Here is a 72,089-nt window from a genome sequence, read left to right as displayed (position 1 = left end):
TGTTTGTTTTTATCTAACCATTTATAAAATCAATAAAAATATATTTCAAAAAAAAAAAAAGTTCTGCAGAACAGAATAAATTTCTCAGAGGATGTTCTGTGCACAGCCCTCAGAGCGAACCCACCGACTCAAAAGACCCTTATTTTATGATAAAATCAAACTATAGATAAAAGCACACATAGTGACAAGTGGATTTGAACAGCAAGGAAAAGGAAGTTATTTTTCTTTCCGGAGCTAAGCATCAACAATGTCTAAGAAAGGCACCAAACCTGGTCTAATTGGAATTCCATAGATCAGTGTTTCCCAACCTTGGCAACTTGAAGATATTTGGACTTCAACTCCCAGAATTCCCCAGCCAGCATCCGCTGACTGGGGAATTCTGGGAGTTGAAGTCCAAATATCTTCAAGTTGCCAAGGTTGGGAAACACTGCCATAGATAACAAAGTCCATTTATCATTTAAGCATATGAATCAGCTCACCGAGATCTCAAGCAAAAATCCTTTTTTGGGGGCAGAAATCATGGTTTTGATACACAGAAACATAGAAGATTGACAGCAGAAAAAGGCCTCATGGTCCATCTAGTCTGCCCTTATACTCTTTCCCGTATTTTATCTTAGGATGAATATATGTTTATCCCAAGCATGTTTAAATTAAGTTACTGTGGATTTACCAACCATGTCTGCTGGAAGTTTGTTCCAAGCATCTACTACTCTTTCAGTAAAATAATATTTTCTCATGTTGCTTCTGATCTTTCCCCCAACTAACCTCAGATTGTGCCCCCTTGTTCTTGTGTTCACTTTCCTATTAAAACACTTCCCTCCTGAGCCTTATTTAACCCTTTAACATATTTAAATGTTTCGATCATGAAGCCTTGTTTTGAAGCCTTGTTCAAGCACCCCCACTCTACAACCTCTTCCACTGAATGGTGTTCAAACCCCACACCCAATTACCCAAAATCCTTTGCCTTTGTACTGCCTGGAAGTGACGTCACACCCCAAAGAAACTAAGGCTGTAAACTAATACCTTTTACTATGCAACTCCTCTCGCCTTCTTAGCAATCTCCTATAGCGAGGGTCTATCCACTGACTTTCCACTCTAATGTCTTCCTCATCCTCCGACTAGGGCCACTCCCCAATTGTCATAACAGCCCCCTCTAGTGGTTCCTCAGGTTCCCTCAGATCATTTTCTCCCTCACTCTTGCTCTCTGCTTCATCTTTCAACCCCTCTTGACCCAGGGTAGCCAGAGGAGCCTGGCTCATCCTCCTCAGAATCTGACGTGATCTGAGGTGGACAGGGAGCATTCACAACAGAGGAGAACTGAAGAAGCTTCTTGGATGAGAAGTGAAGTGTCTTCAAGGAAAAACAAAGTCCAGTTATCTTTTGAAAAAGCACCTTTGGGACATCTTGTCTAGGAGGGCATCTCTGTGCTCCAACATCTTCTTTCTGTTTTATTTGCAAGGGACAAGTAAGGAAGAGCCGGGGTGGCGCAGCAGGTAGAGTGCTGTACTGCAGGCCACTGAAGCTGACTGTAGATCTGAAGGTCAGCGGTTCAAATCTCATCACCGGCTCAAGGTTGACTCAGCCTTCCATCCTTCCGAGGTGGGTAAAATGAGGACCCGGATTGTGGGGGCAATAGGCTGGCTCTGTTAAAAAGTGCTATTGCTAACATGTTGTAAGCCCGCCCTGAGTCTAAGGAGAAGGGCGGCATAAAAATAAAATAAAATAAAATAAAATAAAATAAAATAAAATAAAATAAAATAAAATAAAATAAAATAAAATAAAATAAAATAAAATAAAATAAAATAAAATAAAATATGTTAAGAGCCGCCCCGAGTCTTTGGAGAGGGGCGGCATACAAATCTAATAAATAATAATAATAATAATAATAATAATAATAATAATAATAATAATAATAATAATAATTCAAATAAGACAATCATAGACCATTTTCTTACCGTAGATTTTACCACTTTCCATCCTTCTGTATCATTGAGATAGAAAAAAACTTTTTCGGAGACCTCTTCAGCAGTTTTATTAAAATCCATCTAACTGGGAAGATATGAAAGCAATGCATGTATCAATGGCGTGGGGTATCCCAACAGGAAGAGAGAAAAAATAAAGAGATTTTGTCTTACTGTGGTCTTTCAAAGGGCTTCTATTTGAAGTTTTTAAGCAAAAGTGTGCAGTAGCAAACAACAGAAACACATACACATGCTGAACCAGGGCAGCCTTCTTCAACTTAATGTCCTCTAGTCCAGTGGTCCCCAACGTTTTTTCCACCAGGGACCAGTTTCAGCAAGACAATTTTTCTATGGCCCAGTGGGGGCGGAAAGGGGCGTGGTTGAGGGCGGGATTAAGCATGGGGGTGCTGGTCCTCCCTGCCCCTCTTTCCCGCCATCGTCCTGTGGCCGGCAGAACCTGCCTCCCAAGCCCTCTTGCCCAGCGGGAGCTAAGCGCTGGAGAGAGGGGGTCAGGCTGGCCCTCCTGCCTCCCCCCAGCCAAAAACGCAAAAGCGCCCTGCGGCAGAAGCCAAAAGAGGCTTGAGCCTCTCAGTCCTTCCCGCCCCTCTGTCCCATCCATCGTCCTGTGGCCGGCAGAACCTGCCTCCCGAGGCCTCTTGCCCGGCGGGAGGCGAAGCGCTGGAGGGAGGGGGTGGCGGCATGAGGGCCGGCAGCTGCTGACTCCACGGACCGGTGCAACATGCCCCGCGGCCCGGTACTGGTCCGCGGCCCGGTGGTTGGGGACCCCTGCTCTAGTCTAAAGCAGGGGTCTCCAATCTTAGCAAATTTACTCGTGGACTTCAACTCACAAATCTTAAAGATGCCAAGGATAGAGATTATCAGAAGATAATCAACTGCAGAAAAAACAATTGCTGCCAACCTGCCTTCCATTGAGGGCCTGTATATTCCACGAGTCAAAAAGACGGCTGTGAAAATATTTACTGACCCCTCACATCCTGGACACAAATTGTTTCAACTCCTACCCTCAAAATGTCGCTACAGAGCAGTGGTTCTCAACCTGGGGGCCAGCACCCCTTTGGGGGTCGAATGACCGTTTCACAGGGGTCGCCTAAGATCATGGGGAAAAACAAATTTCCCCTGGTGTTAGGAACTAAAGCTTCTATTCTGGCACCTTGGAAGGTATTTTTACAATCCGACCAATCAGGCGTTGACAGCGGGGGTGTCCCTCTGACCTTCCTGCCAATCAGCTTCAAGGTCTGTTGGGAGAATTGGTGCTAGACTTATGATTGGGGGTCACCACTACACAAGAAGCTGTATTAAGGGGTCGCGGCATTAGAAAGGTTGAGAACCACTGCTATAGAGCACCGCACACTAGAACAAGTAGACATAACAAGTTTTTTCCCAAAGGCCATCACTCTGCTAAACAAATAATTCCCTCAACACTGTCAAACTATTTACTAAGTCTGCACTACTATTACTAGTTTTTTCTCACCATTCCTATTACCCATTCCCTCCCACTAATGACTGCATGACTGTAATTTGTTGCTTATATCCTTAAGATTTTTTATTAATATTGTTTCCTGATTGTTTTTTTGACCCCTATGACAATTATTGAGTGTTGTACCACATGATTCTTGACAAATGCATATTTTCTTTTATGTACACTGAGAGCATCTGCACCAAGACAAATTCCTTGTTTGTCCAATCACACTTGGCCAATAAAGAATTCTATATTCTATATTCTATTCTATGTTTCCTGACCCTGCTGCCTTCCAGATGTGCCGGGCAGCTGCGATGCTCCCGTTTTCTCGAGATCCCACCGCTTGGCTTGGAAGAAAAGGGATCGAAGGCATTAAAAGCCCCCGGACATAATAACTACCACGCCCATGGAACACGCCCTCACCTCCGGGCATCCCTCGCCGCCTCCGCCTCCCCGGCCGCCAGTTGTAACTGCGAGATCCTAGCAGGAGAGGGCGGTGTGGCTGCCTCGGCATTGTGATGCCTTCGACCCTCCCCCAACGCCTGCTGGGAGTTGTGGTTCTGCTGCGCCTCGCGCGAGCCAATGGGACCGCGCCGCAGGGACGGAGCATGCGTATTGGAATCCAAGCCGACGCCCTTGGCAAGGAGGGGCTGTGGCGTTTTTAAAACGGCGGGCGGGAGAGTGAGGCGATCCCGCCGGGGATGCAGGTGAGATCGACCGGGGAGGGGCGGGAGGAGAGGGCAGGGCAGCGGTTGGATTTCATTTCTTCTTCGCAGGAGCCCGGGGAGAATTAGGCCGACCTCTGGAAAGGGGGCTGGACTAGAAAACCTCCAATTTCCTTCCAACGCATTCATCATTCTATTCTGTTCTGCTGAAGAATTCCTTATATTTTTATTTTTATTTTATTTTATTTATTCTTTGTCCAATATACAATACATATGAGAGAGAATATACATTAGGAATATATATATAAAGATAGGAAGTAAAAAGAAGGGAAGTGGATAGGAAGAGAATATATATAGAGGAGAGAATATATAAGATAAAAGAGGTAAGAAAGGAGAATTGGACAGGGGACGATAGGCACAACAGTGCACTTATATACGCCCCTTACTGGCCTCTGAGGAATCGGGAGAGGTCAATCGTGGAGAGTTTAATGGAGAAGTGTAGGGGATTGGGGGTTGACACTATTGAGTCCGGTAATGAGTTCCACGCTTCGACAACTCGATTGTTAAAGTCGTATTTTTTGCAGTCAAGTTTGGAGCGATTGATATTAAGTTTGAATCTATTGTGTGCTCTTGTGTTGTTGCTGTTGAAGCTGAAGTAGTCGTTGGCCGGAAGGACGTTGCAGCGTATGATCTTGTGGGCAATACTTAGATCGTGTTTTAGACGCCTTAGTTCTAGGCTTTCAAGGCCCAGGATGGTTAGTCTATTTTCGTAGGGTATTCTGTTTCGAGTGGAGGAGTGGAGGGCTCTTCTGGTGAAGTATCTTTGGACGTTTTCGAGAGTGTTGATGTCTGAGATGCGGTGTGGGTTCCAGGCAGATGAGCTGTATTCGAGAATGGGTCTGGCATAGGTTTTGTAGGCTCTTGTGAGTAGTGTGAGATTGCCGGAGCAAAAGCTGCGTAGGATCAGGTTAACAACTCTGGAGGCTTTTTTGGCGATATTGTTGCAGGGTTAGGGTTAGGGTTAGGGTTAGGTCCTCGACTAACAACAGTCCTCATTAAGTGATCTTTCGGGTTAGAGTAGCGCTGAAAAAAAGTGGGTTACGTCCATTTTTCACACGTACGACCACTGTGGCAGCATCCCAAGGGTCATGTGATTTTACATTCGGACTCACATTTATGACGGTTTGCAGTGTCCTGCGATCACAGGACTCCCCTGCAAGTCAGTGGGGAAACCAGATTCGCTTGGCAACTTACTATCTATCTATCTATCTATCTATCTATCTATCTATCTATCTATCTAATCTAACTCTATTTCTCTATATCTATCTATCATTTATTTATTTATTTATTTATTTATTTATTTATTGGACATATCTATCATCTCTATCATATCTATCTATCTATCTATCTATCATCTCTCTCTGTGTTGATTGATTGATTGGACTTATATCTATCTATCTATCTATCTATCTATCTATCATATCTCTCTCCCTCTCTCGATTGATTGATTGATTGATTGGACTTCTATCTATCTATCTATCTATCTATCTATCTATCTATCTATCATCCCTCTCTCGATTGATTGATTGAATGGACTTATATCTATCATCTCTCTCTATTTATTTATTTATTGGACTTATATCTATCATCTCTATCTATCTATATTTATCTATCATCTAACTCTATCTGTCTGTCTGTCTTTTTATCTCTATCTCTATCATCTCTCTTTCTCTATCATCTCTATCTAGCTATCTATCTCTAGCTATCTAGCTATTGGATTTATATGCTGCCCCACTCTCAGAGGACTCTGGATTGCTTATAGCCAAATGCAATAATATAAATACCCCTTAAATATAAAATATAAGTCCCCCTGAAAACCAATAGAATAGAATAGATAAAAGAAAAAGATACATTTGTCAAGAATCACATGGTAGATCACATAATGATTGTCATAGGAGTCAAATAAGCAATAAAGAAATAATATTAATAAAAATCTTAGGATACAAGCAACCCCTTAAAATCAACAAAAACAATTTACAACTCCCAACGAACACTCACAACAGCTAAAAATCAAACATATCTTTCCTGGTTAGATCCCAATGGGATACCATCCGATCAACGACCCCAGGCCTCCCGGAAAAGCTAGGAGTTTACGGGAGGCTAATAGAATGGAGGCTAATTTAACAGCCACAGAGTTTTGATTAACAACAGTGGCAAGAAAAGTTGTGAAACAGGGCAGAACTCATTTCACAAATATCTTGCACTTAGCAACATAGGTTTTGGGCTCAATTGTGGTCGTAAGATGAGGACTGTCCATATATATTCTGAGATGTGACTTCATGTGGCTTCTGGATCTAGTAGCCCAGGCAACCCCACATAGGCTTCATGATAGCAATAGCATTTTGACTTATATACCTCTTCATAGTGCTTTTACAGCCTTATCTAAGCGGTTTGTAGAATCAGTATATTGCCCCCAACTATCGGGGTCCTCATTTTACCCACCTCGGAAGGATAGAAGGCTGAGTCAACCTTGAGCCGGTGGTGAGATTTGAACTGCTGAACTATAGCTAGCACTCTAACCACTGCACCACCCTATATTTTAGGTTATTTTCTGGTAAATAGAAGTAAATGGATGGTTTAGGCACAAAAATTGTCTTAGGGGCATGGCATAAACATATAATTAACTACGAACAGTTGGTAAGCTTATTATCTCAAGGGTGGTTATTCAAGATTTAATTCAACGATTGAATTGGATGGATGTACAGGCATGCATAATATGAGACTGGTGTGAGATTCATCTACAATTGCAAAAAGCAGCCTTTTTATGTATTTAACAAGTATTTGGACTTTTAAAACCCATCCTTTGCATTAAACAGTCATTCTATAATGTTTCTCAGCTGGAACTACACGTGATATCCTACCAGCTTCTTTAATAGAGTACAGTAGTAGTGTAGAAGAATTTTATGAATTTTCAATGGATTTAATGGATTTAAGCCCCCTTTGAAAACCCGTGAAGTAGCGAATCCGCAAAGGATGAACCGCGAAGTAGCGAGGGATTAATGTAATTTAAATAATATACGTCCTCTTTGGTGTGGGGGGGGTGTTAAATGTGAAAATCAGGGCAGATTTGAAAATATTATTGTTTCCCTGGGTGATTCTCAAAATCTGTTTTTTAATTATTATTATTATTATTGTTTATTGACAGTTCTTGAATGCTTCAGGAGAAGTTGCAGAAGACCCCTGAATGAAAAGTAATGTCCTGCTTGGTTAAAAAAAGTAATATCTGTTCTCCAGAAACAACTGTGTCATCTCTTCTAGCAAGTGGTAACTTTAAGAGTGGCCACGATTCCTTTCATCACAGTTCAGTCCAATACAAGGACAAGCTGTATAGTTCTTCCTCTCAAGCTTTAGAGGCGTATATTAAAGATTTCAATCTCAGTCTTTTATCGCCAGAGGTCAGAACTGGAAAAATTGAAATTCTTCCCAGGGCTCCTGAAACCATCAAATCCTCAAATAACAATTTCGAGGCCAGGAGTGGTAAGTGTATATGTTTTTTTCCCCAGTAATGTACATGGGGAGGAATTTACCCGTATTAGAGTCACTCTGAAAATAACATCCAAATATCAACCTAATATATATTTCTTATTTATTCATGTATTTATTGTGTATTTATTAATTAAATTTTTATGGTACCCTCTCTATAATTCACACAAATTCCTTATAGGAGTTTGGTGTTATTTGTATTCCCTCTGTTATGTATATTTGTGGGTTATCTTTTAAATATGGGTTGATGATACATTTCATGGGGAATAAAAGTAAAAGCTAAGCTCATGTAGTTGATGACTTCAACTCACTCCTCTTCCTCTTGTTTGCATTGATTTTCTAGAAGTATCTAATGTTTCCTCCCATGTTAACTGTATGACTGTAACTTGTTGCTTATATCCTAAGATTTTTATTAATATTGCTTCTCCATTGCTTATTTGACCCCTATGACAATCATTAAGTGTCATACCACATGATTCTTGACAAATGTATATTTTATTTTATGTACGCTGAGAGCATATGCACAAAGACAAATTCCTTGTGTGTCCAATCACACTTGGCCAATAAAATTCTATTCTATTATTTGGATTCCCTATCTTGTAGTGCATGTGTGTTTTTTAATATGAGTTGGTGATATGAAAAATGTTCGGAAACTTCAGATCGTGCAGAATGCAGCTGCGAGAGCAATCATGGGCTTTCCCAAATATGTCCATGTTACACCAACACTCTGCAGTATGCATTGGTTGCCGATCAGTTTCCGGTCACAATTCAAAGTGTTGGTTATGACCTATAAAGCCCTTCATGGCACCGGACCAGATGACCTCAGGGACCGCCTTCTGCTGCATGAATCCCAGCGACCAGTTAGGTCCCACAGAGTGGATCTTCTCCGGGTCCCGTCAACTAAGCAATGTCACCTGGCGGGACCCAGGGGAAGAGCCTTCTCTGTGGCGGCCCCGGCCCTCTGGAACCAACTCCACCCAGAGATTAGAACTTCCCCCACCCTCCTTGCCTTTCGTAAACAACTTAAAACCCACCTCTGCCGCCAGTCATGGGGGAATTGAGATCCTCTTTCCCCCTAGGCCTTTACAATTCTATGCATGTGGCTGATGAATCACCATTATATCCTAAAATGATCCATGCAGGTCCTGAAACCAGTTTTAACAGCTATCCGAACACTGCAATATCAGCAAATCTCCCAAGATTTCGGCATTATCATATGAAATTTTAGATTGAGATAATGAAAATCTTCAAAATTTCAGACTTTAAAGAATGTGATGCCCGGACCATCACTTATAACACCCATGGTCTGAAAAAAAAAAGCTCATTTGATGAAAAAGTGTCTTTAACCTCTAGAAATGAGTCTCAACATTAGAAGGAAAAGATGGTATAGAACAGAGATCTCCAACCTTAGCAAATTTAAGACTTGTGGACTTCAACTCTCTGGGAGCTGAAATCCACAAGTCTTAAAGTTGCCAAGGTTGGAGTCCCCTGGTATAGAATATTCTATTGCCTGGCTGACATGAGTCTTCGGAGAGGGGCGGCATACAAATCTAATAAATAAATAGTTTTTTAATATTAGATTTGTGCCATTATAATATTGTTTTGTTGTGAGCCACCCCGAGTCTTCAGAGAGGGGCGGGATACAAATCTAATAAATAATAATAATAATAATAATAATAATTATTATTATTATTATTATTATTAATAATGAATGAATGATTGCAAGCAGTGTTCCCTCTAATTTTTTGGGGGGGTGGGCGGAAAAGTATAGTGTCTGAGCAGCAGTCCCTTCGGGACTGGGCGGCACAGAAATAATAAATAAATAAATACATAAACAAACAAACAAACAAATAAATAAAAAACCCACCCTGTTTTGCCTCAGAGAATTTCAAAATAAAATACTGTACTGTGTGTCTATAAAGTGAGCTCATAATAGGGCAACTCTATCAATATCAAAATGCCACTTAAATAGTTGAGCTAGTTTCAAACTAGATTTTGATTTTCTTTCTCTCTTCCTTACTCCCATTCTTTTTCTTTTTCTTTTCCTTCCTCTCTTTTTTCTATCTCTCTCTTCCCCTCTCTCTCTCCTTTCCTCTCACTCTTTCCCTCTCGTCTTCTGGGCAGGTTTGGAAAACTCTGAGCTGATGATGATTTTTAAGTGAGCGATTGCTCACTGCTCAGCTTAGAGGGAAGTATGATTGCAAGTAACTTGAAATATTTCCTTTTTTTGGAACCTGTAGATGAAGTCAAATTATGTCTCTCCTTTGTTTTAGAAAATGTCAAGCAGCATATACGCGTGGGAAGAAACATTGTTTATGAGCCGGATATAGTCAGCCTGACTACAGATGATCTTTTAGCATTTCCAGCCGATGGTTCCCACTCTTTCATGATTTCTAGGTCATTAGCTCAGAGATGCAATGTGAACAGGAGGCGCTGGACGACATCTTCTGCTCATCACTGGACTTCTTCCCTCCGCAATCAAGAAAAAGAAAATTCTTTGAAAAATCCCTTGCTTCCCTCCTCATACCATGAAGGTAGCAGAAAAAAGGATACACAATATAAATTCCAAAGCCGTCATTCTGTGCTGCCTGGGAATGACCAGCTTGCCAGCCGAGAGACTGTGCTTCATAAGAATTATCCAAGGTGGCTGACAAGCCATAAAACTGAGTTGAACATTTCAGACATGAGCAGTATTCCCGAATCCAAATATCCCATCTGGCTGAAGAATCATAATCTCTTATCGGATTCAAGTAATGAACATTCTACACAGGCCTCTCATCTGTCTTCGCAAGATAAACAGGAGTTGATGGAGTTTCAAAATATTAAAAGGCCTAATGATGTGGCGACCCTAAAGCATGAGTATGATGCTCAATCGGATTGCTCAAAAGATTCTCCAAGTGCCTTTTTTATACTGCAGGGCTTAAGTGAGCACGACGATCCTCTTATAGGTAACCCGTAATAGCATTTATTTTGATGTCAGACTTGATAATTATGATTGTGATTTATTAGACTTGTATGCCGCCCCTCTTCGGAGACTCGGGGCGGCTCACAAAAGTGATAAAAACAGTACATGATGACAAATCTAATAATTTAAATCTAAAAATAACGATAATACATTTAAAAGTCTAAAAACAAGGAACCCCAATATATAAAAACATACAATCCTATCAAACACAAATACTACATAGGCAGGGGGAGATGTCTCAGTTCCCCCACACTTGACGACAGAGGTGGGTTTTGAGGAGTTTACGAAAGGCAGGGAGGGTGGGGGCAATCCTAATCGCTGGAGGGAGCTGATTCCAGAGGGTCGGAGCCGCCACAGAGAAGGCTCTTCCCCTGGGTCCTGCCAGACGGCATTGTTTAGTCGACGGGACCCGGAGAAGACAAACTCTGTGGGACCTAACCGGTCGCTGGGATTTGTGCGGCAGAAGGCGGTCTCGCAGGAATCCTGGTCCGGTGCCATGAAGGGCTTTATAGGTGATGACCACCATTTTGAATTGTGACCGGAAACTGATTGGCAACCAATGCAGACTGCGGAGTGTTGGAGTAATATGGACATATTTGTGAAAGCCCATAATTGCTCTCGCAGCTGCATTCTGCACGATCTGAAGTTTCCGAATACTGTACTCTTCAAAGCTAGCCCCATGTAGAGAGCATTACAGTAGTCGAACCTCGAGGTGAGGAGGGCATGAGTGACTGTGAGCAGTGACTCCCGGTCCAAATAGGGCCGCAACTGGTGCACCAGATGAACCTGGGCAAACGTCCCCCTCGCCATAGCTGAAAGATGTTTCTCTAATGTGAGCTGTTAATCGAGGAAGACGCGCAGGTTGCGGACCCTCTCTGAGGGGGTCAGTAATCTCCCCCCGCAGGGTGATGGACAGACAGATGGAATTGTCCCTGGGAGGCAAAACCCACAGCCACTCCGTCTTATCAGGGTTGAGTTTGAGTCTGTTGACACCCATCCAGGCCCCAACAGCCTCCAGGCACTGGCACATCACTTCCACTGCTTCGGTCTTGGTCAACTTTTGGGAATGTGGCCCAATTAGAGATTCAGTTCAGATGCTGTAAAGAACCAGTGGTTTAATGCAGCGTTTCATAACCGGTGTGCCGCGGCACACTAGTGTGCCGCGAGACATCGTCAGGTGTGCCGCGGCGAGAGGCGGCGGAGGAGAGTGGGCGGATCGGGCGGGCAATGGGGCAGGGCGGAGAAGTCAGGAGCGCGTTTGGCCGGAGGCACCTACTGCCGCACCTCCCTGCCCCTGCCTCCCCACGGTGCCTCCGGCCAAACGCGCCCCTGGCTTCTCCGCCCTGCCCCATTGCCCGCCCGATCCGCCCACTCTCCTCCGCCGCCGCCTCCTGCGTTGGGGCGAGCAATCCGGGAGTCCGGGACTGTGTGGCTTTGCGCCATGAAGAGAAAACGGCCGACTTTTCCCTGCTGCCGTTTTCTCTTCATGGCGCAAAGCCACACAGTCCCAGACTCCCGGATCGCTCGCTTCTCCGGTCAGCAAAGCCATCTGCCCAGGAAAGCGCCGCGCTGGCCGGAGAAGCGAGCGATCCGGGAGTCCGGGACTGTGTGGCTTTGCGCCATGAAGAGAAAACGGCAGCAGGGAAAAGTCGGCCGTTTTCTCTTCATGGCGCAAAGCCACACAGTCCCGGACTCACAGATCGCTTGCTTCTCTGGCCAGCGCGGCGCTTTCCTGGGCAGATGGCTTTGCTGACCGGAGAAGCGAGCGATCCGGGAGTCCGGGACTGTGTGGCTTTGCGCCATGAAGAGAAAACGGCCGACTTTTCCCTGCTGCCGTTTTCTCTTCATGGCGCAAAGCCACACAGTCCCGGACTCCCGGATCGCTCGCTTCTCCGGTCAGCAAAACCATCTGCCCAGGAAAGCGCCGCGCTGGCCGGAGAAGCAAGCGATCCGGGAATCCGGGACTGTGTGGCTTTCGGCCGGGCTAACGGGAGGCGGCGTGAGGCCGGGCGCTGGGGACGTCTGGGAGGGCGAGGAGGCTGATGGCTGCTGCGCACTCCACTCTCTCTCCGGCTCTCTCTCGCTCTTTCTTTTTCTCTCTGTTGCTGGCGTGGTGAACGAGAGAAAGAGAGAGAGAGAAAAAGGAGGGGAGAGAGAATGAGAGAAAGAAAGCAAGAGAGAGAGAGAAAGAAAGGGGGGAAGGAGGGAGAGGGAAAGACATAGAGGGAGGGAAGGAGGGAGAGAGAAAGAGAGCAAAAAAGAGAGGAAGAAAGAAAGAAAGAGGGATGGAGAGAAAGAAGGGAAGGAAGGAAGAGAGAGAAAGAGGGAGGGAGAAATAGAGTGAAATGGAGGAAGAGATTTTTTTTGTCCAAACTTTTCTTTAGCCCCCCCGCCCCCCCCTTCAGTGTTCCCCAGAATTTTGAAAACATGAATAATGTGCCGCGGCTCAAAAAAGGTTGAGAAACACTGATTTAATGAATGAAGTGCAATTGTTTATTTCAGTTCTCAGAATTCTTCATGAGTTAGGCCTGGTTAGGAATTTCTGGAAGTTGAAATCCACCGATCTTAAAATTGCCAAGGCTGTGAATAGTATTTAGATTTATAAACTGCCCCACAGTACTTTACAGCACTCTCAGCAACTGGGACTTCATTTAACTACCCTTGGAAGGATGGCTGGCTGAGTCCACCTTAAGCCCCATCGGAATCAAACTGTAGGTTGCAGGCAGAGTTTGCTTGCAATACTGCATTCTAACCACTGTTCCCGAGGGCTCCTAACCCTGTTTTAGATGTTCATATTTATTTGAAAGGATATGCAGTATGTATCTTATGAATGGTATGTGACTCTTTAATTGTGACGTAATTATTCTAGGTGACACAGAGAAACTAATTCAGAAAGCACGGAGGGCTCTGGGACCTTCAGCTGAAGAATCGACAAGTCTCCTGAAAAATGGTGGCAGTCCATGTACGGTGGATGTACTAGAAGCAGAAAGAGCATGGGATAATGTTCCTGTTGGTTTGTGAGTATATGAGAATCCCAGTAAGATTTTTTATGGACACACAGAATGGGCAATATCCCGAGGAATATCAGCTTCTTCAACCTACCTGAACGTCATAAACTGATGGCGTTTGGGTAAGAAACCTAAGAAGTTCCCTGCTAGACCCTGTTCTCCTAATGGTGGAGCCAGATTCTTCATGAGTTTGTCCACTTTGAAAGTCATTTCCTTCACAAGTACATCTGTAGTTTAACTATGCTCTCCAGCTCTCCTGATTTCTCAACCACTTAGCTTCATAAGCTGACTCCAGATCAGAGGTATCCAACCTTGGCAACTTTAAGTTTTGAGAGTAGGAGTTGAAACAGTTTTTGTCCAGGATGCGAGGGGTCAGTAAATATTTTCCCCGCCCTCTTTTTGACTCGTGCAGTATACAGGTCCTCAATGGAAGGCAGGTTAGCAGCAATTGATTTTTTTCCTGCAGTTCTGATTATCCTCTGAAGTCAGGGTCTATCGTGCTGGGGCTATATATATATATGTTTATATATATATGCCGAACCAAACAGTCTTGTGACTGATTTTATGACCTTTTGGGCACAGTCATTCTGCAAATTGCGTGGCCAAATTAATTGTGTGGTTGTTAAGCAAAACCATTGTAAATATTTGCCATAGCAACATAGAAGACTGACGGCAGAAAAAGACCTCATGGTCCATCTAGTCTTCCCTTATACTATTTCCTGTATTTTATCTTACAATGGATATATGTTTATCCCAGGCATGTTTAAATTCAGTTACTGTGGATTTACCAACCACGTCTGCTGGAAGTTTGTTCCAAGGATCTACTACTCTTTCAGTAAAATAATATTTTCTCATGTTGCCTTTGATCATTCCCCCAACTAACTTCAGATTGTCAACTGCCCAAATTGTGATTATATGGTTGTGGGCATTCTGCAATGGTTGTAAATGTGAGAACCGATTATAACTCACTTTTTTTTTAAGCCCCATTGTAACTGCAAACAGGTACTAAACAAATAGTTGTGAGGTGAGAACTACCTGTAATTAGCCAACTATAGCCAGATGTATTTTTCCTCCTTCCTTCCTTCCTTCCTTCCGTCCGTCCTTCCTATTCCACCTTTATTATTTTTTCAAATAAGGTGCGAACAAACTTTCCTTCTCTTATTTTCTCCACAACATAATGAATGCATGCTCTGTTCACCAGCCCACCTCAGCAACTTACTTGCTTATTTATTTGTTTGTTTGTTTGTTTATTTATTTATTTATTTATTTAGTCCAATACACAATACATATTGCAGAGGATAGACATGAAATATTATATATAAAGAAAAGATATAAAAGTAGAGGAGAAGATATATATGAAAGGAAGAAAAGATATATGAGATATGAGATAAGGAGAGACAATTGGACAGGGGACGAAAGGCAGGCTAGTGCACTTATGTACGCCCCTTACTGACCTCTTAGGAACCTGGAGAGGTCAATCGTGGATAGCCTAAGGGAGAAATGTTGGGGGTTAGGGGTTGACACTACTGAGTCCGGTAATGAGTTCCACGCTTCGACAACTCGATTGCTAAAGTCATATTTTTTACAGTCAAGCTTGGAGCGATTAATATTACGTTTGAATTTGTTGCTTGCTCTTGTGCTGTTGCAGTTGAAGCTGAAGTAGTCATTGACAGGCAGGACGTTGCAGCATATGATTTTGTGGGCAATACTTAGATCGTGTTTTAAGGCGTCGTAGTTCTAAGCTTTCTACACCTAGGATTGATAGTCTGCTTTTGTAGGGCATTCTGTTTCGAGCTTGTTGTACTTAATAAAAAGTGGAGGAGAAAAATCTTTTTACGGTTCTGGAGACCCTTTCTGTGAGACCCTCATTTCCTTGAAGTCCACTCCAGAACAGTTCTCTCTCTCCCTAAAACCCACATAACCAATACGACACTCCTGTTTAGTCACCCAGGTGACAAGTGTCCTTCAGCCATTCGCCTGGCAACAAAGCTGAGTGGGCAAAATCCATGTCAGTAATTCTTTGCTCATTTTGACATTTTCTTGTTTTGTTCCCTTGTGAAATTCTGCTAAGAATTCAATTGCATTTTTAAAATATATTTTTTCATAGAAGTTAGTAAAGCTGGGGACAGACTCTTTAGGACTGGGGAATTGGAAAAATTGCAGCTGAGAATCTGCCTTTTTGTTTTCTAGCCCTTCTGGCCTTGTGCATTTGTTGCTTAGTAATACACTGCTCAAATAAATAAAGGGAACACTCAAAGAACACATGCTAGATCTGAATGAATGAAATATTCTCATTGAATACTTTTGTTCTATACAAAGTTGAATGTGCTGACAACGTGTGAAATTGATTGTCAATCAGTGTTGCTTCCTAAGTGGACAGTTTGATTTCACAGAAGTTTGATGTACAGTGGTACCTCGTGATACGAACACTTCGAGATACGAACCCGGGGTTCAGAAAATTTTTGCCTCTTCTTACAAACCCACGTTTCGGCCAACCAGGAAGGACGTCTTCGTGACGTCAAAGCTCCGCCCATGGAATTCCCTATTGGGATTCCCCACCTCCTTTCCATAAATAAAATAAATATTCTTTGAGAAGTCTACCTGCCTCAGAGTTTTGCTTGCAATGGATCTGTTGCCTGGAACCCTGACACTATTTCGTCGGATGGAAGAAATTGGGAATCTCAGTCTCTTGGGCTCAATGGAATCTGGCACTGATCTTGTTCACAAAGAAGATACAGTTGTAGCATTGCCTTGTCTTGATGGAATTTTCCTTCATCCTGAGAAAGCCTCAAGTTGATCAAGTGTCTTAGTTGAGATTAAAGCTACCAAAAAGGCTGTCTTATAGGCAAGGAGGGTTTTAATGAGGGTCTATCAGATGACTTTGAAAGGAGCAGTAGTTAGCTCTCTCAAAGCTAATAGCAAACCCAAAAAGGAAAAAAGGATAAGCAGCTAAAAATTGAAAGGAAAAAACAGAATTATTGGAATTTCTGGATATATTTATGCATTGGGCTATTCTTGGATTGTAATGATTTGTTTTTCAATTATAGTGTATAAACATAATTCAGAAACTTAAAAAAAAATATTTCTTACTTTGGGTTCCTAACTTTTATATTTCTATCTACAGAAAATCTCCAGTACCTATATCCTATGTGGAGGAGAATTCGCCACCAAATCCCAAGGCCAGCATAGTCAATAATTTTTTAGAAGATTGTTTGCAGAATGGCCAACAGGTAAATAGTCCCTCGGGCATATAAACTAAATTAATAAAATAAAATAAATAAATAGAACATGAAGGGATGAATGTTAACATTAAGCCTGCATTAGTTAAAGCAGGGCTTTCCAGAGATTTTGCGCAATTGTTAATATCAGTTGTGGGTGAATGCTCTCAATTTTAATGCCCATGTTACACCAACACTCCGCAGTCTGCATTGGTTGCCGATCAGTTTCCGGTCACAATTCAAAGTGTTGGTTATGACCTATAAAGCCCTTCATGGCACCGGACCAGATTATCTCAGGGACCGCCTTCTGCTGCACGAATCCCAGCGACTAGTTAGGTCCCACAGAGTAGGTCTTCTCCGGGTCCCGTCAACTAAACAATGTCGTTTGGCGGGACCCAGGGGAAAAGCCTTCTCTGTGGCAGCCCCGGCCCTCTGGAACCAACTCCCCTCAGAGATTAGAATTTCCCCCACCCTCCTTGCCTTTCGTAAGGTGCTTAAAACCTACCTCTGCCACCAGGCATGGGGGAATTGAGATAATCTTTCCCCTAGGCCTCTACAATTTTATGCATGGTATATCTGTATGTATGTTTGGTTTTTATAATAATGGGTTTTTAACTTTTTTTAGTATTGGATTATTATTATATGTTGTTTTATTACTGTTGGAGTTATATTGTGTTGTTTTTTGAGCAGTATAATAGCTCAACTTGGAAGGAAGGAAGGAAGGAAGGAAGGAAAGAAGGAAAGAAGCTTGCTCTCTACTGAGCAGTACTTCTGGGTATTGATTTACTTGGAGTTATATTGTGTAGTTAAATATTCCCTTTATTTTTTTGAGCAGTATATTTCTATCTCTGGACAGAGCAAAGACTAAAGAAGAGATTTCCTACAAAGACTACAGAATATTCTTTTTAGGTATTAAGAAGTAAACATAATGGGAGAATTCACTTTTACATCACAGTCCAAAACTCTCATTTGGGAAAGATAACTGTTTTCAATCTTTTTCAGATAGGCAGAGTCTTCCTTTCTCTCTTTCTTTGATTCCAGGAGAGTACGTTTTCAGGTGGAAACCATCATGGTCCCGTAGAAGCTTTGAAACTCATGCTGTTTAACCTTCAGGCAGTTCAGCACAGCTTTCACAAAAGCAAATCTGACAGACCAAATGACGAGTCCTCAAAAGTAAGCAGTTCTGTTTAAAATGAGATTCTCCATGGTGTTTAATTTTTGTATGATTATCTGTATCTGGCTCTTCGCTATTAGCTCCTGAATGCAGGCCTGAGTTCCTAGATTTATTCTTGAGTGGTGAGGCTTTGATATTTCCTACCAAAGATGGCAGATCAGTGAATGGATGTAGGGATGGATGGGTGTGTCCAAGGACCCATGCAGGAAATACCTCCACATGTGCTTCTAGCTTTATGCTATACAGTTCAGTGGAGAGGGGGGGGAAACCAAAACCTTCTTTTAGCTTCTTTGAATTTCACAGTTTCCTGTGAGTTCTACTGGTAAATTATTGGACTCAGAATGCAATTACAGTTACATTATAGTTATACTTCAGTAATTGTTGGATTATTTTTTTCCATTCTATTATATATGCACCGAGACAAATTCCTTGTGTGTCCAATCACACTTGGCCAATAAAATTCTATTCTATTCTATTCTATTCTATTCTGAAGTAGCCCTACAGCTGTGGCTTTTAGAAAATAAATAATCTCCTTTAAGGTCCATTTTGAGACAATAACTGCATGATATTGCATTCCCACCCACCCCACACATATAAAAGAGTGACAGAAAGTGAGGAAGGAAGCAGGGAAGGAAGGAAAGAAAGAGAAAGAAAGAAGGCAGTAAATAAAACAAGATCAAATAAAGAGCAAGGAAGTATGCCTATACAAGACATGGTAAGCAGAAAAATATATAGGACCCAAGAGGGAGATCAAAATAAGGCTCCATGGGAGGATCTTTTTTGGGTGGTGGAAACATCTGAAACCAGCTGGAAGACAAATTGCACTGGAGAACATGAGGTCCAGAGCCCCAAGTGATTCTGTGTCAGGAAATTCCTTATCCAGTTTCACCTTCCTTTTCCTCCTTATGGAAGAGCCAACATAGAGAGGTATGTCGTTGACAAGTGGCAGGAGAAAAAAGCAGGAGGAATGTATGTGGCATGACCATGTAGGGAGTGAGCAACCAGCAACCTTCTATTCCCCAAATAGGCAACCTTCCTCAAGCTTCTTTCAGCCTTAAGGACCATGATTTGGCCAGATAGCACTAGCAATGGTGATCTCCCATTTCAAACACAGAAAGCTGGATGGACCAGCAATCCTTGGGTATAAATCTCCATCTCAGGGGAGGTGGAGGACCAGAGGCAGATATGGCAGGAGACATGAGGTAGGCTGCTCTCAGGGGACTAGAGTTCACTGCTTGAAAGTGATCCCTTGTTCCAGCCCCAATTCTTCAATCGTGCGACTGCATTTCAGATGCTCAGGAACCAAGACACATTTACAGCTCTTTTCACAGGATGTCCAGCAAACAGGGAAATCGGGATTATCAGGGAAACCGGCGGTTTGGGAAATATCAGGGAATTCATGAAAAAAATTGAATAAATCAGGGGGGAAAAATCCAACTGTATTAAAACATTTAAAAGTCGGAAAAATCATGAAAACAATAACCTGGATCACTCTGCCTGGCAGAGTCAAGCAAAAATGAGCTTGCTTCCTCAGCTACCAATATTTCTCCATGGCTTAGCCATTTGGTATGATGATGTCAGGGAAATATCAGGGAATTTCAAAATGTTTTCCCCCTGGACACCCTGTTTTAGCATTACAGTGATCCCTCTATTATCACGAGGGTTCCGTTCCAAGACCCCTCGCGATAATCGATTTTTCGCGATGTAGGGTTGCGGAAGTAAAAACACCATCTGCGCATGCGCGCCCTTTTTTCTATGGCCGCGCATGCGTAGATGGTGGAGTTTGCGTTCCCCGCCGCCCACGCAAAGGGGAAACCCCGGCTCCTCGCTGATGCCCGCCGCTCGCCCGCCCGCCAGCAAGAGGGGGAAGACCCAGGGAAGGTTCCTTCGGCCGCCCAGCAGCTGATCTGCTCGGCGCAGCAGCAGCGAGCAGACGAAGATCGGGGTTTCCCAGCCGCCCACGCAAAGGGGAAACCCCGGCTCCTCGCTGATGCCCCCGCTCACCCGCCCGCCGCCCGCCAGCAAGAGGGGGAGAGATAGAGAAAGAGAGAGAAGGAAAGAAAGAGATGAGAGAGGGAGGAAGAGAGTGTGAGAGAGGAAGAAGCAAGATAGAGAAAGAAAGATGAGAAAGGAAGGAAGAGAGTGACGTCATCGGGTGGAAAAATCGTGATATAGCGTTTCGCGAAGATCGAGATCGCGAAACTCGAGGGATCACTGTATAACATTTTTGCCCCAAAACTGCATTTACTTCCAGTTTTCAGCAAACCTGGCCCCGCAGCAAATGGTTGATTGACCTAAAGACGGCTGCGAAACAGGTCATAAATTTGGGTAGGCCATGTGGGTGACCCACTTTATGTTCATCACAACTTGCAATTATAATGAGCATGCTCCATTGAGCTCTGTTAAGATGTTCATGAACTAGGAGAGCCCATGGTAACAACGTCAGCCAATGAATAGGCATAAGCAACTAAGTCAGCCAATGGGATATCACCACTTCTGAGTTTGTGCAGAGAATCGAAACTGAAAGCTTCAGCTTAAGGCTGGGCGTGGCTCAGCTCACTCTGAACTCTGCTGTCTAACTGCTTGAAGAAGGACTCTGCTAATGATATTGTAAATTCATCTGTTACTGTGTTTATAAAGACTGTTGTGTATACTCCTGTTCAGTTTGGGGATTTTTCGGATTCTGATTCAGAAATGGTTATGAATTAGTGGTAGGGCCTGATTTAGAGGCGGAAGAAGAAGTAGCAGACCAACCACAGGACGTTTCTACGGGTGGAACAAAGGAAAGAAAAATAAAGACGATGTGGTGTTTTACAAATACAGTGAATCCTCGAGTTTCGCGTCCTCAAGGATCGCGAAAGGGCTATTTCGCTAGTTTTCAACCCGGAAGTAAACTCCACCATCTGCGCATGCGTGCCCTTCCACGCATGCGTAGATGGTGGAGTTTCCCCGCCGGGCAGAGGCTTCCCTGGGTCTTCCCCCTCTTGCCCCGGTAAGACCCCAGCGGCGGTGGGCTGGAGCGCGAGCTTGGGGCAGCCTAGCTCCGCTTCCCAGCTGGGAAGCGGAGCCGGCAACAGCGTGGGCGGGCGGGCGGCGCGCGCGAGCTTGGGGCAGCCTAGCTCCGCTTCCCAGCTGGGAAGCGGAGCCGGCAACAGCGTGGGCGGGCGGGCGGCGCGCGCGAGCTTGGGGCAGCCTAGCCGGCAACAGCGTGGGCGGGCGGGCGGCGCGCGCGAGCTTGGGGCAGCCTAGCTCCGCTTCCCAGCTGAGCGGATCTGGGGTTTCCCCAAGCGCGCGCGCGTTGCTGGGGCCGCTCCCCAGCTGGGGAGCGGAGCCGGTGTTTCTCCAAGCGCGCGCGCGTTGCTGGGGCCGCTCCCCAGCTGGGAAGCGGCCCCAGCAACGCGCGCGCGCTTGGGGAAACCCCAGATCCGCTCCCCAGCTGGGGAGCGGCCCCAGCAACGCGCGCGCGCTTGGGGAAACCCCAGATCCGCTCCCCAGCTGGGGAGCGGCCCCAGCAACGCGCGGGCGGCGGTGGAAGTAAAAACACCATCTGCACATGCGCAGATGGTGTTTTTACTTCCGCACCGCTACTTCGCGAAAAATCGATCATCGCTTGGGGTCCTGGAACGGAACCCTCGCGATGATCGAGGGTTCACTGTATATGCATTTAGCAATCCTTTATTCCCATTATCAGTGGCCTTAGCCGGAGACCAGAATAAAGACGTTTATGAGTCCAGCTGAATCAGTCATCTGTAACAAACTTTAATAAGCTCATGCATTAAGAACTACCCTTTGAGAAGTGTTCGGAAACTTCAGATCGTGCAGAATGCAGCTGCGAGAGCAATCATGGGTTTTCCCAAATATGCCCATGTCACACCAACACTCCGCAGTCTGCATTGGTTGCCGATCGGTTTCCGGTCACAATTCAAAGTGTTGGTTATGACCTATAAAGCCCTTCATGGCATCGGACCAGAATATCTCCGGGACCGTCTTCTGCCTCACGAATCCCAGCCACCAGTTAGGTCCCATAGAGTTGGCCTTCTCCAGGTCCCGTCGACAAAACAATGTTGTTTGGCAGGAACCAGCGGAAGAGCCTTCTCTGTGGCGGCCCCGACCCTCTGGAACCAACTCCCCCCAGATATCAGAGTTGCCCCCACCCTCCTTGCCTTTCGTAAGCTCCTTAAAACCCACCTCTGTCCTCAGGTCTGGGGGAACTGAGATATCCCCTTCCCCCTAGGCTTATAAAATTTATGCATGGGTATGTCTGTATGTATGATTGGTTTCTTAAATTGGGTTTTTTTTACATTACTTTTAATATCAGATTTGTTCATATTGTCTTTTTACTGTTGTTAGCCGCCCCAAGTCTACGGAGAGGGGCGGCATACAAATCTAATAAATAAATAAATAAATAAATAAATAAATAAATAAATAAATAAAAGAGCATCATAATCAAGTGTCTAGCATCCCTCAGTTTGCTGAGCTGAAGCAGTTTCCCAGGCAAAATGACTTGAAAAATTGGTCGTCAATTACAGCAAATATAAACAGCTCAAAGGTTGGGCAACTGATGAGTCAATCTAGATTAGATGTTCACCCAGATATATTGCAGCTTGGAACGTTTCCTTAAGGAAATAATTAAAAGAGGCACCATCCTTTACTGTTACTTATTTGCTTAGACTTCCTTATGTCTTCTCGTACATCAGGATTTAAATGAATCGTTGATAACATTCAGTGCCAAAGGCACCTTTCGGGAATCCGAAAGAAGGTAGATACTTTTTCATGGAATTATATGGAGTTTCAAATATTTAAACTTACGAGTAAGTTGTACAATGAAATTCTTATTTGTCAATACTTTTGAAAGTGAAATATCCTTTTAAACTTGTCCTTGGATTTTCCCTTGAGTAGAAATAATAATAACAACAACAACAACAACAATAAGAATAATAATAATAAGAAGAAGAAGAAACAACAACAACAACGTAAACTCTACCCCAAACATGCTATTGAGCAAAGTTTCCTTCTTTTTTTAAGGTTTCAAGTGAAGATGAAGATTTCAAGTCGATTGATTGTGATATGATCCCTGTGGCCCAGTCTCTTCAGAGGTAAGAGGGGCTGAGATTCCCAGTCTAGCTACACAAATCGTCAAGTCTCATGACAATACAGTGTTCTGGCTAACACCCTATGGAAAGAGGTCTGATGTTATAACATTTTATGTCCAAAAAAGGTTAGGGTTTGTCTTACAGTTACAGGTAATCCTCGATTTACAACCCCAATTGGGACCAGAATTTCCATTGCTAAACAGAAACTTGTCAAGTTTGAGCTGCACCCGATTATACAACTTTTTGTTGTTGTTGTTGTTGCCACAGTTGTTGAGAGAATCCCTGAAGTTATTAAATGAAACACAAGATCTCTTACGGAAATCTAGCTTTCCTCGTTGACTTTGGTTGTCCACTTGTAAATCTTAAATTGGATTTCTTGGCCCTTGACTTAGGCATTTAAAATTTCCCTTCCGTTATCCATTTGGGCATGATGAGAAGAAGGATGTTACTAAACTAAAACACGCCTGGAAGCAAATTCTTTGATTGCTTCATGAAAAATATCTCAGTCAGTTTTTTTGTTGCAACCTATGGATATGCCACTCTTCTGTCATTTCGTCATCATCACTGGCTCCTTCACTCAAAACACAACATTTGGAAGTCTGGTTCACATAATTATTTATTAGATTTGTATGCCGCCCCGAGTCTACAGAGAGGGGCGGCATACAAATCTAATAAATAATAATAATAATAATAATAATAATAATAATAATAATAATAATAATAACAATGTTTTGTTTTAGGATCAAGCATAACGTATATGATATGCCCCTAATTGTGTGAACCAGGATAATACAGTAATACCTTGTCTTACGAACCTAATTGGTTCTGGAAGTAGGTTCGTAAGGCGAAACATTTGTAAGACGAAACATTGTTTCCCATTGGAAACAATATAAAAGCAATTAATCCGTGCAAAAAGAAAAAAAAATCGCAAATGGCGCTCCGCTGGGCACGCCGCCCAGCTGTCACCTTTTAAAACAGCCGGGGGGCTTCTCAGCGTTCTCCCAAACCCGAGCTTTTCGGGTTCGGGAGGCCGCCGAGAAGCGCCGCCGCCCGGCTGTCACCTTCTGAAACAGCCGGGGGGCTTCTCAGTGTTCTCCCGAACGCCAAACCCGGAAGTTCGGATTCTGGAGGCCGCCGAGAAGCCCCCGGCTGTTTCAGAAGGTTACAGCCGGGTGGCGCCGCTCGGCGGAGCGCCATTTGTGTGATCGGCGCCGGCGTTTTCGGCCGATCTGGAGGCTAGAAAGAAGGTGGGGAATCCCAATAGGGAATTCCATAGGCGGAGCTTTGATGTCACGAAGACTGTTTCAGAAGGTGACAGCCAGGCGGCGGCGCTTCTCGGCGGCCTCCCGAACCCGAAAAGCTCGGGTTCAGGAGAACGCCGAGAAGCCCCCCGGCTGTTTTAAAAGGTGACAGCCGGGCGGCGGCGCCCAGCAGAGCGCCATTTTGCGATCTGCGGTGGGTTCGTAAGCCGAAAAAAGTTCATAAGAAGAGGCAAAAAATTTCCGAACCTCGGGTTCGTATCACGAGGGGTTCGTATCATGAGGTACCACTGTATACATTGCTCAATAAATCAGAAATTCCTAGCTTGGCAAATTGTGTGAATTATATCGTTGTGTGATTAGTCTGTCAGCTTTATATTTTTGTATACTTACAATATAAGCAGAATAGTCCTTTTTTTCCCATAGAGCTTTGCATCATTTATCTCGACTTAAAGGATTGGTTAACGATACAAGTGGTAGAGAAGAATCAACAGAATCGCTCAAGACATGAAGCGTTGAACGTAAATGTGTCTACAAAATAAATACAATGCGAAACAACAGTTAAATGCAGAGGGACATATTAAGACACTTGGGAACCTCTGAACTCTGCTTCCTCCCACCCCCCCTCACCCCAAAAAATCTTGTATTTATGTCAATATTAATGTATCGAACTAGATTCTCCAAAGGCATGTTATCTTTTACAAAACTTGGCCAGGCTCTAGAGCGAGCAGCATAGACAGTGGCTAAAGAAAAAAAGTTTTAAACTCCAAAAACTAATTTTGTAATTTTTTACTATTTCCTGACAACAGAGGCCAGAATACAAATGATTATTATCAAATCAGATGTGGTATGGCCAAAAATATGAATTGTATATAGGGATAAGGATAATCCAGATGATGAAATGAGGTGTTAAGGCAACATTATTGCAGAAATGACTTCTTGTGTGTCACTATAATAGGCCTGCATAAATATAACTAATTTTTAAATACACGTTTGGTCTGTTGGAATTTTAAATCCTAATGTCTCCAAAGATGGACTCTGTCTCCATATTTTTATTCCTCTCCCCCTAAACCACAGATTGGAATTCAGCATAACAAATATTTTGGATGTGCATAGAATGACATCACAATTCTCTGCAAAACCATCAAAGTTAATCTACGTTGTATGGTGGTCACTGCTGAATTCCATGCTACATTGGATCTCTCTTGGGATCCATTATTAATTGATTCAGACAGTTGTTTTTCAGAAAACAAAAACACAGAAGGTAGATACATTTGTTTTTCGCTATAAAAATTTGTCAGATTCTAGGCCAGTGATGCCCAGAACGGAATGTATGCATGCATGCGAGCACTGAAGACTTGAAGACTAGCTGGCTGGGGCACATGCCATTGGTTTCCAGCACGCGCATTCATGCCAGCCAGCTGGTATTCTTGCATGCCTACACAGTCTAAAAGTCTGATTCATAATTTGAAACCAATTTGATATCTGAATGAGATCGTCATTTAATCAATTTCATTTGGAAAACTTCAGTTGGGGGAAACCCTTTTTATACATGTGCAGAAGACCGTCAGATATCTGGATCAACTTGGAAAGCATTGATTCAATTTAGATGTCTAATTTTAGAAAGTCAATTGAGTTCAGGGATTTGATTGAACTGCCTTCAAACTGCCATCCTTTGTGTAGTCTGCATGAAATTGTTGATTGGATAAGCGTTTCTGTCTGCTGTAATTTATTCAATAAACTATGCTGAAGCTATGATTTAAGTGTGATTTATGAATCTAAACAAACTAGGTAAATGCAGGTAATCCTCAACTTAACACCAGTTCATTTACTGACCATTCAAAGTTAGAACAAAGTTAGTGTATGGTGGAAATGACTTAGGATCACTTTTCACATTTAGGAATTTTGCAGCATCCACATGATCAGGGAATCAAAATCCAGATGCTTGGCATCCAGTTCATATTGATGACGGTTATTACATGGGGCTCTCTACATGGGGCTACCTTTGAAAAGTGTTTGGAAACTTCAGGTCGTGCAGAATGCAGCTGCGAGAGCAATCGTGGGCTTCCCAAGGTATGCCCATGTCACACCAACACTCCGCAGTCTGCATTGGTTGCCGATCAGTTTCCGGTCACAATTCAAAGTGTTGGTTATGACCTATAAAGCCCTTCATGGCACCGGACCAGATTATCTCCGGGACCACCTTCTGCTGCACGAATCCCAGCGACCAGTTAGGTCCCATAGAGTGGGTCTTCTCCGGGTCCCGTCAACTAAACAATGTCGCTTGGCGGGACCCAGGAGAAGAGCCTTCTCTGTGGCGGCCCCGACCCTCTGGAACCAGCTCCCCCTGGAGATTAGAACTGCCCCTACCCTCCTTGCCTTTCGTAAAGTTCTTAAGACCCATATCTGCTGCCGGGCATGGGGGAACTGAGATACCCTTTCCCCCTAGGCCTTTACAATTTTATGCATGGTATATCTGTATGTATGTTTGGTTTTATAATAAGGGTTTTTAACTTTTAATATTGGATTGTTATATGCTGTTTTTATTACTGTTGTTAGCCGCCCGGAGTCTACGGAAAGGGGCGGCATACAAATCCAATAAATAAAGAAATAAATAATAAATAAATATTATGTCACAAGGTCATGTGACACCCCCCCCCCCCTTGTGCGACCTTCTGGCAAGCAAAGTCAATGGGGAAGACAGGTTCAGTTAACAACCAATTTACTAACTTATCAACTGCAGTGATTCACTTAACAACCGAGGCAAGTAAGGTCATAAAATGGAGCAAAACTCACCAAATACGTCACTTAACAGAGGACACCTTGACTTCAGGGAGTACCTGTAATCAAAAGCATCTTAAATGTGATCAGAGTGATTAACCTTGTAATTGAGTATCTAATACAGGAGTCCCCCAACTTGACAACTTTTAAGACTTGTGGAGTTCAATTCCCAGCTATGCAGGCTGTTGAATTCTGGGAATTGAAGTCCACAAGTTTTAAAGTTGTCAAGTTTGAAGACCACTGAACTAATAGAAGAAGATCCACAGTGATTGGAGTTGCCGATTACAAGATAATTGTTCCCTGCTCTCTTTCCTAGAAATTAGGAATTGGGGACAACTTTTAAATAATTCCCTATGGGCCTACGTTTTAATATACTAATTTTAGTGGAAGCCTTGGTTTGTTACTGCAATAGAATTTTAGTCATGGCTATTTCTGTTCTTGGCCAATATATGAGCCATAATTTCTAGAATGTTTTTTAAAAATTACAGCACATGTGTCTGAGAATAATCCAGGTTAGTTAGTTAGTTAGTTAGTTAGTTAGTTAGTTAGTTAGTTAGTATTTATTTGTTTATTTATTTACTTACTTACTTACTTACTTACTTACTTACTTACTTACTTACTTACTTACTTACTTACTTATTAGATTTGTATGCCATCCCCCTCCGTAGACTCGGGGCTGCTCACAACAATAGAAAACAGTCTATAACAACTCTTATAATTTAACGATTAAAAAAAAAGAAAACATTAAAATCCCCGTTATTAAAGCAGACATACAGATAGACATACCATACTTAAATTGTTCCATACTCTAATAATAATCTAATCTAATCTGCTGTAAAATCAAGAGGACATCTGGAAGACAGAAGCTAAAATCATGTTGAGAGGTTAAAGATCTGGATTGGGAAACAACGAAATTTAACCCAGACATGCAAAGGTTTTACTTGGGAAAAATACAATGCCACAATACCGAATGGAGAATATGCGGCTTGTTAAGAGTAGTCTTTTGCAAACTGAATATGAGTCAACAGTGTAGGAAGTTTTCTGAAAAGGAAAGAGCTGCATCAACAGAAGGATAATTTCCAAATTGTGAAAAATAATAGTTCCTCTATATTCTGCATTGGTTAGGCTCTGCCTTGAGAACAAGTGAAGAAATGTGCAACAAAGAGAGCAAAATTATTTTAAAGTTCAGTAAATCTAAAAAGGAAACATACCTTAGAAGAAAACTAAAAGTCTTTCATGGAAAGAGTGAAGGAGCTTGCTTTGAGAAAGGATAACAAGGGACTAGAACAACCCTTTTCAAATTTGCTTGTTTGCTTACTTACTGACTTACTTATTTACTGACTGACTTAGTTACTTACTTACCTATTTATTTACTTACTTACTTACTTACTTACTTACTTACTTACTTACTTACTTACTTATTTATTGGATTTGTATGCCGCCCCTCTCCGTAGACTCGGAGTGGCTAACAACAGTGGTAAAAACAACATGCGACAATCCAATACTAAAACAGCTAAAAACCCTTATTTTAAAACCAATCATGCATACAAACATACCATACATAAATTGTAGAAGCCTAGGGGGAAAGAATATCTCAGTTCCCCCATGCCTGACGGCAGAGGTGGGTTTTAAGAAGCTTACGAAAGGCAAGGCTTACTTACTTACATTATAGGCCAAATGTCAGAGAGACGGTACATGGAATGAAATCAAAAGCTGTGTCATCTCCAAATGGCAGATATGAGTACATGGTCCTTTTTTACAACCATTCATTCAGCAACAATTTAAACTTACAATAGGGCTGAAACAGTGATACTTACAAATGGTTCATAATGGAGTGGAGTAGAATAGAATCAGTTCTAGCTGTTGCAGCGTCCCTAGAGGAGTCACATGGTTGTGATCCAGGTATTTGGAGATCAGCTTGCAATGATATCACAGCATCGTGATCAAATCTCCGCTGCCACCTTCCAACAAGGAAAGTCAATGAGGAAACCAGGAAGAGGTCACAAATATGAATCATGGGCACTGGACTGAACTACAAGATGCTGGCTGATAGTCCTGATTTTTCAGAGTATAAGACGCACTGGAGTATAAGACGCACCTTAGTTTTTGGGGAGGAAAATAGGGAAAAGAATCTGCTTACCAGGTATTCATCTGACTAGTCTCCTTAGTCTGGTCAGCTTCAGCATATTATTTTATCCCATGGTTAGGGCTTAAAAAAAACTTTATTCGAAAAGAGTAACAATGAAAGAGCTTGCAAGCCATTAAGAGCTGGGAACATCATTAGCACCTGGAAAGAAACATTCGGAGCAAGTAGAGCAATGGAAAAAACCCTGCAAAGACTTAGGGCTTGGAAAACATTCTTCACAGAGAGTAACAAGCTGGTAGACTTAAGAAAACCGGGGAAGACCTAGTGGCTGATTCTGGGTGAACCCCCAAAATTGTTGTTCCAGAAAACTCATGTTGTGCCCCTGACGGAGTCTGAATCTAAGGAGGAAAATGAACAGCTGACGGAGAGTGGTCAAGTGGCTCTGTTGGCTATGTAAGAAACTGAGGAAGGGCAAAGTCAGGCTGGGCAGAGCAGGGGAGAGGTAGAACAAGGGAGAGGGGTGTTAGATGAAGACCAAAGCCTACCCCATTCCCATCCTAGGGCCCATAGGGTAGAACAGAGAAGAGAGAAACGTGTCGTGGCTTACGAGAAAGGAAAGGCCCCCAATTCCCTTCACAAGGTACACCTGGGGATGGAGTTTAAAGGATAGACAAATGGGAGGGGTGGTTGACAAATGCTGAGTTCATCTTGGATTAACTGTTTTATCTGAATTCCTAGCATCCTCCCAACTGATTTGATTTACTGCCATACTAATTCACTTCTGGAACCCCTCATTCATTCATTCATTCATTCATTCATTCATTCATTCATTCATTCATTCATTCATTCGACTTCTATGCCGTCCAATCCCGGAGGACTCAGCCTTATCTTGCTTGCTTTGCCAGATTAATTACTTTATCTTGCCTTGTTGGATTTATAGTTGGAGGTTTTCTGCTTATAACGATTGGACTGGAGTATTTTCAGCCATAGGCTGTTACAGATTTGTGGGGGAACTTTGCTCCAGACTGGAGAGTAAAAGGAACGTTGGGGGCAAAGTTGGAGCTAATAAAGGGACTCATACATATTCTCTGGTTGTGTTGCCTTTGTGCCACCCCCTGAGACATCACAACTGGTTCTTCCTAACTCCCAATAAACCACACATCAAGATGGAGATTTGCAAAAGCTTTATTCTGCACAGAATAAAAGACACAGGAGAATCATTCCCATTTGGCCTGTGGAAAGACCTTCTCAGCAGTACAGTTTTAATAGGTACTTTGCCAAGAGCCCACCTAAAGCCAATCCGTCTTAAGACATCCTAGAACTAGTTTTCTGGAACCACAGAATCCATGGCTAAATTTAGAACTAGATTAGTCATTGTTAAATCCTTCCTGCTATAAATTGTTCTGTTGAGAAAAAGGACATGTCCTCATTTGCATTCATATTTGCCCTGACATTTCCATTACCAAATACAAAAATAGAAACCTGTTGCCTTCTTCATCTACGGAAGGATTGGTGGTAGGACCATGATAATTTTTTTCTCCCAGCTTTAAATGCATGTAAAATTGTACTTTGCTAGCACAAAATGGATAATTTGGGATTTGAGCTGAGTGAAGAAGCACCTCCAAGCAACTTCTCCAGGACAGAAAAGATTAAGCAGGAATGCCATGTAAGTTGCAATGGTTTCAATGTTTGTAAAATATTTAGAAAACTATATTAGTTTTTCTTACTAGGGAAAAAATCTGCATTATAACATGAGTAAGGAAGTATAAAATCTAGAGAATGCACAACTAGACATTATCTTTGCTCCCCCGTTTTTAGTTAATCCAGAGGAACAGTTTGCTAGACCAAACTCTAAAAAGTAGTATTTCTCATCCTACCAAATACAGTGGCTAAGTCTTCTTTTCTTTTTTTATTTTTTTTTATTTTTTCACATCCATATATATATACCATATCAAAACATTACATACTTATACATTTATTCAAAATGTCATAAACAAATATCCTAAATTTGCACTTTTTATACTTTCATCTCCCATCTGTTTTCCTTCTATATTTCATATTATTCCCCTCTCTCCCACTTTCCTACTTCCCTCCCCTGCTCTCCCCTTCCTTTCTACTTCCCCTTCCTCCCTCTTGTCCTTCCCTGAGTACTTTTCATCCTAATCCATTATTATTATTATTATTATTATTATTATTATTATTATTATTATTATTAATTAGATTTGTATGCCGCCCCTCTCCGTAGACTCGGGGCGGCTCACAATACAATAAAACAGTTCATGACAAATCTAATAATTTACAATTTAAAATATTTAAAAACCCCATTATTAAAAAGACATACATACAAACATACCATACATAAATTATATAGGCCCGGGGGAAATATCTCAGTTCCCCCATGCCTGACGACAAAGGTGGGTTTTGAGAAGTTTACGAAAGGCAAGGAGGGTAGGGGCAGTTCTAATCTCTGGGGGGAGCTGGTTCCAGAGAGTCAGGGCTGCCACAGAGAAGGCTCTTCTCCTGGGGCCCGCCAACCGACATTGTTTAGTCGATGGGACCCAGAGAAGGCCAACTCTGTGGGACCTAACCAGTCACTGGGATTCGTGCGGCAGAAGGCGGTCTCGGAGATATTCTGGTCCGGTGCCATGAAGGGCTTTATAGGTCATAACCAACACTTTGAATTGTGACCAGAAACTGATCGGCAACCAATGCAGACTGCGGAGTGTTGGTGTAACATGGGCATACCTGGGGAAGCCCATGACTGCTCTCACAGCTGCATTCTGCACGATCTGAAGTTTCGGAACACTTTTGAAAGGTAGCCCCATGTAGAGAGCGTGGTTAACTGACGGGCAATCTAAAACTCTGACTTCATTCCAACATCGGTACTATTCTTAAACTTAACTCTTAAACTTACAGCTTCCCTTTATCCAGTTCCAGGTATACCTAGAAGAATAATATATGCTTCTATTGGCTAATGCTGCCTCCTTTTCTCCTATTTTTGTCGCCTGAGTCTACCACCTTTAATTTATTTTTTTCCATCCAGGCAGGACCACAGAGTATGGTCCAGAAAGTCAAGACAGCAGATGACGATGATGATGATAATGTCAAAACTATGTCCATTTTCATATATGCAATTTTTGCCAAAGGATTTTTTATATACAAATTTAAAATCTACAAAAAAAGAAAGAATGTAGAAAAGAGAAAATATACATAACAAGAAAAATAGGAAAGATAGAAGAAAAAGTGAACAAGAATCTAGATCCCGAAAAGAGAAAGAAAAAAGTATTTAAAGAAGGGACTTCTAATCTTTAGAGCAGTAATAAACATAATTAATATGGTTTCTTCTCTCCCGAATTACATACTTTCCTTCTTCCCATATTGTTGTTAGTTGCGAAGTCATGGCTGACCCATCACAATCCCATGGACAACATTCCTCCAGGTCTTCCTCTCCTTTATCATGTACTACAATCCATTTGATTTCACCCCGACTGCTTTGGTGACTCCATCCAACCACCTCATTCTCTGACCTCCCCTTCTTCTTTTACCCTCAATCGTTCCCAGCATTAGGCTCTTTTCCAGTGAGTCTTTCCTTCTCCTTAGGTGGCCAAAGTATTTGAGTTTCATCTTCAGGATCTAGCCTTCTAAAGAGCAGTCAGGGTTGATCTCCTCGAGGACTGACCGGTTGGATCTCCTTGCAGTCCAAGGGACTCACAGGAGTCTTCTCCAGTACCATCAGTCAAAGGTGCTCAGTCTTCCTTATGGTCCATCTTTCAAAGCCATACATTGCATCTGGGGAAACCATAGCCCTGACTATACACACTTTTGTTGGCAGGGTGATATCTCTGCTTTTTAGTATACTTTAGTATACTGATTTCCCATAGGTTTTCTCCCTGGGAGCATCTTTTAATTTCTCGGCTGCAATCCCCATCTGCAGTGATCTTGGAGCCCAGGAAAATAAAATCTGTCACTATCTCCATTTCTTCCCCATCTATTTGCCAGGAATTGAGAAGGCCAGATGCCACGATCTTAGTTTTCTTAATGTTGATATCTTCCCATATTCAGCTTTTTAATCAGTAAATCCAGAGACCACTGGTTCTTTTTTGTCCGTTTTCAGGAGAACTATGTATAAAAACTTCCCAGTCTTTTACAAAAGTAATTATTGCTTCTTCCCTAATCCAACAAGTCAATCCAGGCAACTTTGCAACTTCTGCCATCTTCACAATCCGTTCCACATATAAGCATGTGAAAATAGTTAAGATCCTGTCGGGTGTGTCTTCAGCTCTGGCTTTCCAGATGCTGCCTCCAGGGACACTGAACTATTCTACACCTTTCCTTTTCTCCTGTGCTGAATTCTTTAAAAAGAATAAAATACTTACTTCCTGCAAGAAAAGCTGAGAACACTGTTACAGGAAGTAAAATCTCCTGAGCGTCTTCGAATCCGTGTTGATTCCTGGCAATGGCTGGACAAGTCCCTGCAGTTTCCTTGGCAAGAATTTTCATAAGTGGTTTTTTAATTGCCTCCTTCCAAGGACTGAGATAGAACGATTCGCCCAAGGTCACCCAGCTGGTTCTGTGTCTAAGGCAGGGCGAGAACTTAACAATCTTGCAATTTTTAGGCTGGTGCCTTAACTACTACATCACTTCACTTCACTTTCAAACGTCTGAATTCTCTGTTAAATAAGTGTTCTTCCCCAGCTGAGGACCATAAAGAATGCAGCACATACTAAGTTAGTAAACTTAGTTTACTAATTAAGCTTTTTTAGTAGTCGTCAAACACAAATAGAGTTCAAAGCAGTCTTTTCTGAACACCAGCTGTTAATTCAACTTCATTAACAGCCGACACAAGTTCATGAAATAAAAACTCAATTCTGAGTAAACGGTCTTGTAGATAATAGCAATCTTATAGTGGTTGGCAAAATGCCCAGAAGCAATTTGCAGGAAAAATGCCAAGAGTGAACAAGAGCTGATCAAATGCTTCTGGACTCAAGACACGAAGGAATATGAATGAAGTTGTTTCCTGCAAATTGGATCCTTTGTCATTATCCCTTAAATAGACTAGGGGAGTGGTCAATTAGCCCCAAGTTTTACTCCCAAGGAGACCTCCTCCTGAGGAACCACTCCTGCCTTTTGGCAGCTCTGCGTGCCCGTGCATTGAAAATATAATCACTAATTGGAGCTTCTGGAGGTTCTGAAAGCTCTGGCTGAATCTCTGCCTCTGGCACTGACTCCTCTCCAGCCTCCCCACTGTCCAGCTTGGGTGCCAGCTACACAGGTCGCTGGTACATCACCACATCAGCCTCTTTGCTGTCAGAATCAGCTACCAGCCGCATGGGCTGCTGGCGGGATACAACACTAAGTGACAGTGGATGATTTACAGATTAACAGAGTTGGAAGGGACCTTACAGGTCATCTAGTCCAACACCCTGCCCAAAGCATCTGCCTCTACCTAGGATTGAACTCACAACCGTCTGATTGTGAGGCAAGAGCTCCACCTCTAGGCCACAGCAGCTTCTTAAAGTTGGATATTTATTTATTTATTTATTTATTTATTTATTTATTTATTTATTTATTTATTTATTTATTTATTTATTTATTTATTTATTTATTTATTTATTTATTAAATTTGTATGCCACAACTCTCCGCAGACTCGGGGCGGCTCACAACAGCAACAGAAAAACAGTGTAAAATAGAAATTCAATAATTAGAAAGCTAAAAACCCATAATTTAAAAAACATTCACACAACTTACCATACATAAACAGTATAGGCCTGGGGAAGATATATTTTATTCAAAAGCTGAATGATATCTTACTCTGAGAATATATGGATGGTGTACAGCTAGGCAGACGTAGCAGGAATGTAACACTATTGTTGTGACTCCAGTTTTATTGAGTTGTCTTGTAATTCATGGCACCGGACCAGAATATCTTCGGGACCGCCTCCTGCCGCACGAATCCCAGTGACCGGTTAGGTCCCACAGAGTCGGCCTTCTTCGGGTCCCATCGACTAAACAATGCCATCTGGCGGGACCCAGGGGAAGAGCCTTCTCTGTGGGGGCCCCGACCCTCTGGAACCAGCTCCCCCCTGAGATTAGGATTGCCCTCACCCTCCCTTCCTTTCGTAAACTCCTTAAGACCCACCTCTGCCGTCAGGCATGGGGGAACTGAAACATCTCCCCCTTGCCCATGTTGTTTTGCCATTTGTTTGATTGATTGACTGTGTGCCTGTTTTTTATATATATTGGGACTCTTTTATGAATTTATTAATTTTAAATTGTAATTAGATTGGTGGGCATTGGATTTGTTATTATGTACTGTTTTTTATTATTGTTGTGAGCCGCCCCAAGTTTGCGGAGAGGGGCAGCATATAAATCCAATAAATCTAATCTAATCTAATTCTTCCTTTTTCTTCCTTTATTCCCTAAAGATGAATAAGAGCCACTGGTCTCTTCTCCATGTCTTTCTGGTTTGTCTGTTGGCCTGTGCAATAACCACAGTGGTGGGGGTGTTGATTCTCTCTCTACTTTGTGCTCCCACCCCCAACTTTAAAAGACAACAGCCTGAAGTGAATCTAGAAACTCGTAGATCAGCTTCCCAGAAAATTTCAATAACATCTGCCTTCAAGAGCCAGGTTGACCTCAAGTTCCAGTTTCTCCACCATCACACTAAATCCAAGGTATAACTAAATCATTTCTTCCATATTTGCTTTCAACAGGAGAAATATTTGGGAAACTTGGTTTTTAAGGGTTTTTATCCCTGGCTAAACTGCTATTCTTTGGTGAAATTCAAAAAAATAGGTAGGTTCTCATGCCGTATACAGGTCCTCAATTGAAGGCAGGTTGGCAGTCATTGTTTTTTCTGCAATTCTGATTATCCTCTGAAGTCTGTGTCTGTCTGGTTGAGTTGTGTCTCTTGATCTATTTATTTTATTTATTGCTTGCTTGCTTGCTTGCTTGATTTTGTACAATACACAATGAGGGTTTTAGTGGGTATACACATAGTAAAATACATAATGAAGGTTATAGAGGATATACTCCTGGTAAAATATATCTAAGAAAGAATAGAAGATATAGGAATAAAACATATCAGTGAAAGAATAGAAGAAGAGATATGGGAAGAGAAGAAAGGTATAGGAGATATAGGAGAGCAATAGGACAGGGGACGGAAGGCACTCTAGTGCACTTGTACTTGCCCCTTAATGATCTCTTAGGAATATGGATAGGTCAACCGTGGATAATCTAAGGGTAAAGAGTTGGGGGTTTGGGGATGATACTATGGAGTCCGGTAATGAGTTCAATGCTTTGACAACTCGGTTACTGAAGTCATATTTTTTACAGTCAAGTTTGGAGCAGTTAATATTAAGTTTAAATCTGTTTTGTGCTCTTGTGTTGTGGTGGTTGAAGCTGAAGTAGTTGCCAAGAGGCAGGACATTGCAGCATATGATCTTGTGGGCAATACTTAGATCATGTTTAGGGCGTCTTAGTTCTAAGCTTTCTAGGCCCAGGATTGAAAGATATGGAGATATGTGGACTTCAGCTCCTAGCATTCCATAACCAGTTGGGGAATTTGGGGAGCTTCAATTTGCAAGGAGGAGGACGCCCAAGTTGCGAACCCTCTCCGAGAGGCCCAATGATTCCCACCCCAGGGTAATGGACGGACAGGTGGGATTGTCCTTGGGAGGCAGAACCCACAGCCACTCCGTCTTGTGAGGGTTGAGTATGACCCTGTTGACACCCATCTAGACCCTAACAGCCTCCAGGCACCGGCACATCACTTTCACTGCTTCACCGACTGCTTCACCGACTGCCCTTGGATGATCTCACCCAGCAGTGGAGGGCTTTATAGGTCAAGCCTCGAGGTGATGAGGGCATGAGTGACTGTGAGCAATGAGTCCCGGTTCAAATAGGGCCGCAACTGGTGCACCAGGCGAACATGGGCAAACGCCCCCCTTGCCACAGCTGAAAGATGGTTCTCTAATGTGAGCTGTGGATCGAGGGGGACGCCCAAGTTGCGGACCCTCTCTGAGGGGGTCAATAATCCCCCCCCCGGGGGTGATGGATGGACAGATGGAATTGTCCTTGGGAGGCAAAACCCACAGCCACTCCGTCTTATCCGGGTTGAGTTTGAGTCTGTTGACACCCATCCAGGCCCCAACAGCCTCCAGGCACCGGCACATCACTTCCACTGCTTCATTGATTGGACATGGGGTGGAGATGTAAAGCTGGGTATCATCAGCGTGCTGATGATACCTCACCCCATGCCCTTGGATGCTCTCACCCAGAGGTTTCATGAAGATATTGAATAGCAGGGGGGGGGAGAGGACCGACCCCTGAGGCACCCCACAAGCGAGAGGCCTAGAGGTCGACCTCTGACCCCCCACTAACACCGACTGTGACTGGCCGGAGAGGTAGGAGGAGAACCACTACAGAACAGTGCCTCCCACTCCCAAACCCTCCAGCGGGTGCAGAAGGATACCATGGTCGATGGTATTGAAAGCTGCTGAGAGGTCAAGAATCACTAGGACAGATACTAAACCCCTGTCCCAGGCCCACCAGAGATCATCCATCAGTGCAACCAAAGCAGTTTCCGTGCTGTAGCCGAGCCTGAACCCTGACTGCTGAGGGCCTAGATAATCACTTGCGCAAAGGGTCAGTTCCTAGATGTAATGCATGCATGCGTTAATGAGCACTTCTGAACTGGTAGGGAAGGTAAGAGAAACCCACCCCTGATCAAAACCATTCATATTGTCCTGCATCTACAACTTTCCCAGGTGCACCAGTTCCCAGGAGGTGCTATTCAGTGGTCCACATTTCGCAGAAATGATGACGAATACGAGAGCGAAGAAGAAATGGCGTTTGGAACAAGTATCAATGCTCAGCGTTCCAATATGATGTTTGGGACTCTTCTGATCAAAAGCAACGGGTTGCGTGCTCCACACTGGCATTTCAATGCCAACGAACAGGGCTACCTCTTAAAGGTAACATTGAAAGTAATGTTTTAATTTTACCTAATTATTTTTAAACAACTGGAAAGGGAAGAAAGAATATAAAAGTAACTAATGGTGGACGAGTGGAAGAAAAGAGCTTACAGGAAGTCCTCAATTTATGATCATAGTTGAGCACAAAATTTGCGTCGCTAACCAAGACATTTACGCTGCCCAGAGTCCAGAAGAAGTTGGGCGGTCCATAAATTAAACAAATCAATGAATTAAATAAATAAATTTGTTAAGTAAGCTTTGCCCCATTTTATGACTTTTCTGGATCCAGCTTTCAATTTAATCACTGTAGTTGTTAAGTTAGTTACATGGTTGTAAAGTGAACCTGGCTTCCCCATAGATTTTGCTTGTCAGAAGGTGGTCAGTGACCTCTGGACACCGTAACTATCATAAATATGAGCCAGTTGCCAAAGTGTCAGAATTTACTAAATTTGCACTGCTCACATTGCAAGTTTTTTCTCATCATTCCTATTCTCCATTTCCTCCCACTTAGGACTGTATGACTGTACCTTGTTGCTTGTATTCTTAAGATTTTTATTAATATTGATTGTTTCCTCATTGCTTATTTGACCCCTATGATAATCAATAAGTGTTGTATCTCATGATTCTTGACAAATGTATCTTTTTCTTTTATGTACACTGAGAGCTTTTGCACCAAGACAAATTCCTTGTGTGTCCAATCATGCTTGGCCAATAAAGAATTCTACTCTATTCCATTCCATTCCATTCCATTCCATTCTATTCACAACTTCTGGAGGCAAGCTGTTCCACTGATCAACCGTTCTGGCTGTCAGGAAATTTCTCCTTAGTTTTAAGTTACTTATCTCCTTGTTTAGTTTCCACCCATTGCTTCTTGTTCTACCCTCAGGTGGTTTGGAGAATAGGTTGAGTCCTTCTTCTTTGCAGCAACCCCTGAGATATTGGAACACTGCTATCATGTCTCTCCTGGTTCTTCTTTTCATTAAACTAGCCATGCCCAGTTCCTGCAACTGTCCTTCATATATATATAAATAACATGTTTATGCCGATTACAAATTTGGTTTTTTCACCCATTGTTCGAGCCAAGTCAATTTCAGACTCTCATTTCCCTATTTACTGGGGTATTAATAGTTGTCATATTTTGTTTTGTTGCTGATGTGTTTCACAGGGAACTGCGTGGATTGGGGTAGTTGATGCTGATGGAGATACAACAGCTACATACAACGTCACGGCAGGACAGATTATTTTCTTCCCTCGAAATACCTTGCATTGGGTCAAGAATGTTGGCGTAGAAGAGTGTTTGTTCTTGTTGTTTTTCACAACTCATGAGGAGCTTCAGACTCTGGACCTCGATGATACATTTTTCTTGACACCCAAAGACATTGTGGCAAGATCTCTGAAGGTCTGTACAACTGGAATTCCAAATCCTATTTCTTGCAACTTACAACTACAGTGGTACCTCTACCTACAAACGCCTCTACTTATGAACTTTTCTAGATAAGAACCGGATGTTCAAGATTTTTTTTTGCCTCTTCTCAAGAACCGTTTTCCACTTGCAAACCCGAGGCTCCAAAACCGTAACCGGAAAAGGCAGGAAGAAGCCTCCTTGGGGCCTCTCTAGGAATCTAAGGAGAGAAAACAGGGCCTTCACCCTCCCTGTGGTTTCCCCAATCACATACATTATTTGCTTTTACATTGATTCCTATGGGAAAAATTGCTTTTTCTTACAAACTTTTCTACTTAAGAACCTGGTCATGGAACAAATTAAGTTCGTAAGTAGAGGTACCACTGTACTTTGACTGCCATTCTGAATATCTGCTTTCTGGATACCTATCCATTGCAAATTCAAAAATCTTTCTGGGTAAGATACTATTATTATTATTAATTGGATTTCTATGCCGACCCTCTCCAAAGATTTGGGCGGCTTACAACATATAATAAAAAACCCCCCAATAAAATACAATAGCAAATCTAATTAATTAATTAGCTAAATATCTAACCTAAAATCCCTAATATTTTAAAAATCAATCGTACACATTCAGACCTCAGCCATACATAACATTAATCGGCCATGGGGCCTAAGATGAATTGCCCCAAGCCTGGTGACATAAATGAGTCTTAAGACTCTTACGGAAGGCGAGGAGGGTGGGGACAGTGTGAATCTCTGGGGGAGCTGATTCCAGAGAGCCGGGCCCCCCCCAGAGAAGGCTCTTCCCCTAGGCCCTGCCAAGCGACATTGTCTGGTTGACAGGACCTGGAGAAGGCCAACTCTGTGGGACCTAACTGGTTGCTGAGATTCATACAGCAGAAGGCGGTCCCACAAGTAATCTATCCTGATGCCATGTACGGCTCATTGTACGGCTCATCACTTTGAATTCTGTCCGAAAACCAATCGGCAACCAGTGCAGTCCACGGAGTGTTGGAGAAAAGTGGGCAAGATATAAAATAAACCAGCAGACTTTGGCTGAAGTTACCCTTGAACATTTTTTTCCTCCACGCTTTCCCTTCAAAAGGAGAAATCATTAAAATCTTGTAACTTAATATTTGTAAGAAAAGAAATGGCAGAACCTGGAGGTGAGTCAAAAGAGGAATCAGCCTAGAGCAATGATGGCAAACCTTTTCCCCCTCAGGTGCCGAAAGCGCATGCGCACACACTATTATGTCTACGTGATTGCCCACACCAATAATTCAGTGCCCGGGGAGGGCGAAAATTGTCTCCCCTCCCCCTCCCAGAGGCCCTCTGGAGACCAGACGTTTCCCAACTTCTGGTGGGCCTGGTAGGCCCATTTTTCACCCTCCCCAGGTTACAGAGACTTTCCTGGAGCCTGGGGAGGGCAAAAATGCCCTCTCCCATCCCAAGGAGGCCCTATGGAAGCTGAAAATGCCCTCCCCAAACCTCATGTGAGACCAAATCAGCTGAGCGGTACGCACATTTGTGCTGGAGCTGAGCTAGGGCAATGGCTCGCATGCTGGCAGATATGGCTCCGCAAGCCACTTGTGCCACCTGTGCCATAGGTTCACCATCACTGACCTAGAGTCTCTAAGTAGCCACAAAGGGACTAGGTCCAACTCCTGCTGAATTCTCTTGAGCCTTATCTAGTGCCAAAATAATGCTAACCATTACTTAAGTATACAGGCCCTGAGTAGTAATACATTATTTTAACTGGAATATCATGTGTGGTCCTGGTCTTAGGCATCTAAGAATCTTCTTCATTTGGCTCATTACCACTCACCTGTTTGTAAGCAAAAATTAACTTTATTGGATGAAGTCATTGCCACTCCTACATGGATTCACTATTATATTATATTAATATGAGAACTGCAGAAAAAACAATTGCTGCCAACCTGCCTTCCATTGAGGACCTGTATACTGCACGAGTCAAAAAGAGTGCGGGGAAAATATTTACTGATCCCTCGCATCCTGGACACAAACTGTTTCAACTCCTACCCTCAAAACGTCGCTACAGAGCACTACAGACCAAGACAACTAGACACAAGAACAGTTTTTTTCTGAATGCCATCACTCTATTAAACAAATAATTCCCTCAACACTGTCAGACTTTCTACTAAATCTGCACTTCTATTCTACTAGTTTTTCTCATCATTCCTATCACCCATTCCTCCCATGTTGACTGTGTGACTTTAACTTGTTGCTTATATCCTAAGATTTTTATTAATATTGCTTCTTCATTGCTTATTTGACCCCTATGACAACCATTAAGTGTCGTACCACATGATTCTTGACAAGACGGAGTGGCTGTGGGTTTTGCCTCCCAAAGACAATTCTATCTGTCCGTCCATCACCCTGGGGGGGGAATTATTGATCCCCTCAGAGAGGGTCCGCAACTTGGGCGTCCTCCTCGATCCACAGCTCACATTAGAGAAACACCTTTCAGCTGTGGCGAGGGGGGCGTTTGCCCAGGTTCGCCTGGTGCGCCATCTGCGGCCCTATTTGGACCGGGAGTCACTGCTCACAGTCACTCATGCCCTCATCACCTCGAGGCTCGACTACTGTAACGCTCTCTACATGGGGCTACCTTTGAAAAGTGTTCGGAAACTTCAGATCGTGCAGAATGCAGCTGCGAGAGCAATTATGGGCTTCTCTAAGTATGCCCATATTACTCCAACACTCCGCAGTCTGCATTGGTTGCCGATCAGTTTCTGGTCACAATTCAAAGTGTTGGTTATGACCTATAAAGCCCTTCATGGCATCGGACCAGAATATCTTCGGGACCGTCTCCTGCCGCACGAATCCCAGCGACCGGTTAGGTCCCACAGAGTCGGCCTTCTTCGGGTCCCGTCGACTAAACAATGTCATCTGGCGGGACCCAGGGGAAGAGCCTTCTCTGTGGGGGCCCCAACCCTCTGGAACCAGCTCCCCCCTGAGATTAGGATTGCCCCCACCCTCTCTGCCTTTCGTAAACTCCTTAAGACCCACCTCTGCCGTCAGGCATGGGGGAACTAAAACACCTCCCCCTTGCCCATGCTGTTTTGTTGATTGATTGACTGTGTGCCTGTTTTTTATATATATTGGGATTGTTTTATGAAATTACTAATTTTAAATTGTAATTAGATTGGTGGGCATTGGATTTGTTATTGTGTACTGTTTTTTATTATTGTTGTGAGCTGCCCCGAGTTTTCGGAGAGGGGCGGCATATAAATCCAATAAATCTAATCTATAAATCTAAATGTATATTTTATTTTATGTACGCTGAGAGCATATGCACCAAGACAAATTCCTTGTGTGTCCAATCACACTTGGCCAATAAAGAATTCTATTCTATTCTATTTACTTGTGTTCTCTAGCCTCAAGGCGGTATGGATTTCATCCGGTCATTCCAGAAACAAGCAGAAGACCAAGTCATCAGTCTTCCACCCAACCTAGCAGAGCTTGTTCAGAATGCCAACTACAACCAGTCTGCAGATATGCTTGTATGGCGATACTTCTTTGACTTAAAAGGTACAACCAACTAGGGCAGTGATGGCAAACCTTTTTTGACTTGGGTGCCAAAAGGCTACGCATGCGTGCGATAGTATGCACAATTGTGCCCACACCCATAATGCAATGACCTCCCCCTGCGCATGCGCACAACCCCCTCATTGCTCCCATGTATGTGCACAACACTCACTTCCCCATGCATGCGCATAGGTCTCACTGAAGCCTCCAGACGTCTGGTAGGCCTGTTGGGCTGTTTTTTGCTCAGGGAAGCCTCCTGAAGCCTGGGGAGAGGAAAAACGGCAAACTGGGCCAACCAGAATTATAGAAATTGTTCTGTCGGGCTCTCTAGTAGAATCCTCCCAAAAATTCACAGGTACAAATTTCAGACACACACACGTTTGAAAATTCAACACAATGTTCTTTATAATGAAAATTCACTTAAACCAAGCCCTCTTTTGGTATAGCAAAGAGCCCTCGTCTCCAAACAAACTGGTAATTTGTACAAGTCCCTTATCAGTTCTGTGATACTTATCTTGCAGCTGTGAGGCAATTCACAGTCCTTCTTCTTTCACAAAATGAAACACACTTTGCTCTGGTTTAGTTTCAAAGCGGGGAAAAATCAGCACACAAAAAGTCGAAGTCAGTAAAGCAGTCACAAAACACCACGATTAGATAATCCTCCACAATGGCCAAACCCTATTTATAGCAGCCTCACTAATTACCACAGCCCCACCCAACCACAGGTGGCCTCATTTTCTTTGATAATAATCTCTCAGTTGTTGTTGCCTATGCATCGCTCTCCGCATGCGTGGCTGTATCATTAACTCTTGTTCTGAATCCAAGGAGGAGCTAGATAATTGATCTCCTTCTGAGCTGTCTGCCCCACTCTCCTCCTCCCTGTCACTCATGTCTTCTTGGTCAGAGGAGCCTTCATCATCAGATTCCACCGGGGGCAAAACAGGCCTGCAGCATGTGGATGTCTCCCCCACATCCACAGTCCTTGGGGCAGGAGCTGGGCCAGAGCTAACCATAACAGAAATGAACTTCTGAAGAGTGTTCAGAAACTTCAGATCGTGCAAAATACGGCCGTGCGAGCAATCATGGGCCTTCCTAGAAATGCCCATGTCTCATCAACACTCGATGGCCTGCACTGGTTGCCAATTAGTTTCCGGTCACAATTCAAAGTGTTGGCAATGACGTATAAAGCCCTACATGGCATTGGACCAGAATATCTACGGGACCACCTTCTGCCGCATGAATCCCAGCGGCTGATTAGGTCCCACAGATTATTTTTAATGATAGTGGGCTTTTAAGTTAGTTTTTTTCTTAACATTAGATTTGTATTTGTATTGTATTGTTACTATTGTTGTGAGCCGCCCCTAGTCCTTGGAGAGGAGCGGCATACAAATCTATTATTATTATTATTATTATTATTATTATTATTATTATTATTATTATTATTATTATCATCATCATCATCATCATCATTCATTGATTCATTCATTCATTCATTCATTCATTCATTCATTCATTCATTCATTCATTGGATTTGTATGCCGCCCCTCTCCGGAGACTCGGGGCGGCTAACAGCAATAATAAGACAGCATATAACAATAATCCAATACTAAAAACAATTAAAACCCATTATAATAAAAAACACTTATTGTAAAACCAAACATACATACAGACATACCATGCATAAAATTGTAAAGGCCTAGGGGGAAAGGGTATCTCAATTCCCCCATGCCTGGTGGCAGAGGTGGGTTTTAAGTAGCTTATGAAAGGCAAGGAGGGTGGGGGCAATTCTAATCTCTGGGGGGAGGGCCAGGGCCGCCACAGAGAAGGTTCTTCCCCTGGGTGCCGCCAAGCAGCATTGTTTAGTTGACGGGACCCGGAGAAGACCCACTCTGTTGCACCTAACTGGTTGCTGGGATTCGTGCAGCAGAAGGCCGTCCCTGAGATAATCTGGTCCGGTGCCATGAAGGGCTTTATAGGTCATAACCAACACTTTGAATTGTGACCGGAAACTGATCGGCAACCAATGCAGACTGCGGAGTGTTGGTGTAACATGGGCATATTTGGAAAAGCCCATGATTGCTCTCGCAGCCGCATTCTGCACGATCTGAAGTTTCCGAACACTTTTCAAAGGTAGCCCCATGTAGAGAGCGTTACAGTAGTCGAGCCTCAAGGTGATGAGGGCATGAGTGACTGAGCATTATCATTATCATTATCATTATCCCGGTTGGGCTGTTGAGCCATTTTTCGCCATCCCCAATGTTCAGGAAAGCCTTCTGAAGCCTGGAGATGGCGAAAAATGGACCAATGGGCCAGCCCAAAGTTCAGAAACCAACTTCCAGTTGGGCCCTTTTTTGCCATCCCCATGGTTCAGGAGGCTTTCCTGAAGCCTGGAGAGAGTGAAAATAACCAAAAAGAAGGCTGAAAATCAGCTGGAGAGCACGTGCATGTGTGCTGGAGCTGACATAAGGTAACACCTCACATGCCCTCATATATGGCTCCATGTGCCACCTGTAGCACGCGTGCCATCCACTGAGCTAGGGGAACTTACAGAAAAGAACTACTTTTGCTTTATAGGACTTTTGGGCTTTTAATGCAACAAAAAAGACTCGGTGGTGCAGTGGTTAGTGTGCAGTACTGCAAGCTACTTCTCCTGATCACCAGCTGCCAGCAATTTGGCAGATCGAATCTCAGTAGGCTTAAGGTTGATTCATCCTTCCATCCTTCCAGGGTCAGTAAAATGTGGACCCAGGCTATTGGGGGCAATATGCTTACTCTCTTTAAATCACTTAGAGAGGGCTGTAAAGCACTGTGAAATGGTATATACCGTATTTTTCAGAGTATAAGATGCACCAAAATATAAGACGCACCTTAGTTTTTGGGGAGGAAAATAGGGAAAAGAATCTGTCTACTAGGTATTTATCTGGCTAGCGTCCTTAGTCCGGTCAGCTTCAGCACATTATTTTATCCCCTGGTTAAAGGCTTAAAAAAAACTTTTTTCTGAGAGAGTAACAATGAAAGAGCTTGCAAGCCAGTAACAGCTGGAAACTTCATTAGCACCTTGAAAGAAACATTTGGAGCAAGTAGAGCAATGGAAAAAACCCTGCGAAGACTTAGGGCTTGGAAAACATTCTTCATTGCAGAGAGTAACAGTAAAAGAGCTTGCAAGCGGGTAAGAGCTGGGAATATTGTTAGCACCTGGTTAGGGCTGAAAAGAAACATGTGGAGCAAGTTAGACCAATGGGGGGGGGGAAGCCTGCAAAGACTTAGGGCTTGGAAACTATTCTTCGCAGACAGTAACAATGAAAGAGCTTGGGTACATTAATAGCACCTGTTTAGGGCTGGAAAGAAATATCTGGAACAAGTAAAGCAATGAAAAAACCCCTACAAAGACAAGGACCAAAAACCCTACAAAGACAAGGACTGGCTTGCAAGCTCTTTCATTGTTACTCTCTGCCAAGAATGTATTCTTGGCAGAGAGTAACAATGAAAGAGCTTGCAAGCCGGTAAAAGCTGGGAACATTGTTAGCACCTGGTTAGGAATGGAAAGAAACTAACTCAGAGCAAATTAGAGTAATGAAAAAAACCCTGCAAAAACATAGGGCTTGGAAAACATTCTTCACAGAGAGAAACAATGATAGAGCCTCTAAGGTAGTAGCTGGGAAGATCATTAGCAGCTAGTTAGGGCTGGGAGGAAAAAAGAAAAAGCTACATTCAGAGTATAAGACACATCCTAATTATCAGCTTCTTTTAGGGAGGAAAAAGGTGCGTCTTATACACGGAAAAATACGGTAAGTCTAAATGCTATAAAAGATGGTGACATCATCATATTTTCATGCATTGTATTTCCAGTGAGATACAGAAATGTTTACCTTGGGAATAATATAAGAGTGTGATGAAATGTAGTCCAGGAGGTTCTTTCCCAGGGAGAAAAGAGACAACAAACTTGGAATCTTTGGTATGCAGGTAAAGGGTGAAGAATCACCCTCCCTCCCCGAGCGGTTCTTAGGGTGTATTTAACAGTCATGCAAACAAGTGTTTAGTCTGGCAAGAGTTTGGTCTATAGGCAAACAGCAATATAGAAACTATTCCGAAGTAACTGCTCTTGTCATTCTCCATTTCTTAATCCTGAAAATGAGTCTCTAACTATATGGATCAACAGCCTTGGAGAATGTATTCTCCCATATAAGCTACATAACAGTTGCAATCATCACCAGGTTGTGTAATATCCTGCAGATAGTATTTTGGCATTGGCTAAGAAGACCTTTTTTTGCTTGCTATAGTAAAGCATGAATTTATTTATTCAATTCAATTTATTGGTACAGTATTGCTACAGAATAAAAGAGTTTTGAAAGGACCTTGGAGGTCTTCCAGACTAGCCCCTTGCTCAAATAGGAAATCCTATAACCATTTCAGTCAGTCTTTTCTTAAAAGTTTCAAGCATTTACAACTGCTGCAGGCAAGTCGTTCCACTGGTTCATTGTTCTAACCGTCAGGAAATTTCTCCTTAGTTCTAGGTTGTTTCTGTCCTTGATTAATTTCCATCCATTGCTTCTTGTCTTGCCTTCAGGTTCATTGGAGAATACAGGTTGTAGGTTGACACACAAACTTCCCACCAGCAGATCAGGTCCATGTTAAAACTATCAGTTATAACATTTGACGTTTTTGCATTATACGCCGCCCTGAGTCCTCAGAGAAGGGCGGCATATAAGTCCAATAAATAAATTATTTCTCTCCTAAATGTTTGCAAAAAAAGAGAGTAATCTATTATGAATGTCTGTATGCTTTGTACTGGTAGTGTAGACATGATATATCCCAATTCCATAATTCTACTCTCTTCCAAAAAATAAAAAAAATAAAACATAATAAAGTGGTCTTTCTTATTTTTAAGTGGAACAATTAAATCAAACACTTTTAAAATATAAATTTATAATCATATCCTTGTTAACTATATAGTTTCTTCTAAACCCTTTGAATCAGGTATGGAAAAGAATACTGTATAAAAAATTCATACTAAAATGCTAATATATTGAGAACATCAGGGTTAAATAAGTTAAAAATATATTGTCCGATCAGCATCAATTAAACATTTTTTTCTCAACATGATATTATTTTGAGAAAATAATTCCTAACATTGCTTCTTATTGATCAGCGGACTCCAATAAAGTTAAGTCTCCATTGGTGGCACCCCTTTGGAATATTGAGCTGATCATCTGCAAGAGCTGATCATCTGCAAGAGCTGATCATCTTGCAGAGAATCTATCTTCATTCCTTTTAATCATCAAAGCCTCTTAATTAACCCTTTTAATCATCGAGTCCTCAGAGAGGGGCGGCATACAAATCTATTATTGTTGTTGTTGTTGTTGTTATTATTATTATTATTATTATTATTACTATTATATTATTATTATAATTATATTTTATGATTTTATGATTTTATGATTTTATGATTTTATGATTTTATGATTTTATGATTTTATGATTTTATGATTTTATGATTTTATGATTTTATGATTTTATGATTTTATGATTTTATGATTTTATGATTTTATGATTTTATGATTTTATGATTTTATGATTTTATGATTTTATGATTTTATGATTTTATGATTTTATGATTTTATGATTTTATGATTTTATGATTTTATGATGATGATGATGATGATGATGATGATTATTATTATTATTATTATTATTATTATTATTATTATTATTATTATGTCAATACAACACAGCAAACGAGATCACTATGCTGGATTTCGTATTTCATCACCAGTCGGGCACTTCCCAAGCACCTAGGACTGCGTGATGTAGTGGCAAATTATGTTTGCCGATCCCAGTAAAGCGGCCTTTTGCAATTGACAAATGGAGATTTTGTCAATTCCGATGGCTTTCAAATGTCCACTGGGATCCTTTGGCCAAGCGTGCCAAGTACCACTGGGACCACTTTCACTGTCTTATGCCAGAGTCGTTGCAGCTCGATTTTTAGATCTTCATATTTCACTAATTTCTCTAGCTGCTTCTCCTCAATTCTGCTGTCTCCTGGGATTGCGATGTCGGTGATCCATCCTTTTTTTTCTCCACAATCAGGATGTCTGGTGTGTTATGCTACAGAATTCGGTCACTCTGAAGTCGGAAGTCCCACAGTAGTTTTGCTTGCTCATTTTCGACCAGTTTTTCGGGCTTATGATCCCACCAGTTCTTTGCCACTGGTAAATGGTAGTTCAAGCACAAGTTCCAGTGGATCATCTATGCCGCAGCATCATGTCTATGCTTGTAGTCAGTCTGTGCGATCTTTTTGCAGCAGCTGAGTATGTGATCAATTGTTTCATCTGTTTCTTTACAGAGTCTGCACTTTGGATCGTCTGTTGATTTTTCAATTCTGGCTTTGATAGCATTTGTTCTAATGGCCTGTTCTTGTGCCGCCAGTATTAGTCCTTCTGTCTCCTTTTTGAGTGTTATCATTATCATTATCATTATTATTGATGGCATATAATCAATCAATCAATTGAAGTGTCAAGGTTCCAGGTAGTCTCCAAATTTAAATTTGTGTCCAAGTCAAAGTATTCCTCAAAGTTCCAGTTTATTTCCAGAGCCATCTTGGCACCTACACTGGGGAACCCAACTCTGAGCTTCCCACTCAGTTGAAAGTTCACATCCTTTGTCCCCCAACCACAAACCTGTCACGTTGCTCACTCAAGTTGTGCCAGAGTGGCAATTCCTCCTTCCACTTCTGCCCAGGTGGTGGACATATGATGGCCTTGAACTTCTCAAAATAATTCTTCGTGGCTGCATCTGCTCCCTCATGAAATCATCCCTCCCAAGTTGCCCTAAATATCAGGCCTTCTACAGATAGTGCGGCAAGCTGTTGATTTATCACCAGCTTGATACTAAGACTTCCTGCAGGCTAAAAGGGTTTTGGGACTGTGGCATGCATCTATTGAAAATTCAGCATGTTATACAATGTGCAAAACATTAGTTCTCCATTAATAAAAAATAATACTACATAAAATAACAGAGCTAATATGAAACCCCTGATCATCACTCAGGAGCTTACCAGTTTTTCCTTTTTTTTTTAAAAGAATTTTTTTATTCAAGTACAGTGATCCCTCGAGTATCACAAGGGTTACATTCCAAGACCCCTCACGATACTTGATTTTTCGCGATATAGTGGTGAAGAAGTAAAAACACCATCTGCGCATGCACGCCCTTTTTCCATGGCCGCGCATGCGCAGATGGTGGAGTTTGCGTGGGCGGCGGGGAATACCCAGGGAAGGTTTCTTCGGCCGCCCAGCAGCTGATCTGCTCGGCAGCGCCGCAGCAGCGAGGAGCCGAAGATCGGGGTTTCCCCGCCGCCCACGCAAAGGGGAAACCCCGATCTTCGGCTCCTCGGTGCTGCGGCGCTGCCGAGCAGATCAGCTGCTGGGCGGCCGAAGAAACCTTCCCTGGGTCTTCCCCGCCGCCCACGCAAAGGGGAAACCCCGATCTTCGGCTCCTCGCTGCTGCGGCGCTGCCAAGCAGATCAGCTGCTGGGCGGCCGAAGAAACCTTCCCTGGGTCTTCCCCGCCGCCCACGCAAAGGGGAAACCCCGATCTTCGGCTCCTCGCTGCTGCCCGCCCGCCCGCCGCTCACCCACCCGCCCGCCGCTCGAGAGCAAGAGGGGGAGAGATAGAGAAAGAGAGAGAAGGAAAGAAAGAGATGAGAGAGGGAGGAAGAGAGTGTGAGAGAGGAAGAAGCAAGATAGAGAAAGAGAGAGAGAAAGAAAGATGAGAAAGGAAGAGAGTGACGTCATCGGGTGGGAAAAATCGTGATATAGCATTTCGCAAAGATCGAGATCGCGAAAATCGAGGGATCACTGTATATACAAATTAAAACAAGACAATAGGTGTTTCATCCTGTGTATACATTTTCTATTGCATTATGTCTGATACAAAGACAGTACAACACATATCCCTAGCCCTCCCCCTTCCCAAACTGTAACTTAGACAGTTTGTTCCTTTCATATTTCCACAGTCTATAGCAATAGTGCATCTTATCAATTCAACATCATCTTTAAAACAGTAATTATTATGTTTAATCAATTATAGACTTAATTTGCTTATTTCTAACAGTTTATTATTTACATCATTTACAGCGATTCTTTTTCTTGTTGTCAACCCAAATGTAAAAATCGTCCCATGTGTCATCGTAGCAAGATTGGTTATTGTTTTTAAGTTCTTGTGTTAGTTTATCCGATTCTGCACAGTCCAAAATTTTCTTGATCATTTCTCTCTCTGATGGTGTGTCTTCTTCCTTCCAATTTTGTGCTATACAAATCCTAATTGCAGTAATTACATGTTGATCAAATAATAATGTTTTTTTTAAAATAATTTTTGATCTATTATGCCTAGAAGAAAGATCTCCGGTTTTAATTGAAGTTTGACTTTGTTTATTTCGTAAATCCATATTCTAATTTTACTCCAAATTTTCCTAATTTCGGGACATGTCCACCACATGTGAAAAAATGTTCCGTTTTTGTTCCTTTTATTATTTATTACTTAGATTTGTATGCCGCCCCTCTCCGAAGACTCGGGGCGGCTGCATCTCCAGCAGTCTGGTTTTAGTTTGGGGTAAATTTGGGCTAGTCTTGATGGTGATATATGCCACCTATAAAACATATTTAAAATGTTAAAAGGGGTTTGGGACTGTAGCATGCATCTATTGAAATTTTAGCATGTTACACAATGTGCAAAACATTAGTTCTCCATTAATAAAAAATAATACTACCTAAAATAACGGAGCTAATATGAAACCTCTGATCATCACTCAGGAGCTTACCAGTTTGTCCACTATGTTTATTTTCAATTTAGGATCTTCCAGATACCGGTTTCCAGGGGGAGTAATCCAGTGGGCTCGGTACGTAAAAGACGGAAAAGGCTTAAAACCCAATGAAAAAATTTACAGTGACTTTCTCCATTCGGTAAGCATCCTGGTAAAAATTGCAACTCTTACACTGGAAACTAGTAAGGGCCTCGAGGTGATGAGGGCCTGAGTGACAGTGAGCAGTGAGTCCCGGTCCAGATAGGGCCGCAACTGGTGCACCAGGCGAACCTGGGCAAACGTCCCCCTCGCCACAGCTGAAAGATGGTTCTCTAATGCAGTGATTTTCAACCTTTTTTGAGCCGCGGCACATTTTTTACATTTACAAAACCCTGGGGCACATTGAGCGGGGGTGGTGGTAAAAAAAGTTTGGACTTTTTCTCTCTCTCTTCCTCCCTTTCACTCTATTTCTCTCTCCCTCTTTCTCTCCCTTCCTTCCTCTTTCTTTCTCTCTCTCCATCCCTCTTTCTTTCTCTTCCCTCCTCTATTTTTTCCTCTCTTTCTCTCTCCCTCCCTACCTCCTTCAATGTCTTTCTCTCTCTCTCTCCTTCCCTCCCTCTCTTTCTCTCTCTCTTGCTTGCTTTTTCTCTCTTGCTCTCTCTCTCTCTCTTGCTTTCTTTCTATTGTTCTCTTTCTCTCTCTCTTGCTTTCTTTCTCTCTCTCTTGTTCTCTTTCTCTCTCGCTCGCTCTTTCTCTCTCTTGCTTTCTTTCTCTCTCTGAGCTTCGCGGCACACCTGACCATGTCTCACGGCACACTAGTGTGCCACGGCACACTGGTTGAAAAACACTGCTCTAATGTGAGCTGTGGATCGAGGAGGATGCCCAAGTTGCGGACCATGTATCCATTTACAATATTTCAAATAATTCTACCCTTCCACCATTTTTGGAGTAAACAAATAATTCACTCCAGACTCCAAGGTATGCGCGATATTAAAACATCTGTGGTAAATACAATTATCTCTGCCATGAATTAAAATTTAAAAGCAAATAAGGGTAAGAAGGATGCCGTCATGATTTCCCCATTGCTACTGTTGTGTATATGCAAAATTTGTTTCTTCTTTTTAGAAGGAAGATGCTCTCACCTTAGCAACACTCCGGATCTCCAGCAATGCTTTACGTCAGCCCCATTTCCATTTCAATGCCAATGAAATGGGCTATGTCATCAGTGGCTGCGGAAAGGTAATAACTTAAGTTTTTGTGTGTTTGTGTGTATTTTTTTTCTCCACTTTTAAACAGTGTAATATCATATACCTTCAATCTTCAATACAATACAATGAATTTAAATTTATATTTTGTATTATCATCCAACAATATGTTGCCTCCTTTACTTTTATCACCTGGAAAACTTTCATATAAACTTTTTATTTTTTCTTTTTATTGATTTTTTAATTTCAAGATAAAACAAAGACACAAACAAAACACACAACAAAAAATAGGAGCCAGAACTGCTCCATTCTTCTCAGAAGTCCCGGGGAAAAAAAAGATCTGTAAGACTCTCTTTTCTTTTCTTTTTCGGGATATATAAACTTTTTCAATGTCATTATACAAACTTACAATACTATTTACTATTACATCTCATCTATTTGCTTTCACTTATCTGTTAATCTTTTTTACATTTAGGCCAAAGTGGTTATTTTCAATTGTCATACATCCTTATTTACCTCTGAAGAATTTCTTTATCTTTATCATATACTAATTGCCCTTCAAATAGAAAAGTTATTTAATCTTAAATATTAATTAAGTTTAACTTAAATTTAACCACTGTGATGCAAGCCAACATTTCTCAAAGTCAAGAATTCTGGGAATTATATAGTAAGTTGAAGAATGCCACATTGGAGTAAAACAATGAAAGCTGTAGTATCTTCCCTAAGATGTGTACTGAGTCATACAGGTTATGGATAAGCTTTATAAATAGCCTTCAATTTACAATCAGTCATTTAGTGACCAGTCAAAGTTACAACTGCATTGAAAAAAGTTACTTATGATCAGTGATGGGCTGCCAAAATTTTTACTGCCACACTCTGGGTGTGGCTTGTTTTGTGGGTGTGGCTTGAAGATCATGTGACTGGGTAGGAGTGGCTTGCAGGCCATATGGCCAGGCGGGAGTGGCTTGATAATCATGTGACTGGGGGTGGTTTAAAGTCATCTGACTGAGTGGGAGTGGCTTACCGACCAAGATACATTTTCAAATAGGTGCTTGGATTCTTTTTCAGTTGATTAAGGCACATTATTGGAATAGTCACACAAAGGACAAATGATGGGCAGCATTATTTGTTGAGGAGCACAGTAATATTTTAAGGTTTTGTACTGAAGGTTCAGTATGATAACAGATTAGGCAAGTAGCTCAATTTTCTTTAATTGCTATAAAACTTCAGTTCTAGGTAATGATTAAAATGATTAAAGTGTTTATGGGTAAAAACATACTATTTAATTATTTCCTATTTTAAAAGTAATTAAGGATCATGCAAAGGTACTAGAGAAGGAAAGACAATAAAACAACTATTAAATATTCAATAAATAGTGCGTAATAAAGCTGCCCTTTAAGAAGAAAAATCCAAATCTACTTCTTTTCAAAACAACAAAAAACTTCAATTCACATCAGCTATTTCAGGTCTTAAATCTAATTATGACAATAGCAATACAGGGAGAAAAAACCAAAAATGGTTATTAAGAGTTCAAATTGCACTATCTTCTCTTCGTGCTTATACATTATATCATTTCTTTCATTTTAAAAATACATCATTTCAAATTTGACAAATCACAATTGTAATGTAACATATTTTTCTATTTTTCTAAACAAATAGAGGACCCAGATTGTTGGGGCAATAGACTGACTCTTTAAACCCCTTAGAGAGAGATGGTATCTAAAGTAAAGTAAAATGGTATATAAGTCTAAGTGCTATTGCTATTGCTATTGCTATTGTAAATACAGTAATACCTCGTCTTATGAACTTAATTGGTTCCCCGAGGAGGTTCGTAAGGCGAAAAGTTCGTAAGACCAAACAATGGGAAACAATGTAAAGTCAATTAATGTGTGCAAGAAAAAAAGAACCCGCAAAAATGCCACCGCCCGGCTGTCGCCTTTTGAAACGGCCGGGGGGCTTCTCGGGGTTCCCATGAACGCCGAACCCGGAAGTTCGGCAAAAGTTCAGGTTCGGCGTTTGGGTTCAGGAGGATGCTGAGAAGCCCCACCGCCCGGCTGTCAGCTTTGCAAAAGAGCCACGGAGCTGTTGGGCCGGTCGGGAGGCTCAAACGGAGGTGGGGAATCCCAATAGGGAATTCCATGGACGGAGCTTTGACATCACGAAGATGTCCTTCCTGGCCGGCTGAAACGTGTCACTTTTTTCAGTGCCATTGTAACTTTGAATGGTCACTAAATAAATGATTGTAAGTCAAGGACTCCCTGTAGAATAGAATGAAAGCAAGTTTCTGTGCATGGGGCTACCTTTGAAGAGTGTTCAGAAACTTGAAGTCATGCAGAATGCAGCCGCGTGAGCGGTCATGGGTCTCCCTAGATATTCCCATGTATTTCCAACATTCTGCGGACTGCAGTGGTTTCTGGACACAATTCAAAGTGTTGGTAATGACCTAAAAAGCCCTACATGGCATCGGACCAGATTACTTATGGGACCGTCTTCTGCCACATGAATCCCTGCGGCTGGCTAGGTCCCACAGAGTTGGCCTTCTCCAGGTCCCATCAACCAGAAAATGTCATTTGATGTCATTGAATACCCTACGAGACTAGACTTTCAATCCTGGGCCTAGACAGCTTAGAACTAAGACGGCTTAATCATGATCTAAGTATTGCCCACAAGATCATATGCTGCAACGTCCTGCCTGTCAGCGACTATTTCAGCTTCAACCACAACAACACAAGAGCACACAACAGATTTAAACTTAATATTAACCGCTCCAAACTTGACTGTAAAAAATATGACTTCAATAACCGAGTTGTCGTAGCGTGGAACTCATTACTGGACTCCATAGTGTCATCCCCAAACTCCCAACACTTTACCCTTAGATTATCCACGGTTGACCTATCCAGATTCCTAAGAGGTCAGTAAGGGGCGAGTACAAGTGCACTAGAGTGCCTTCCGTCCCCTGTCCTATTGCTCTCCAACATCTTCTATACCTTTCTTCTATCCCTATATCTCTTCTTCTATTCTTTCATTGATATGTTTTATTCCTATATCTTCTCTTCTATTCTTTCTTTGACATATTTTACTATGAGTATCTCCTCTATAACCTTCATCATGTATTTTACTATGTGTATACCCACTAAAACCCTAATTGTGTATTGGACAAAATCAATCAATCAATAAAATAATAAATAGATGGGGCCTAGGGGAAGAGCCTTCTCTGTGGGGGACCTGACCCTCTGGAATCAGCTCCCCCCAGAGTTTCGTACTGCCCCCACCCTCCTCGCCTTCCGCAAGAGCCTTAAGACTCCCCTATGTTGCCAGGCTTGGGGCAATTAGACTTTGCCCCTCTGACCAATAAATGTAATGTATGGTGTGATTGTACTGTATGATTGTGTATTACATAGGGTTTTTAGTTGTATTTTTTAATATATTAGATTTGTTCTATATGCTTCTTTTATATTTATTCTGTGAGCCACTCTGAATCGGACCAGAATATTTCCGGGACTGCCTTCTGCCGCACGAATCCCAGTGACTGGTTAGGTCCCACAGGGTGGGCCTTCTCCGGGTCCCATCGACTAAACAATGTCGTCTGGCGGGACCCAGGGGAAGAGCCTTCTCTGTGGTGTCTCCGACCCTCTGGAACCAGCTCCCCCCAGAGATTAGGATTGCCCCCACCCTCCTTGCCTTTCGGAAACTCCTTAAAACCCACCTCTGCCATCAGGCATGGGGGAATTGAAACATCTCCCCCTTGCCCATATAGTTTCTGTGTATGATTCGACTGTGTGCTTGTTTTTTATATATTGGGGTTTCTTTTGGATTTTTTAACCTAAAACTGTAATTTAGATTGCTAAATATTAGATTTGTTACTATGTATTGTTTACCATTGTTGTGAGCCGCCCCAAGTCTACGGAGAGGGGTGGCATATAAATCCAATAAATCTAATCTAATCTAATCTTCGGAGAAGGGCGGCATACAAATCTAATAAATTGAATTGAATTGAATTCTGGAAATACAAGTCTTAATTTGTTCTAGTGCATCTTATTTGCAGGTAGGTGTTATTGTTTCATCTACTCTTTCTACTGACTTTACCGTTGAAGTTGGAGATGTTGTGTTCTTCCCAGTTGGAATCCAACACTACTTCAAGAGCACATGTGACGAGGACCTGCTTCTCATTTTGGCATTTAGCACCCGTAACCAGGTGAGAGTTTGAGTTCCTAGAAATTCTGCTATACATGCCAGCAGAAACCTACAATTTCATTACCTAATTATGAACCAAATGCAAGTATTGTTGTGAGCTGCCCCGAGTCTAATGAGAGGGGTGGCATACAAATCTAATAAATAATAATAATAATAATAATAATAATAATAATAATAATAATAATAATAATAATTATTATTATTATTATTACTATTATTATTATTATTATTATTACTATTATTATTGTTGTTATTATTATTATTATTATTATTATTATTATTATTATTATTACTACATGTTTGGGAGATCGGAATAAAACAAGTAACTGGGCACATTATGGTATGTTGTATATATTACTAAAATTGCTCTGTGCTCTTATCCGTGATGCTGAACCTACTATGGCTTCCTATGGCAAGTTTTGAGTTTTGCTGTTTTTCCATAATATCTTCAATAAGTACTGATCAGAATGCCTGAAAAAACAACTTCTCCCATAGAGAGCTGCCTATTAATTGTGATCAAGATTTATTTATTTATTTATTTATTTATTTATTCATTCATTCATTCATTCATTCATTCATTCATTCATTCATTCATTCATTCATTCATTTTGTCCAATACACAATAATACACAATGAAGGTTATAGTGGAAATACTGAAGAAGAATAGAGGAGAAAATATAGGAATAAAATATATCAATGAGACAATAGAAGAAAATATATAGGGATGGAAGAGAAGAGATATGAGATACGGAATAGACAATAGGACAAGGGACGAGAGGCACACTAGTGCGCTTATGCACGCCCCTTACTGACCTCTTAGGAATCTGGAGTGGCCAACTGTGGATAGTCTAAGGGTAAAATGTTAGGGGTTAGGGGATGACACCACGGAGTCCGGTAATGAGTTCCATGCTTCGACAACTCGATGACTAAAGTCATATTTTTTACAGTCACGTTTGGAGTGGTTAATATTAAGCTTGAATCTGTTGCGTGCTCTTGTGTTGTTGTGGTTGAAGCTGAAGTAGTCGTTGACAGTCAGGGCGTTGCAGCATATGATTATGCAAGCAATGCTTAAGTCATGTTTAAGGCATCGTAGTTCTAAGTTTTCTAGACCCAGGGTTGTAGGTATAGTTTCGTAGGGTATATTGTTTCGTAGGGTATATTGTTTCGAATCTTTGTTTAAATCCTGTAACAATATGTAACATTTATCTAACTTTGATTCAATTTTCCCAAGGCTCGGCTCACCACCTTCCACCATTTTAAGATTTATTGTACTTGTTCTGGTACAAGCTCAACTTTTCCCAGTCAGATAACTCAGCACAAAGGTATATCACAGATAATTTTATTACAGGAATTCTCACAATAACTCACAGTTATGATGCGATTCTTCTGTAGTATAATCTTTCCCATTGTGCAGGTAAAAAGAGGTTGAATTGACCCAGGCTCTAGGTGTAGCTGGCTGAGTAAGCAGGTGAAGACAAAGACCCTCTGGAATGTTCTCTCCAATTACACCTCATCCCGAATCAGAGCCAATAGGAATACACAAATGTGGTCACATGTAAAATTACATTACCCAGAGTGCAATTTCACTAAATTTCCCCTAATGCAATATCTTAGAGAGACATGCCTAAATACAGTCCAACTATCTCTGTCTCTGGGGACAGCACAGTACTCACTTTGTAATAGTGAAAGAAAATGTAGTTTTTGTGTATGATTCGATTGTGTGCTTGTTTTGGGGGTTTCTTTTTTGGACTTTTAAATCTAAAACTGTTATTTAGATTTCTAAATATTAGATTTGTTACTATGTACTGTTTTTTATCGTTGTTGTGAGCCGCCCCGAGTCTGCGGAGAGGGGCGGCATATAAATCCAATAAATCTAAACTAATCTAATCTAATCTCCATCTTCTCTCGAAACCATAAATCTTTAGATTCTCTTTGAACGTCTGTGAATGCTCTACTCCTCTGTTTTTCTTCAAGAAGGATTTATAGTATTTTGAGAGAGAAATTCCCTTTTACATAATAAATCACATCAGAGCTCAGGGTAGGGCGTCTAGGATATCTGATGCATGCGCACATGCACGCCCCAGTAAGATTTTGCTTCTGCGCATACACAGGAAGCAAATAATAAGGGTTTTTAGTTGTTTTATTAAATTGGATTGTTACATGTTGTTTTTTATCATTTTTGTTAGCCGCCCCGAGTCTGCGGAGAGGGGCGGCATTCAAACCAAATCAAACCAAATCAATAAATCCTGTGAGGGGAGGCGTGCGCACAAGAGATTTCTGGGGTTTTTTTGCTTCCTTGCATGCACAGACGCAAAAAAAGATGCAGAAATCTTGTGTGTGCAAGCGTCACCTTGCAATATTTTGTTTCCTGCTCATGTGCAGAAGCAAAATCTCACCCGGATGCATGCGTGCGCACGCCACAAACCCAAAGCTACCCATGCAGCTCCATTTTTACTACCAGTGTGGCATCCTCCTCATCCGTACTGGTAGGAACCCAATACTGTTTGATGGTATATAAACATTGAGACATATTCTGATACCTCTAATCCATATGTTGTTTGCTTGTTTGCTTGTTTGTTTGTTTGTTTGTTTGTTTTGGCAGTTGCAAACTCTAGATATGGATGACTATTTCCACGCAACTGCAGACCATATATTAGCCCAGCTGTTCTTCAAAAAGCAAGCTGAATTTAAGAAGATCCCAAGGTTGAAGGAGGATCAGGCAATTAACCTGCCATAGCATCTTATTCTTAACATCAGAAGAGCCCTGCTGAATCAGGCCAAAGCCCATCGAGTCCAGCATTCTGTGTCACACAGTGGCCCACCAATTGTCCATGGGGATCTTGAGCAGAAAGAGAAGGCAAGACCCTCCCTTTCCCTTGACCCCCAACAAATGGTACTCAATGGTACTTATTCCATGTTTTAGATTTTACATCTAATATATAACCTACCTAAAGTTGCCTTTGAGGTGGCACATCATTGAATATTTTTTTAAAAAAATCAACAGCAATAAAAGGATATCTGTATTAATTCTTTTTTTAAAAAAAAAAAAGAATGCCAATATAACCTTGCCATTTTCTAATTTCTTGGTTGAGTTTCAAATAAATAATTTATCAATCAACATGGGCCTTTTTTATTTGTTCTTAGGATAACAATGGGATGTTGAATTTAGTAGCTGGAACAATGAAGTGTACAATTGGCCAGAACACACAATTGTGGTTGATTAATTAGAGCAGTGCTTCTCAAATAGCAATACCTTTGGGGGGGGGGTGAGTGGCCCCCGGGAACATGCTTTTTTTGTTGCTGCAGGGAGTGGTGTTTTTTTTTTACACCAAACAATAGCACAGAGCAGGAGATATGAAGTGCAGATAACAAACCCTTAAAAGACGCCATGGAAAAATATTTAAAGGGGATGAAAAAAAGGAGGAGACAGACGGAAATAATGAGACAAAAGTAAGTCTCCCGAAAGCTAAGACGTGGAAATATGATGAAGCGTATGTAGCACTTGGCTTCACCGTGACTACGGTGGGAGACGAGGAAAGACCGGTATGTTTATTATGTCTAAAAATGTTGGCAGCGGAAAGCATGAAGCCAAATAAATTAAGGTGTCTCTTAAACACATTACACCCCAATCACACTGATAAGTTTTTTTCAGCGAAAATGTGCCAGATATTACAAACAATCATCCCAGCAAAGAGTTGAGGTGCTTACAAAATGTTTACTTTTTCCTAGGGGGGGCGTAACAGAAAATAATTTGAGAAATACTGAGTTATAGAGCGCTGAATCATGCATGAGGCAATCTACACTATGATTGGTTGCCATAAAGTGGGGGAGTTACCATTTTGTCCCGCCTTTTTCTTCTGTTAGTTCTACATACTGCTTTAGGTTTACCTCATGATGTTCCTATCACCTTGTGAACTATCTTGTGTTTTTCCTTTTCTGGATTCTGAAAATTTAAATGTTAAATATATTTATATAAAAGGCTATACGTTTCTGTCAGTGTCTCTTACTTCATCAGGGCAGCCTCTGCACAATTCCTTTACAATTTTCCCCTGCATAATAGAGATTTGTTTTGGCTATAACTGAAGGCATTGCAACAAGGTTGTCTACAGTTGCCAATCTCATAGAGTTCCAGAAGATTTTAGGACCTCAATGGTCTTGAAAAAAAGCTAAGCAGGGTCAACCTTGCTTAGTATTTATGTGGACACTTCCAAGAGATTCTAGGGCAGTAGGCTAGAGTCGCTAGACTCTGTAAAATAGTCTGGGATATGGCATTAGACAATCAATTATTGCTGAGAAAACTACATAAATATACAGTGGTACCTCTACAAAGAACGCTTCTACTTAAGAACTTTTCTAGATAAAAACCAGGTGTCCAAGATTTTTTTGCCTCTTGTTAAGAACCATTTTCTTCTTAAGAACCCGAGCCAGGAAAAAATTCCCAGGAAATTTGAGAGTGGCACGAAGGCCAGGCCAGTTTCTTGCCATTCCCCCTTTAATCCTGGCCATCTCGGGATTTTCTGGGCTGCCAGAAGAGCCTTTAGGTGGCGCTTAAGGAGGCTTTGGCAGTTCAGAGTGAATGAAGCATTTTCATTTCTCTGGGCAGTTGGAGAGTGAAAGAAAGAGAAATGAGAAAGATGGACAGAAAGACAAAAAGAGAGAAAAGAAAATAGAAGAAAAAGAAAATAGAAAAAGAAAGGAAAATGGTTACATAGTACGTCATTTTCATTTTGTTTGCATTTCTGGTGAATCAAAAAGCAAGCTCTATATATCTCCTTATTGCTTTATCTAATCCATATATCAATTGTTTACATTTTATTGTGCTATTTATAGTTATCAATTATATCCATATATTATTTACTTGTTTATTAGTTAGTTCAAAAGTGAGCCTGGACATTTCAGCACAATCCATGAGTTTGTTTATAATCATATTATCTGTTGGGAGGTTATTATCTTTCCACATTTGTGCATAGGCTAATCTCGCTGCAGTTATTATATGGATGATCAGGTAGTATTTTGATTTTACGTATTGCCCTCTAACAAGCCCTAGAAGATAGGTCTCTGGTTTTAATTCTAAATCAAATTGCAGTATATCTTTTATCCATCCTTTGATTTTCAGCCAATAATTACGTGCCTGGGGGCATAGCCACCACAGATGGTAGTAAGTTCCAAAATGTTTTTTTACATTTCCAGCATATGGGATCTATATTGGGATAGATCTTAGCCAACCTGGCGGGAGCATAATGCCACCGGTAAAACATCTTATAGAGGTTTTCCTTATACAGTACAGATAATGTTAATTTATAGTTTTCTTTCCACAGTTTTATCCATTCTTCTAAGTGAATTGGATAGCCAAAATTCTTTATCCATGCCAACATGCTGTCTTTTACTGTTTCTTCTAAGTTATCAAATTTTATTAAATAATTATACAGTTTTGTTATAAATTTTGTGGGTGGGCCTAATAAAATTTTGTCTATTATATTTAATTTAGGGCTTATTTTATATTTTTCAGAATCAATTTTATATCTGTTTTGAAGTTGCATATATGGAAACCAGTCTATATGTTTCCTTCCCTTCAGCTTCTAAAGTTTGTCTAGTTTTAAGCTTACCATCCTTATCTAATAGTTCATCATATGTTCTCACTTTAGTATTTCCTAGGACATTCGGGTATATCAAGGCTTCCATGATAGATAACCACCTTGGTATTTCTATAAATTTTCAGCCTTTTTAAGAGAGGAAAAGGGTGCATCTTATACTCTGAAAAATACGGTATATGTTGCCCCTCTCCAAGGACTTGGGGCGGCTATATGTCTGGATATATGATTACATATCCCAACACACACACACACACACACACACACACGGATCTATGTATGATTTTTTGATTTATGTAAAGAAGTACACATTACTACAGAGTTAATCCTAGGCACTGAATTCAGACATTGCTGTTTCTTCTGAAAGTCAACAGGAAGTTGACTTCTTGTTGAGTTGCTCAATTTATATATGATAAAATGTTTATCAGTTGAAACTTTACCTACACTGCCATTGATTAATTTCTGGAAAGTACAGAAAGTACAGAACAAAGTACTTTCCAGCAGATGTCTCTCTTTACTGCTTTTTAAATATATATATTGTTTCACTTAAAGCTTTGCTATATTTTGTTCTCAAATGATATGCTTAGGTTATTTGGATACATTCACTCACAACTCAAGAGAGCAAAACCGAATATTGTTCTTTCTCTCAAGTAGCTCAACAGAGACAACTGTTAATATTTTAAATATATTCATTCAGGATACTTTATAATAAAGCTGTGTTGTCCCATAAAATAAAAACTGAAACCAGTTGTTGGGATAATGATAATAGACAGGCAGATAAAAATGCCAAATCTAGTTTAAACAGCTGACTGCCCGCGTGACCGACCATAATTGTTTAGATTTGTAAGGCCTCCAAATCATGGAGACTAATACCATGGCACACACACATACACATACACACACACACAAAACCATGTAAAATTTTGAGTTCTCAATAATTCAAAGGATGGTAAAATCAACCAAGTCTCCAAAAGAACCCCCCACCCTTCCAAAGAATACTGCATTATAAGCTTGTTGACTCCAGGTTCAACACAATTTCAGTATGTAGGCTCATTACAGTATTTGTATTAGATATAATAGTGTCAGATTTTGTTTTGTATTCAAGCAACCGCAACCACAACAGTTTGATTCTTACACATACTTATTCAAAACATAGTTTTGCGTAACAGAGTAACTGAATTATAGTGCTGGAAGGAAACACAAGGATAATTTAATCAGATAGGAATCTGAAATGTTAGTTAGTTAGTTAGTTAGTTAGTTAGTTAGTTAGTTAGTTAGTTAGTTAGTTAGTTAGTTAGTTAGTTTTGAAAGTCTCAAGTGTTGGAGCGCTCACTGTCACAAAGTTTCTTCTTATTTCCAGATTGAATCTCTCCTTGGTCAGTTTCCTTCCATTGTTCCTTGTCTGGCCTTCTGGTGCCTTAGATAACAGTCTGACCCCTTCCTCCATGTGTCAGCCCCACAAGTATTGGAAGACTGCTATCATGTCTTCTCTGGTCCTTCTCTTCGCCAGACCAGCTAAAGACAAGAACTTAACCACATGGAAACTGTTTCTGGGCAAAACGGAAAAAGATGAACATTTGATTTTAGCTGTTGATAATTAGACTAATATTGTGGCAATAGAAATGGTTTGGAATATCTTTGGGACCGCCTTCTGCCACACGAATCCCAGTGACCAATTAGGTCCCTCAGAGTTGGCCTTCTCCAGGTCCCGTTGACAAAATAATGTCGTCTGGCGGGACCCAGGGGAAGAGCCTTCTCTGTGGCAGCCCCAACCCTCTGGAATCAGCTCCCCCCAGATATTAGGACTGCCCCCACCCTCCTTACCTTTCGCATACTCCTAAAAACCCACCTTTGCCACCAGGCATGGAGAAATTGATTCCCCTCGACCGCTCCATTTTATGTATGGTTTGTTTGGGTTGCATGAGTGTTTTTAATTAAGGGTTTTAAACTGTTTTAGCTTTTTTAATCATTGGATTTGTATTTTGTATTCCTGTTGTGAGCCCCTTTGAGTCTTCGGAGTGGGGCGGCATACAAATCTAATTAATAATAATAATAATAATAATAATAATAATAATAATAATAATAATTTGTGTCTATTAGAAATGTCAATCAAAAAGTTGCTATTGTAACATTTTTGTACTGAAAAAGTCAGAAGTCACTGCTTCCCTGTTCCCTTTTTTGTTTATATATTTTTGCATTCTTTCCCATTTTCCCTCTCCCATTTTTTTCTGATTTTTGCTTCTATTTGTTTTTTATATTATAATAAACCTTAATAAATACCTTAAAGACATCATGTAGTCAGTGATGGGCTCCTATGGGTACAGTCAGGTATGCAGAATCGGTAGAAATTTTTTGAATGCATAATAACAATAACAACAACAACAATAACAATAACAATAACAATACCTCTGATGTAATCCTGACAAGGAAACTTTCACCTTGTTTTAAATGATGTCAGTGCCATTATGTTTTTTAGGTATCGCTGGGAGAACTTAAAAAATCAAACCACAGAACATAGGAAAAAATGTGCAAATATTTCTGCCTTATATTCTCCAAGTTCCTTTCAGGTTAACATTAAAAAATAACTTTCTGCAGGCTGATTAGAACGTAGAAATCTTCCAATCAATAACAAGAGTCATACAATATTAATAAAGCCTCCAAGCAAAGTTTAAGCCCATATTACATTCAAAAAACAACCCCTGAGAAATTGACAAATTGGTTTCCAAGATATCTTTTTCTAGGGTATATAATAACTTACCATTGCCCAGAAATAATTACATTAAAGTGAAATGGATTATCAACCAAAATCTCAGAGACAGCTTATATTTGGCATATTGTAAGGTTTTAAAATTTATTTTGCAGGGCTAAAACAGGACAAAATTTGAAATAGGGTTTTAATAGCTGGAATTAAATTGTGCTTCTTTGTTTTCATCAAAATGCAAAGCTACAGGAGACCAAATAAATAAACAAGTGCTTATGTAAAGGCACGAAAAAGTATTGCATTTGTGAAATCCTCAGCTCAATTTCATTTGCGTAGAGGGAAGAAGCATGTGAAATAACCATGTTTGGCTATGCTTGTTGTTGCAAGCTCTTCTTTGTGCTCTCATCCAAGGTCACTCTGCAGCCATGGAGTGCTGGCTGATCTAATTGACTGCATGATGACCTCCCTAATTGTTCAACAGTTAGGTACCTTATCACCTTGAGGTTTGACTACTACAATGCTCCCCGTATGGGACTACCTTTGAAGAGTGTTCAGAAATTTTAAATCGTCCAAAATGTAGCCGCATGAGGAGTTATGGGCCTTCCAAGGCATGCCCATATCTCACCATCACTCTGCAGACTTCATTGGCTGCCGATCGGTTTCCGGACACAATTCAAAGTGTTGGTTATGACCTATAAAGCCCTACATGGCATAGGAACAGATTATCTCTGAGACCCCCTTCTGCCGCATGAATCCCAGTGCCTGGTGAGGTCCCACAGAGTTGGTCTCCTCAGGGTCCCATCAGCCAGACAATGCTGGCTGGCAGGACCTAGGGGAAGAGCCTTCTCTGTGGGGGGCCCGGCCCTCTGGAATCAGTTCCCCCTGGAAATTCACATTGCCCCCACCCTCCTTGCCTTCCGAAAAAGTTTAAAAACTCATCTTTGTCACCAGATCTGGGGTCATTAGATCTCTCCTCCTGACCAATGAATGTTTTTTAGCATGACTTATCGAGTGAATGATAATGAATGTTTTAAAGATTTTTAGGATTTTTAAAGATTTTCAATTATATTAATTGGATCAGATGTTATACTATGTTTTTATATAGATGTTGTGAGCCGCCCCGAGTCCTCGGAGAGGGGCGGCATACAAATCCAATCAATCAATCAATAAACAAACAAATAAACAAATCTTACTAATAATCTCTCTTTAAGACAAATTCCTTGTGTGTCCAATCACACTTGGCCAATAAAAATTCTATTCTATTCTATTCTATTCTATTCTAAAAAGCTAAACCAAAGGAAATTGGCCCAGCAGTTTTGCACTGAGAAAGAAAGCAACTAAGAATAATGATTCACATCTGAGATCCCTTCTTTCTAAGATGTTTTGCTTCTCATCCAAGAAGCTTCTTCAATTCTGAAGAAGCTTCTTGGATGAGAAGCAAGATGTCTTTAAGGAAAAACAGTTGACTTTTGAAAAAGCACCCAAGGGACAACCATGACCTGGTTGACTGAGAGTCTCCATAGGTATCCAAATGTATGGATTTTAACATGATTATTGCAGATTTTTGGAAGGTGAAATCTATATCTGAGGAGTACTAAGTACAGAGCAAATGATTTGTGCGGTAGAAGGAACCGCCTTCTACCGCACGAATCCCAGCGGCCGATTAGGTCCCACAGAGTTGGCCTTCTCCGGGTCCTGTCGACAAAACAATATCGTTTGGTGGACCCCAGGGGAAGAGCCTTCTCTGTGGCAGCCGCTGCCCTCTGGAATCAACTCCCCCCGGAGATTAGAACAGCCCCCACCCTCCTTGTCTTTTGCAAATTACTCAAGAACAACTTATATCACCAGGCATGGGGGAACTGGCTGGGCCCGGAGGGAGGAGTTCCTCTCTCTGAAATTTGCCCAGCTGGGTTTCAGATATGGCATCAACCTCGACCCCAGGGAAGGGGGGGAGGAGTGGCTATTATAGCCAGAGAGAGCTTTTGCCTGCGTAGACTCATTGCTCCGGAAATTGCGGGTTGCGAGTCTCTCTTGCTGAAGTTGGACTTAGGGGTTCAGGTGGGCTTATTTCTCACGTACCTGCCTCCCAGCTGCGTGTCAAAAGCCCTGCCTGTGCTACTCGAGGAGGTAGCCGGGTTGGCGGTGGAGTTCCCCGGACTCATTGTCCTGGGGGACTTCAACCTGCCGTCACTCGGCGAAACCTCTGGGCTGGCACAGGAGTTCATGGCCACCATGACAGCCATGGACCTGACTCAAGTAGTACAGGGTCCGACTCACGAGGGAGGGCACGCACCTGACATAGTATTCCTTTCCGAGCAATTGAGAAATGGTCTGAGACTAAGGGGCTTAGAAGCATTGCCTTTGTCATGGTCAGACCATTTTCTACTACGGCTTGACTTCCTGGCTCCAATCCTTCCCCGCAGGGAGACGGAACCAATGAAGATGTTCTGCCCCAGATGCCTGATGGACCCAGAGGGCTTTCAGACGGCGCTTGGGGTTATTCCAGAGGCACTCATCCACAGTTCGGCGGAGTCTCTTGCGGAGGCCTGGAACACGGCTGCTGCGGAGGCTCTTGACCGGATTGCACCTTTGCGACCTCTCCGTGGCGCTAGACCCCGTAGAGCCCCATGGTTCAACGAGCAGCTCCAGGAGTTGAAATGCCAAAAGAGACGTCTAGAGAAGTGATGGAGGAAGAGTAGGTCTGAATCTGATCGAACACTTGTAAGAGCTTTTATTAAGACTTACAAAGTGGTGCTCAAGGCGGCAAGATGCGCGTACCATGCCGCCTTGATTGCATCAGTGGAATCCCGCCCGGCCGCTCTGTTTAGGGTGAGCCGCTCCCTTCTTAACCAGGGGGGATTTGGGGAGCCCTTGCAGAGTAGTGCCGAGGAGTTTAACACATTTTTCGCTGATAAAGTCGCTCAGATCCGGGCCGAACTCGACTCCAATTGTAAAACAGAGTCGACTGACAATGAGTCAGTCGAGGTGACTGGGGCACGTACTTGTCCACCTGTCTGGGAAGAGTTTGATCTGGTGACACCTGATGAAGTGGACAAGGCCATTGGAGCTGTGAGTTCCGCCACCTGTCTTCTGGATCCGTGTCCCTCCTGGTTGGTCTCGGACAGCAGGGAGGTGACACGGAGCTGGGCCCAGGAGATTACCAACGCTTCCTTGGGGAGGGGAGTTTTTCCAACACTCTATAAAGAAGCGCTCGTGCGCCCCCTCCTCAAGAAGCCTTCCCTGGACCCAGCCGTACTTAATAACTATCGTCCAGTCTCCAACCTTCCCTTTATGGGGAAGGTTGTCGAGAAGGTGGTGGCACTCCAGCTCCAGCGGTCCTTGGAAGAAGCCGATTATCTAGGTCCCTGACAGTCGGGTTTCAGGCCCGGTTACAGCACGGAAACTGCTTTGGTCGCGTTGATGGATGATCTCTGGCGGGCCCGGGACAGGGGTTTATCCTCTGTCCTGGTGCTCCTCGATCTCTCAGCGGCTTTTGATACCATCGACCATGGTATCCTTCTGCACCGGTTGGAGGGGTTGGGGGTGGGAGGCACTGTTCTCCAGTGGTTCTCCTCCTACCTCTCTGGCCAGTCGCAGTTGGTGTTAGTGGGGGGTCAGAGGTCGGCCCCGAGGTCTCTCCCTTGTGGGGTGCCTCAGGGGTCGGTCCTCTCCCCCTTGCTATTCAACATCTACATGAAACTGCTGGGTGATATCATCCAAGGACATGGGGTGAGGTACCATCAATATGCCGATGATACCCAGCTTTACATCTCCACCCCATGCCCAGTCAACGAAGCGGTGGAAGTGATGTGCCGGTGCCTGGAGGCTGTTGGGGCCTGGATGGGTGTCAACAGACTCAAACTCAACCCGGATAAGACGGAGTGGCTGTGGGTTTTGCCTCCCAAGGACAATCCCATCTGTCCATCCATTACCCTGGGGGGGGGATTGCTGACCCCCTCAGAGAGGGTCCGCAACTTGGGCATCCTCCTCGATCCACAGCTCACATTAGAAAACCATCTCTCAGCTGTGGCGAGGGGGGCATTTGCCCAGGTTCGCCTGGTGCACCAATTGCGGCCCTATCTGGACCGGGACTCATTGCTCACAGTCACTCATGCCCTCATCACCTCGAGGTTCGACTACTGTAATGCTCTCTACATGGGGCTACCTTTGAAAAGTGTTCGGAAACTTCAGATCGTGCAGAATGCAGCTGCGAGAGCAGTCATGGGCTTACCTAGGTATGCCCATGTTTCACCATCACTCCGCAGTCTGCATTGGCTGCCGATCAATTTCCGGTCACAATTCAAAGTGTTGGTTATGACCTTTAAAGCCCTTCATGGCATCGGACCAGAATATCTCCAAGACCGCCTCCTGCCGCATGAATCCCAGCGACCGATTAGGTCCCACAGAGTGGGCCTTCTCCGGGTCCCGTCAACTAAACAATGTCGGTTGGCGGGCCCCAGGGGAAGAGCCTTCTCTGTGGCGGCACCGGCTCTCTGGAACCAACTCCCCCCGGAGATTAGAACTGCCCCTACTCTTCCTGCCTTCCGTAAACTCCTTAAGACCCACCTTTGCCGTCAGGCATGGGAAAATTAAACATCTCCCCCTGGGCACGTTTAATTTATACATGGTATACTTGTGTGTGTGTCTGTTAGTATATGAGGTTTTTAAATCTTTAAATATTTTAATTAATTGGATTATTATGATTTGTTTCACTTGTTGTGAGCCGCCCCGAGTCTTCGGAGAGGGGCGGCATACAAATCCAAATAATAAATAAAATAAATAAATAAATAAACTGAGACACCTCCCCCAGGCTTTTATATTTTATGTTTGGTATGCATGTGTTGTGTTGTTTTAATTGTTGGGGTTTTATATATACTTTTTTTTAATATTAGATTTGTATCTATTATATTGTTTTTGTTATTGTTGTGAGCCGCCCCGAGTCTTCGGAGAGGGGCGGCATACAAATCTAATAAATTATTATTATTATTATTATTATTAATTATTATTATTAATTATTATTATTATTATTATTAACTTTAGCTAAATATCTTGGAAATACCTGCAATACTGCTAAGCCTATAGGTAAAAACTCCAATTATTTCTTGATATCAATTTGCCTTAATTTACTACATCTTTTATAAAGGCCACAAAATATTTCTGGTCTTTATGGCAAAGCAAGAACTGACTTTGACAAGGTCACAAAGTTATATTTTTTTGCTTTAGTGCTGGAATTTGTTTCATGTTCCATTTTTCCATAATAAATCAAACAAAAATGGACTTTTGATCTCATAACTAACTTGGAGGTAATTATGGAAATAATAGGACGTTAAAAAAATATCAGGAAGGCAAGATTGTTGAAAACATTAAAATCATTAAAATTTTGACAATTGAAAATTGTGTGTATGTTTTCTTTTTAATAACGGGTTTTTTAAGGCCTTTTAATTATTAGATTTGTTATATATTGTGTTATTATTGTTGTGACCCGCCCCAAGTCTACAGAGAGCGGCGGCATACAAATCTAATAAATTGAATTGAATTGAATTTTGGTGAGGAAACATTAAAACTTCTGTTTTTGAAATTCCACTCTAGGAAGATCCTAGGATAACTCCATAAACACATGGATGGAAGGAGCAAAATAAAAGCAGACAGACTCACATACATCAAGAGATGCTTAGAAATAGTACCATGGCAACCTAGAGTAGGGGGAACATTGCCATGGCAACAGAGAAGCAACTGCTATGGTGACATGTGACAGGCCATCTAAACTTTCATAAGAATGCATGGTGTAGTTCTTTCAAAGCTTCCCATAACTGCATTAACACATCAAACTTTACTCGGTTGCTGAATCGATCCAGTTACTAGCTTGGTAGCAGCTCTCAACACCAACAAATGAATTAACGAAGCTGCATTCACACAGGACAACAAGTTAGAAAAGTACAAACTGGAAGTGATTTTTAAAAAAAACAAAAAACCTCCATGTGTTGTGGGAATGCATTTCCAAGTCTTTTCATAGAACTAGAATGTTAGTTACATTTGGTGAAGTTATGTAATTCTTAATTTAATTGGATTGATTTTTTATTGCAACTTGCTGTTTTTTATATGTTGTAAGCTACCCCGAGTCTTCAGAGAGGGGCGGCATGGAAATCCAATCCATCCATCCATCCGTCCATCAATCAATCAATAAAAATAATAATAGAAATGGAAGGGACTTTGGAGGTCTTCTAGTCCAAACCCCTGCTTGGGCAGGAGATTTTACACTACTTCAGACAGATGGTTATCCAGCATCTTCTTTAAAACTTCCAGTGTCGGAGTGTTCACACCATCTTTCGGCTGTGGCATGGAGGGTGTTTGCCCAGGTTTGCCTGTTGCACCAGTTGCGGCCCTATTTGGACAGGGAGTCATTGCTCACAGTCGCTCATGCCCTCATCACCTCGAGGTT

At 42.0% G+C, this 72,089-nt stretch overlaps 3 protein-coding genes across 3 annotated transcripts in view; 2 read left to right on the top strand and 1 right to left on the bottom strand.

Annotated features, from left to right (window-relative positions):
- STARD6 (StAR related lipid transfer domain containing 6) overlaps nucleotides 1-5,214 on the bottom strand; it is an 18,287-nt gene extending 13,073 nt beyond the window's left edge. The window contains 3 exon segments of the mRNA XM_070736916.1: nucleotides 1,956-2,045; nucleotides 3,865-3,963; nucleotides 5,209-5,214. Of these exon segments, the coding sequence (XP_070593017.1) occupies nucleotides 1,956-2,045; nucleotides 3,865-3,963; nucleotides 5,209-5,214 (195 nt within the window).
- C2H18orf54 (chromosome 2 C18orf54 homolog) lies at nucleotides 4,026-26,124 on the top strand. The gene is made up of 8 exons (XM_070743543.1): nucleotides 4,026-4,148; nucleotides 7,312-7,643; nucleotides 9,923-10,597; nucleotides 13,484-13,631; nucleotides 16,747-16,852; nucleotides 17,882-18,013; nucleotides 23,040-23,110; nucleotides 24,793-26,124. The coding sequence occupies exons 2-8, from the start codon at nucleotides 7,361-7,363 to the stop codon at nucleotides 24,875-24,877; spliced, it is 1,500 nt and encodes a 499-aa protein (XP_070599644.1). The 5' UTR covers nucleotides 4,026-4,148; nucleotides 7,312-7,360; the 3' UTR covers nucleotides 24,878-26,124.
- A 4,691-nt stretch (nucleotides 26,125-30,815) lies between these two features.
- Nucleotides 30,816-60,095, top strand: DYNAP (dynactin associated protein). The gene is made up of 9 exons (XM_070736915.1): nucleotides 30,816-30,899; nucleotides 35,660-35,908; nucleotides 38,003-38,209; nucleotides 39,375-39,608; nucleotides 43,013-43,166; nucleotides 52,010-52,119; nucleotides 53,085-53,198; nucleotides 57,210-57,359; nucleotides 59,961-60,095. Exons 1-9 carry the CDS (start codon nucleotides 30,816-30,818, stop codon nucleotides 60,093-60,095), a joined length of 1,437 nt encoding a protein of 478 aa, XP_070593016.1.
- Nucleotides 60,096-72,089: the final 11,994 nt, after the last annotated feature.

Source organism: Erythrolamprus reginae, chromosome 2 (genome assembly GCF_031021105.1).
Source record: "Erythrolamprus reginae isolate rEryReg1 chromosome 2, rEryReg1.hap1, whole genome shotgun sequence".
Taxonomy (NCBI): Eukaryota; Metazoa; Chordata; class Lepidosauria; order Squamata; family Dipsadidae; genus Erythrolamprus; species Erythrolamprus reginae.
The sequence above is the reverse complement of the archived record's forward strand: the minus strand, read 5'-3'. Positions and strand labels throughout refer to the sequence as shown.

Excerpts from the sequence above, each read along its gene's own strand:
- C2H18orf54 (XM_070743543.1), top strand. The coding sequence starts at position 7,361 with ATGTCCTGCTTGGTTAAAAAAAGTAATATCTGTTCTCCAGAAACAACT. Across the intron at positions 10,598-13,483 it reads GCACGACGATCCTCTTATAG|GTGACACAGAGAAACTAATT; the intron begins GTAACCCGTAAT and ends TAATTATTCTAG. Across the intron at positions 18,014-23,039 it reads CAAATGACGAGTCCTCAAAA|GTTTCAAGTGAAGATGAAGA; the intron begins GTAAGCAGTTCT and ends TCTTTTTTTAAG.
- DYNAP (XM_070736915.1), top strand. The coding sequence starts at position 30,816 with ATGGATAATTTGGGATTTGAGCTGAGTGAAGAAGCACCTCCAAGCAAC. Across the intron at positions 30,900-35,659 it reads AGATTAAGCAGGAATGCCAT|ATGAATAAGAGCCACTGGTC; the intron begins GTAAGTTGCAAT and ends TATTCCCTAAAG. Across the intron at positions 39,609-43,012 it reads TTGTGGCAAGATCTCTGAAG|CCTCAAGGCGGTATGGATTT; the intron begins GTCTGTACAACT and ends TGTGTTCTCTAG.